Consider the following 72,089-nt stretch of genomic DNA (forward strand, 5'->3'; position numbering starts at 1 on the left):
AAAAGCAAAGATTAACGGTCGTTTGGTTGGGAAACAAGCTATCCCATAATTAATTATTCTGGGATTAGTTATTTCAGGATTAGTTATCCCACCCTCGCATGGGGATATAAAAAACTACTCTCTCTGGTCCAATAAGTGACCAGTTTGCCTTGGGCACACCCATTAAGGAAATGCTAAATTCTAGACAAAAATAGTTAGTGTAACTAAACTATCCTTATTTAAATGTTGCAGCATAATTTAATGTGAGGAGTAAAAGACTTTTTAGGAATACGTACATACGGGTAATTTTGGAAAAACAAATTGAATTTTTTCTTGATTATATAAATGGACACTTTTTTGGACCAAAATAAAAAGGCAAATTGGTCACTTATTGTGGACCGGAGAGAGTACAATCCTGGGATAACTATTTCCAGGATTAGTTATACCACGATTTTGTCCCAACAAACGTGAGATAAACTCGCTTCAAATTTAATCCCGAGATTAATTATCCATTATCCCTTCTACGAAACGAGCCCAAAGCAATAAGACATCTTGGTACTGCCATAATAATTAAGCCTATCTTTCTTTATGCTGAATTTAGAGTACTTGACATTTTTGCTGTGAGAGTAAGGAACTTTACAATGTGCATCTAAAGGGAAGACATTGTAATAGAGGCAGAAGACTACAATAAGAGTTGTTACTGGAATTTGATTATGTTTGTGTCACGACCCGGATTGTCATGACCCAAATTCACTAAGGGTCGTGATGGCGCCGGACACCGCTGTCAGGCAAGCCAACCAAATACTTAATTAAACTTCAATTGTAACAATTTTGAAAACCAAGATTTTCCTTTAAATTCCATAAGTAAAAAGATAACTGCTTCAATTCAAATCAAATAATAAGCAATTAATACAAAATATTTCAAACCATCCCAGACCCGGTGTCACAAGTGCATGAGCATCTACTGTCAAGAAAATAAAATATAGCATCCGTCCAGAATACAAGACATGAAGTAAATACACTGTACTGAAGAGGGCTACACTGGCTACGGGCCGCCTCGAATAATGCAACTCACCTAGCCCCCAAATCCATCCGTGCTGCTGCGCCTAGTGGGCTGCTAGAACTAAATATACATGTGCAACAAAATGCACAGAAGTGTAGTATGAGTACGTAAACAACGTGTACTCAATGAGTATCCCGCCTAATCTTGAAGAAGTAGAGACTAGATGGTCAACTTGGACACTTACTAGAGGTCATTTGACAATATACTAAAAATGTGAGGAAATCATGGATTTATATAGCAGTTTTAATTCACGAAGCCAGAAAACAGATAAACACCTTCAGCCAATAATCAAGGATTTTCAAGGTTTACTCTTTATTATCTTTTTAATTCATATCAAGCCACGAAGGGCAAATTTCACATTTAAAGTCCTCAAGCAACAATATAACATGCGCAAATAACACCGAGGCGACGGCCCGATCCAACAGAAATAAACTGTGCACTTGCCGAGGGTCGACGGCGCGCCTATAGATGCATCTATTTAATCTGCCGAGGCGTTCGGCCCGTTCCAAAATAAACACATAGAGACATTCAGTCAGGAAGCCAACATGGGGCAATTATTCAAAGAAGAACAAATTCTCTTTTAACGAATCACGAAAATGAGGTTTAGATCTTATTAGAAATTCATTTACCATTTTGATGTGGTTTAAGCAATTCAACTGTCCATAAGATTACAAATATTCAAAATATAGCATGCTTTTGGGTCCTAGACTACCCGGACAATAGCATAATAGTAGCTACGCACGGACTCTCATCACCTCGTGCGTACGTAGCCCCCACAAGTAGGAGCACATAACCAATTAACTCACCTATGGGGACAATTCCCTCTTACAAGGTTAGAAAGGAGACTCACCTCGCTCCGAAGATCCATAACCGGCATTCCACGCCCTTCCGAAGACTCCAATTGATGCACCATGCTCCAAACTAGCCAACGGTTACGCAAATCCATTAATATATGCTCAATTGTTCATTACAATCTAATTTATAGCAATTCCTAACCCCGATCGAAATGTTGACCAAAACGCCCTCGGGCCCACGTGCTCGGAATCCGAAATTTTTTGAAGATAAAGATTACCCATGACCTTAGGAACTCAAATATATAAATCACTAAATTCCATACTCAATATCGTGGCTAAATTCTAAGTTTACTAATTTTCTAGGTTTTCCACCAAAACTTCAAATTTATACTAATTTAAATGCTCAAATCCATACATAGTTGATGTATTTAACTCAAAATAGGTGGGGATAACTTACCTTAAGTAGGTGACGAAACCCCTCTTTGAAGCTCTCCAAAAATCGCCCCAAGCCATGAAAATTATGAGAGAAATGGCCAAATCCCGATTTAAAATAACTTTCTGCCTCCAGGGATTTCTGCTTCTGCGGAATTATTTCCGCCTATGCGGTTTCGCTTTTGCGGTCAAAAATGCCGCTTCTGCGGTCCTGGGCTCCAGCCCAATTTCCGCTTCTGTGGACGGCCCACCGCATATGCAGATCCGCATTTGCGGATCTTGGTCCACTTCTGCGGTCCTGGGCTGCTCCACCTCCAGCCGCTTCTGCGGCTTCTTCTTCGCTTTTGCGGGGCCGCTTTTGCGGTCCCAAATCCGCAGAAGCGGAAATACCAGAAGCAGCAGCCCCAGCTTCAAACTCCGGACTCGATCCGTTAACCATCCGGAATCCACCCGGGGCCCCCGGGACCTCAACCAAACCTACCAACCAATCCCAAAATACGTTACGGACTTGCTCGAGGCCTCAAATCACATCAAACAACGCTAAAATCATGAATTACACCCCGATTCAAGCTTTATGAACTTTAGAACTTCAAACTTCTATTTTCGGTGTTTAGACCTATCAAATCATGTCCGATTGACCTCAAATTTTGCGCACAAGTCATACTTGACATTACAAACCTAGTCCAACTTTCAGAATCGGATTCCGACCCGATATCAAAAAGTCCACTTCCGGTCAAACTTCTCAAAAACCTTCAAATTTCTATCTTTAGCCAAATGGCTCCAAAATGACCTACGGACCTCCGAATTCACTTCCGATCGCGCTCCCAACTCCAGAATCACCATACGGAGCTGTTCCCGGACTCAGAATCCCAAACGGATATCAATGACACTGAAATGCACTTCAAGCCAAACTTAAGAAATTTCCTCAAAAATGATAACTTCCATAATAGGCGCCAAAACGCTCCCGGGTTATCCAAAACCCAAACCGGGCATACGCTCAAGTCCAAAATCATCCTACGAACCTGCTAGAACCTTCAGATCCTGATTCCGAGGTCGTTTACTCAAATTCCAATCCTAGTTCATTCTTTCAACTTTAAGCTTCCGAAATGAGAATTCTCTTTCCAAATCAACTATGGACTTCCCGAAATTCAATTCCGACCACGCGCACAAGTCACAATACCTGAAATGAAGCCGCTCACGGCCTCAGGCTGCTGAACGGAGCGCTAGAGCTCAAAACGACCGATCGGGTCGTTACATTCTCTCCCACTTAAACATACGTTCGTCCTCGAACGTGCTAAGAACTACACTGAAGTAGTTTGAAATCACCGTTTAACTTCTCATGCACCTTCCCGTGCTACCACCACTTAGTTGAGCACATTAGCTCGATCAATTCTGAAGATATTCCCTTTTATTCAAGTAGATAGGCCTTAGAGCCTAATTCCAACATCCGAAATTCTCTGACAAGCCTGTTTCCAACATACGAACACCGTATCAATCACTACACGCTGTACCCAAACATGACTGTATAACTTTGCTGAATTCGCACCCTGCATCATTATACTCACCGGACCACAATAACATTTATCTGACCAACTTAGTCTAAATCCCACTAATCTGATGCTTCAATTGCACCCCATGACATACACAGGTCTTACCCAAACCTTTACAATACCGCCACAACGTAAGAGATGTGCGGAAATTCATAATCAACTGCCGAGTCAACCAATCACTGAGTCTATACTTCAGACAATAAACATTACCATATTCTGACCCAAATAATGACATTTACTCCTTACTATATTCCATACAGTCAGGTTACACTGATCCTGAATCCAATGATCTCATCTCACCCAGTACGAACTGCTCAGGCAATAAGCCACCCCGGACATAATCAAGTCACATATGATGCCGCAATGTGCCAATAGGCTACCAATTCGAACACAATACAAAAGGAAGACGAACTCTGGAAGGAATTACCTAACTCCTGCACTAATACGGACTTTCCTTAGAAAATAGGAAACAGGACATACAAAAATAAAATATAGAAGGCCATACTCAACATCACACTGTTGCGACGCGCAACCCGATCCAAATAACATAGATCTCGCATAAGGAGATTGCACATCGAGCTAAATTTGCTCATTACAACAAAATATCGAATATCGGTCATAAGCATGCTAAGTGCATAATACCATCCCTGAGGGGACATATAGCGCCATAAGCTACAAAACTTAAGCACAATTGAGGTGCGATATACAGTCTGAATCTCAAGAGCCATTTTGCTCATAATACGTCATTTCCACGCGGATCCTCAACACATAAACAATTTCTCCAGCCGCCTCACAACTCACACGGTGCAACGCATTACTACACGAAATATCTAACAGCGAAATAACACCCTGACTACCCTTCCACAAGGAACACATTACTGAAATGAACACAACTGGCCTGACATAGAGCCCATATTCACATTTATATTCATCCACCGACCTCACGTCGATCCCGATCATATCAACTAAACCAATAACCTTTCGAAGATCCATACCAGCTCCCTTTCATAGAAGAAATCTCCACCACGCTTGCAATTACCAAGTCTCATTACTTCCCCAGCCCACATCTGACCATTCTTAGCCCGATTGCCTTTCCCCTGCCGGGAATAAAATACTGAATTCTCTAGATTATGCACTGAGTCAACCTCCCTTCAAGTCATTCACTGTGACGACACTTGGGCAACATCCTACCAACATATCACTACTGCGGGAGAATCGTTCATAAGCATCATGGCAACTTGTGCCTAGCCTCAGAGCCCTCAGAAGTACCGCTACTGAGCTGAAACAACAAAATATTCTTCCATAAAGCGACGATAATAATCCGATCAACTATACCTGGAGAAACATCCTGCATCACATCTTGTAATACCATCATGGCTCTTCAATTTTCGATTTATAACAAACTCTTTGCGTCGCATAAGGTTGAGTAGGAAGGGGACAAAGGCATCAGCCTCACAGGAATCAAATCGCACGATAAGGAATCAAGAAGGGAAGTACTCCTAACAGTCCTACAGCCTCCCGAGGATAAGTACAGACGTCTCCGTACCGATCCGCGAGACTCTACTAGACTTGCTCATGACTCGTGAGACCCTAGGAACCTAGTGCTCTGATACCATGTTGTCACGACCCAAAATAAGAGTTGTTACTGGAATTTGATTATGTTTGTGTCACGACCCGGATTCCCCCCCCCCCCTCGGGAGTCATGATGGCGCCTACTCGTAAAATCTAGGCAAGCTAAATTTAATTACTTTTTAATTAATAACATAATTCCTTTTTAACAATTTTCGGCAATAATACAAAAGCAACGAGATTAAATAACAAGCGGAAGTCTCAATATTATTGAAAACTGAATAAAAATGCGGAAAATATCGACAAAAGCCTCTACCCAAGACTGGTGTCACAGTTTCACAAACGTTCTAAGAATACTACACATAAAGGTCTAAAAGAAATAAACTCGACACTGTCTCCAGAATTACATGAAAGAAGCAGGAATATAGATGAAGGGAGGCCTAATATGGCATTTCTACTGTATTATAATTACCACCACCGAGCTATAACCGGTTGGAAATGGCCCTATATGTCATATAGTCCTTTGTGGCATAAGTAATGTATTATAAGTAAAGGAACGAACCTAATGTACGATTATCCCAACGGTCCTAGAATGACGCTCCACATAGCGACCCAAAGATATCATCAGAAAGACTCGGAAAAATATTCAGAACGAGTTAAATACTGTAAGACTTAGTATGAGTTCATGTAGGATGTTACTAAGTCTTTTGATGTATTTCGTCGATTTTATTCCATTTGTCTCTTGTATGAGTTTCTGTATTTACACATTCTTTTTTGTCTGCCTTACATATTTGGTACAGTCATTCTGTACTGACATCTCTTTGATGGGGATGCTGCATTTGTTATATTTCATATAGCAAGTCCAAATATACAGGTTGGCAGTGTTTCTTGCTAAATAGTGCAAACATTTAATGGAAGGGTTGTAAGCACCATTTCTACCTGGAGCTGAGTCAGCCCTGGTGTCCTTATTGATCTTAAAAAACTCGAGTATTAAACTTAGAAATAAGGGGGATGAACTTACCTTATGATGCTATGTGGAAATCCCGGCTCAAGAGCTCCAAAATCGCTCAATACCCATGTGCCAAATGGTCAAAAGTGGCTGGAGCTCGTATTAAATGAAGCTCACTGCTTCAGCGTTTTTCGCTTCTGCGGTCAGGGGACCGCATCTGCGATCCCGCTTCTGCGAGAAATATGCCGCATCTGCGGAGATGGGCCAAGAGGGTTGGGACCGCTTCTGCGGTCTTGAAGCCGCTTCTACGGCTTGGGAGTCGCTTCTGCGATTTTGGGCCTGGCCTGCCTTGGCCGTATCTGTGGTAGGACGACCGCTTCTGCGGTCTCGCACCTGCGGCTGGCCAACCGCAGGTGCGGTTATGACAGAAACCATGCTTCAGCCCTTTTCAATTTTTCCAACTTCATTCGAGCCTCGTCAGATTGACGCTCGGGGCTCCCGGGCCCCGCCCGAATATACCGACAAGTCTGAAATCATGAAAAGGACCTACTCGAACCTTCGGAACACCCGAAATAACGCTAAATCTAAGAATCACCCCTAAAACAAATTGAGTCAAACTTATACACTTCAAGTTCTTAATTCTCCTCTAACGAGCCGAAACACACTTAAATTACTCGGATTGACACCAAACTATGCGGGCAAGTCTTAGCTGCTATATTGGACCTGTACTGGGCTTCCGAACCAACCTACGAGCCCGATACCAAGGTGATCACTCATTATTTAGTTTCTTTAAATCCTTAGAATTTCCAGTTTAACAATTTTCAACAAAAATTCATTACTCGGGCTAGGGACCTCGAAATTCGATTCCGGGCATACGCCCAGGTCCCATATTTTCCTACGGACCCTCCGGGATCGTCAATTTATGAGTCCGGGTCCGTTTACTAAAAATTTTGACCGAAGTCAAATTTAGCCTTTTAAGAAAATTTTAATGAATCAAGTGAGCCTATTTCAACCCAAACTCTTCCAAAACCCGAACCGACCATCCCCGCGGGTCGTAAATCAGATAGAGCAAGCGCGGGGAGTTTTATTTAGGGGAACAGGGTTCTAAAAAGCAAAACGACCGGTCGGGTCGTTACAAAATCAGTGAGTAAAAATGATAGAAAACGGAAACAGCTCCTCGGGCAAGATATGTACCATAAACTGCCCCTCGGGTAAAATATCAACAAGACCAACCCCTCGGGCAACAACGTAATCAAGATCAGCCCCTCGGGCAACATCACATCACACACACTGGGTACCCACACTCACTAGGGGTGTTCAGACTCCGGAGGGGCTCCTACAGCCCAAGCGCTATCACAAGCCATCTCGTGGCATAATAAATTAGGCCCTCGGCCTATCATATATCACAAATCAGTACAACATGCTGCGACGCGCAGCCCGATCCCATGATATCCTCACCACACAGGCCCTCGGCCTCACTCAGTCAGAAGCCTCTCAAGCCACTCGGGCTACCAGTAAAATAGGTGCTCGGTCCAAAATATCATTTATAGAATCAAAACGGGGTAAATAGAACCGAGTTATGAAATCAGTAAAACATAGCAGGACTGAGTGTAAATATTAAACCAAAAACAGTGAGAAAACAGTAATAAAAAGCCCCTAAGAATCTAAACAGTCGGCACGAGGCCAAAACACGGCATTCAGCCCCAAACATAGTAATACTTTCCAAAACACAATAATATCAAACAGTTTTCAATCAAATACACGACTTAATAGTCGTACGGGACGAACCAAATCAAAATCCCCAATGGTGCACGATCCCACACTCGTCATCTAGCGTGTGCGTCACCTCAAAGTAGTGAAACAATATGAATCCGGGGTTTCATACCCTCAGGACAACATTTACAATCATTACTTACCTCAAACCGGTCCAAACTCTAGTCCGCGATGCCTTTGCCTCTCGAATCGGCCTCAACTCGCCCCGGATCTATCCAAGATCAGAATCATAACATCAAAATAGGCTAAAGGAACAAAGCCCACGCGAAAATAATCAAATTACATCAAAAATCCCGAAATTGGCCAAACCCGACCCCCGGGCCCACGTCTCGGTATTCGATAAAAATCACATCACTAGAATCCTTATCCTCCCACGAGTATATACATACCATGAACATCCAAATCGGACCTCAAATGGCCCCTCAATTCCCCAATGAGACTCTCCAATTTCAAGCCCTAATTCTCCAAGTTTTAACTCTTAAATTCCAATAATTTCATGTCTAATCAGTTAGAAATCACCATAGAATCGAGTATTGAGTTCAAAAATCTTACCTCCAAGCGTTACGCCTTGATCCCTCTTCAAATCCTCTCAAAAAGCTCTAAACCCGTCTCAAAAATGGAGGAAATAAGCTGAAAATTGCGAAGATGGCCTTTTATACTTCTGCCAAGGCATTTTCGCACCTGCGGACAAATTAACGCACCTGCAAACCGCACTAACCGCATCTGCGATTTTTCATTAAGATCCCCAGACGCCACTCCTGCGGCTCGCAGATGCGGTCCAAACCTCGCTCCTGCATTCCTTGCCGCTTCTGCAGTCTACCTCCCGCTTCTGCGTCTCGCACCTGCAGTCCCCAATCCGCAGGTGCGGTTATGACAGGAACTGCAGCTGAAGCTGCTCAACTCCAATTCCAAACTTTCCAACAACCTTCCGAATTCATCCCGAGGCCCCGGGACCTCAACGAAAAATGCGAACAAGTCATAAACCACTATTAAAACTTATACCAACCCTCGAAACACTCACAACATCGCCGAAACACCAAAGCACCCTCGGATTCAAGCCTAAGGATTCCAAAACTTCCGAATTCCGCAAACGATCAGAAAGCCTATCAAACTTTATCCAAATGACCTGAAATTTGGTACACATCACAAATGACACAACAGACCTACTCCAATTTCCGGAATTCCATTACGACCCCGATATCAAAATTTCCACTACCAACCGGAAAATGCCAAAATTCCACTTTCGCCAATTCAAGCCTAAATCTATCGCGGACCTCTAAAATACATTCCGATCACGCTCCTAAGGCCCAAATCACCTAACGAAGCTATCCGAACCATAAAAACCAAATTCGGAGATCAGTTACTCACACGTCAACTTCCGGTTGACTTTTTCAACCGAAGCTTCCAAATAAGAGACTAAGTGTCTTATTCCTCTACAAAACCACTCTGAACCCAAACTAACCAACACGACATGATGAAATACAGATGAACAACACATAAAGAAGCAGAAATGGGGGAAACGGAGCGGTAACTCATGAAACGACCGGGCGGGTCGTTACAACTTCCATGATTGTTTCTTCCATGATTATATGCCCTATCGACGCATATAATTTTTCGAGGAAGGGAATTCAATTGAACTTTCTTGTCTTAGAGCCTGTTTGACCAAGCTTCTGTGAAGAAAAAAGTAATTTTTTGTCAAAAAATATTTTATGAAAAATTTACGATGTTTGTGCTTTTGAGCAGAAGCAGAAGCAGTTTTTCTGCTTTTGAGGGAAGCTACAAATTCTAGTTTTTTTCAAGAAGCAGAAGCAGAAAATTAATTTATTCAAGACAAAAATATCCTTACATTGGATTTATATTTCCAAAGTATCCCTCATTAATTTAACATTTCTATTTTCCTTTTCTCATTTTACCATAAATTTCTTCTCTTTATTATTCTAGTATTATATTTTTATTCTTTTTCTCATATTTCTCTATAGATATTCTCTCTACTACAAATAGTTCTCTTCTTTTATATAGTGATTTATAAAAGTATATTTTTGATTTATAATGAGTGATGGATTTTAATATATTTAAATCCTCGTATAAATAATAAGTAATATACTAGCCCCAATATTATTGTTTTGGAGTAACTATACTTTATATTGATTAAAATTGTTAAATTATATTTTTTATGATAAGAAATATTTAAATTTATTTATCTCTTTAAATAATATTAATTGCAAAACTTTTATGTTCCTTTTTCGTAATTTGATACTCAAAAGTACTTTTTGATATGATTGTCCAAACATTATTTGCTTGCAAAAAGTAATACTCAATGAATTGGTGAAACACAAACTGCTACTTTGCAAAAGTACTTCTTTGAAGCACTTTTAAACAAAAATCCTTTTAAAAATAAGCCGGGCTCTTTAACTTACACCCCTGGTTGGAGTTGAAGGCGTTTATCACCTAAGCCAACCTCACTCGATAATCATCTTATTTTAATTTGCCAAGGATGTATTTCTTTTTATTGTGATCATCTTATGCTGTTGTTTGCTTATGATGGACAAGATTACTAGTTATATACATAGTAAATAATTATATATGCATTATGTATATGAAAGAGTTGTGATGGTTCTGTGCCGCTAAACTCAACAAGAAACATCAAAGTAGAGAAAGATGAACTTCCTAACATCTTATTGCATGCATTCTATGTTATATATCGACGTTGTTAAGAAGAAAATCGAAGATTTGTGCCCTGGAGTTGCCTCTTGTGCTGATATTTTGGCACTCGCTGCTCGGGATGCTGTTGCACTTGTAAGTTCTATATATGTATAACTAAACTATTTACTGCTAATTGCTAAAATCAATGTTAATCTGCACTTGAAGCCTCAAGCTCGACAAGTCCTTCAATGGAGGAAGCTTCTAGAGAGGAGGAGAAGAGACCGTTTTCAGAGACAAATGAAAGCTTCTTTTTCATTAGATACTGTGCAGATAGTTATATACAGGACTCCTACTAACCGACTAACTAATTAACTTAACCAATAAGATGCTGCCACGTCGTATTGACTAAATGACTAAACTAACAATTACTACTAACTAACGACGAACTAACAGACTAACAACCAAAGTAACAATACAAACTATACTAGTCATAATACTCCCCCTCAAGCTGAAGGGTGCAAAATATTTAGCACACCAAGCTTGCCTAGAAGAAACAGGTGTTGAGCTTAACACAACCCTTTTGTGAGTAGCTCAACTAATTGGTCTCGAGTATTCACACAGACTGTCTTGACAACACCATCTTTGATCTTATCTCGAATGAAGTGGCAGACAATCTCTATATGCTTAATGCGTTCATGGAAGATGGGTTTGGCTGCTATTTGCATAGCAGATTTGCTGTCACTGAAGACTGTAACAGGGACTTGAATGGCAACTCCCAGCTCCATAAACAGACCTAGCAACCAAGTCACCTCTGCTACAACTGAAGCCATGGTTCTATACTCAGCCTCAGCAGAACTTCTGATACTGTCTGTTGTTTCTTGGATTTCCAATATATCAAGGATCCTCCAAATTTGATCGTATAACCTGTGATTGACCTGCGTGTGTTGGGACATGCGGCCCAGTCTGAATCACACCAGCAACTCAACTTAGTCGCAGCCCCGGCTTTCAGCCACACACCTTGACCTGGAGCATTCTTTAGGTATCTCAACACTCGAAGTGCAGCTTCCTAGTGTGACCTCTTAGGATGTTGCATGAATTGACTCAAGGTTTGGATTGCATAACTGATGTATGGCCTTGTAATTGTAACATACATAAGCTTGCCAATTAGCTTTTGGTACATAGTAGGAACCTGCAATGTCACATCTCCCACAATGCCAGTTGGCTTTATCATACTCCACTGTGGTTAACTTCAGATTGGTTTCTATATGGGTGATTGCAGGTTTAGCTCCACTGAAGCCCATACCAGAGATTAGCTCAAGCACATACTTCCTTTGATTTAATATAATACCATCTTTGGACCTAAGAACCTCAATTCCCAAGAAGTATTTGAGTTTCCCTAAATCTTTCAGCTTGAATTTTTGATGAAGCACCTGCTTGGCTTCAATGATCAAATCTGAATTACTACATGTAATGAGTAGATCGTCTACATAGACCAAAATAAACACTATGCCACCATTCTTCTTCAAGGTGAACAAAAAATAGTCATGACTATTCTGAGTAAAACCTGCATCAAGCAATGCCTCTGTCAACTTGATGTTCCATTGCCTAGAGGCTTGCTTAAGCCCATATAAAGACTTAAGTAACCTGCAAACCTTCTGCTCCCCCTATCTTCTAAAACCTTCAGGCAATTCCATGTGTACTTCTTCACAAAGATCATCTTGCAAGAAAGCATTGTACATATTTATTTGGTATAAAGACCACCCTTTGGATACTGCTAGTGCTATCACTGATCTTACTGCGACTATCTTGGCCACATGAGAGAAGGTGTCATGATAATCAAGACCCTCTTGCTGACTGTACCCCTTGGCAACCAATCTAGCCTTGAATCTTTCAACTTCACCATTGGCATGATACTTGATCTTATATACCCATTTTGAGCCCACAGTATTCTTTCCTGCAGGTAGATCAATAATTTTTTAGGTGTGATTATCCTTTAGAGCTTGGATTTCTTGTTGCATAGCTTGAATCCATATAGTATCTTTGGCTGCTTGCTTGAAAGTCTGTGGTTCCACTAAGGTGGAAATTTTGGACAGGTAGATGCAGTAAGTTGGAGTGACATTATAATAGGAGAGATACTTTGCCACAGGATATTTGCTGGAAGCTTTGCTCGGTGTTATGTAATCTTTCATCCAAATAGGCTATTCGGACTACCTAACAGACCTTCTGGCATGTGCTGGTGGTGCTGTTGTTTCTACTGTTTGTGAGGTATTCTCCTGAGTAGGCATTTCTTGTAATGTTGTGGCCTGTCCCTGCTCAGCACCTTCAGTGACTGATTCTTCGGACTCAAGGTCATCAACTGTATCAGGAGTATCAACACTTGTGTGAGGTGTCTGCAGTTCTTGATCTTGTACATTATCAGGCATGTCAAGAAACCAAGAATGATCAGTGTCCAAATTTCCAGCAAAAGGAAATTCTGATTCCTTGAAAATTACATCCCTACTTACAAAGAGTTGCTTGCTATCCAATTCCATCAACAGATAGCTCTTTTGTCTCTCAATATAACCTATAAGAACTGCAGGTCTAGCTCTTGCAACAAATTTATCACCTCTAGGTATAGTAGTTGCATAACATAAACATCCTATTACTCTCAAGTATTTCAGAGATGGAGATTTAAAGTATAGCATTTCATAGGGACTCTTTCCTTCGATGGCTACAGATGGCAAACTATTGATCAAGTACACAACAGTTGTGACACAGATGCCCCAGTACTTAATAGACATTTTAGACTGAAATTTTAAAGCTTTTGCTACCTCTAGTATATGCCTATATTTCCTCTCTACAACACCATTCTGTTGTGCAGTCTGTGTGCAACTACTATGATATAGCACACCAAGAACTTTCAAGAATGCATTACACTGAGAATTATAAAACTCTGTTCCACTATCAGATCTTATTATCTCCACCGTAGCTCCAAACTTGTTATTTATCATCAAGATAAAGTTCTTAATAGCAACAATGACTTCTAATTTAAGCTGTAATAAATGAATCCATGTGTAACAACTGAAATCATCCATGATAGTCAAGAAGTAACATTTCTTATCAAAAGTGGCAACCTTATAAGGTCCCCAAAGGTCCATATGAACAAGAGCAGTGGGAGAATCAGTTCTGGAGTTGCTAGTAGGAAACACTAGTCTAGTTTGCTTAGCTAGTGGGCAAACAAGACACTTATTAAACAATTCACTATTTACAAAACTCTCTAAATTCATGCTCTTCATAGCAGTTGGTGAAGGATGTGCAAGCCTCATATGCCATGATTTGCAGTCTTTTCCATTTACTGCAACAAACAACCTCTGTGTTTTGATCTTATTTTTGTCAATTGCTTCTTTCAATATGTACAGTCCAGCATTCTCCTTACCAATCCCCTTTACCCTGCCACTGTAAATGTCCTAAAACAAAACAAAGTCGAGGAAGAAATTGACTGAACATGAGAGTTCCATGGTTAACTTGGACACTAACAACAAATAGAATTTGAAGTCAAGTAAAAACAACACATTGCTTATGGACTCAGTTCCAAATAGGCAGGATTCACCAACATATGAGACTGTAACCTTATCTTCTGTGGGCAGATGTACATTATCCTTAGAAACCTTCCTAGTATGAGCTCCATCTTTCAATAAGTTTTCAGTTGCTGCTATGTGATGTGTAGCGCTAGAATCAACAATCCGTTCATTTGTAAAACTACTAGTTATCAAGCAAGTAACAATACCTGCCATATTAGCTTGGGCATCAGTGGTGTCTTTGCTTAGCAATCCTAGGATCTGTTTGTATTGCTCCTCAGTAAAATAGGGTCCATTTCCAGCCAGAGTAGTTTGTAAATCAGCAGCTGAAGAACTTTGGGAGTAAACATCAGCATTTCCAGCATTTTCGCAGACATTATTCACAGCATTGATAGATTGTTGATTTCCAAACAGTCCTCCAAAATTGCCATTACCTCGACGAAATTGTCCACCAGTGATGCTATTGCTAAACTTCTTCTTCCCTTTAAAATCTTCAGGATATCCTATGATTTTGTAGCAGTTGTTCTTTGTCTGACCTATAAGTTCACAATGCTCACATTGCATAAAAGGTTTCTTTCCCCTGTAACCCTGACCCCTGCCAACTTGGCCATTAGATCACCTTTTTCACTCATGAGAGCTCAGGCCAGAAGAGGAATGCTGAGACTCATCTTCAATTACCATAGCATATGCCTGATTCAGAGATGGCTCATTGGATTTCAATAAAATTTGTCTCATGGCTTAATCATAAGAGTCATTCAAGCCACTGAGAAATTGTAATAACTTTTGTTGTTGTAGGTGTTCAGTATACTCTCTCAAATTAGAAGCAGGCACCATGACATCATACTCACTCCACAAACCTTTCAATTTGGTGAAGTAAGTAAAGACAAAATCTGTACCTTGAGATAGAGTAGCAATTGCTTTGCGAATTTGAAAGATCCTCATGCGATTGGCCTGATCAAATCGTTCTCTTAGATCTTCCTAAACCAAATAAGCATTTGAAGCATATGCAATCCCACTAAGGAGTTCTGTTGACACTGTGTTCATGAGCCGCGAGAGAACAATTGCATTACACGTTTCCCACTGTTCATGCAACTCTGTCTAACACGACTCCTTTGTGTAAGTGCCAGTCACAAACCCTAGCTTTTTCTTTCCCAATAGCGCGGTCTTCATCGTCCTGCTCCAAAGGCCATAGTTCTCGGATCCTGTTAGCTTCATAGGGATTAGAACAATGCCTGGAGTGTCTGATGGACTAAATATAGTGGATGTGTATAGGGAATTGTTGTTTCTGCCATTGAAGAGCTCAAATTCAAAAAATCTCTCAGTAAATGAAGGATCGTTAAACTCGAGGATGTTGTAAATCACACTGATTAATATGAGCGAATTTTCAGTATCTCTCGCTCTGATACCATACTAAAACCGGTGCTAATCTGCACTTGAAGCCTCAAGCTCGACAAGTCCTTCAATGGAGGAAGCTTCTAGAGAGGAGAAGAAGAGAGCATTTTCAGAGACAAATGAAAGCTTCTTTTTCATCAGGTACTGTGCAGGTAGTTATATACATGACTTCCACTAACCGACTTACCAATTAACTTAACCAATAAGACGTTGCTACATCATCCTGACTAAATGACTAAACTAACAATTACTACTAACTAACGATGAACTAACAGACTAACAACCAAGCTAACAGTACAAACTAACAATACAAGTCATAACACTAATATATTACTATTCAAAAATTTCTACTTCTTTTCCTTTTTTTCTTTGAGCTGAGGTCTATCAGAAACAGCCTCTCTACCTTCACAAGGTAGGGATAACATTTGCGTATACTCTATTCTTCTCCCCCTAGACCCCACTATGTGGAATTACATTGGATTTGTTATTACCATATACAATTCCTGGCAACCAAAATAGCGCAATATTATTTCTCCATTAATGTGAAATTATTTATTGGGCATGTATATACGTTGTCAGTCTGGAGGTCCCACTTGGGATGTGCCAAAAGTAGAAAAGATGGAAAAATCTCCAAAGCTACCGAAACGAGACAATTACCTTCTCTCACTTCCAACATTTCTTTAACTGCAAGAAAACTTCACCAAAAGAGGCCTTTCTTTGGATATTTGGTTGCACTTTCAGGTAAGCAACTTCATTCTTCTATTTTGTTGGATGATTTGGTTGCATTCTCATTTTCAAATATATATATATATATATATATATATATATATATAGCGTGCCCACATGTATATACAAAACTCATATTTACTGTCATAAAATGGCAGCGGGTAGACATGCCCTCTTATTGGTTTAAAATTCTCGATACACCTCTCTTCTCACCTTCCTAATTACCTCCAGAAAAAATGTAATATCTCCTATACTGATTTCAACGATTCAAAGATTTTTCTTTGGCAGTAACAAATTAAAGTTCTTTCTTATTCTGCTGATAGGAGGGTTCACTCTTGGATTTTCTCGGTGTTCTTCCTTCCAAAACAGAATCCAAAAGTTCGACAAAAATCACGACGTTGATCCAACACTACAAAAATCATTTCTACCTGATCTACAGAATGTTTGCCCCATGCACAACAAGGTAAAAAATGAAGGTGCCACTATGAATTCTACAACAACATTATTCGACAATGGCTATTATAAGGTACTAATGAAGGGCAAGAGACTTTTCTCTTCTGATGAATCTTTACTTACAATTTCAAGGACCAAAAAACTAGTGCTAACTCTTAGGATTTCTTTAAAGCATTTGCAAATTCTGTAATCAAGGTTAGAAGCATTAGTGGTAATGGACAAGAGATTAGGCTGGGCTGCAGATTTACTAGATGATGACCCAAGCTACACTTCAACTTATTGTTTCTTGTTAAAATATTTATTTAACAGGCTCAGGCCGTTCACGAATAATATAAATTTGGTGCAGGTATGTTTGAGTTCTGTTAGTCAGTAAGTATACATGACTTGAACTATCTTCAGATTTTTTGTCCTCACAAAACAAATATTTAACAGTATTTTCTCGATTTTTTTAACCAATTGCAGACGTTCTTTTGAATTATTTCTCATAATGAAGAAATCACGAATTTCCAACCGTGACAAACCAAATTTGTAGTTACAACTGTTTTATTTTTTTATTTTTGGTTTTCAACAATATTTCAATGTGATATCGTATAGTCCCTTCTACTATATTATTTGAGATTACAACAAAAAGCCAATATTCTTAATGAATCAAATTTAAGTTTTTCACTTGACCAACCAAAAAGAAAACAATTTTAATAAGCACATATAAAGATGAATCTCAAGACTTTCAATCGAACAGTGGAAAATATTTCCCAAATAAGAAATATAAAATTCTGAACCGGGTATCGCGGGAGCTTAGTGCACCGGGTTGCTCTTTTTTACTTAAATACTGAAAAATAAATAAAAAAGATTACACATTTTCTAAAAATCATTTTTCAACAATATATTTTCTGTGAGAACATTTACTTTCATGCCTTACGCAAACCCACAAAAGTTTGCTCCTCTAACCCGGTTCTTATTATTACCATTAATATGATCAAATTGAGCCCCGTAACATCACTCTGTCATCATCATACTCGATTGGCGAATTTAGGTTCTGACACCAATTGTTGGCTAAACCAACCTAAAGATACTCGTAATATGGTGGGGGTGATTGACACAAAAGGGACTTTTTGGGGGTGGTCTTAGCGAAATGCCCTAAAATTGGCATTATTTAAAAAATGACCCCGGAATCGCACAAGCTCTTTAGGTGTTTTTCTACCTGATTAAATTGTTCATTGGATTCCATTGAATTGTCATTCTATTTCTCTTCTGGATTTCTGTACTATTAAGTTTTTTCATTGAAGTCTACTGGATTGACATACTTTTTTTGGGTTGTTTTAACAAAGTGTTCTTCGAATTTGCAATTTCCATTTCCATAAAAAAATCCCAAATCTGCTCCAAATGATCTCAACTTTGAAACATAGCTTTCAAATACCAACACAAACAACCATCAATTTAGTCGAATAGCACCAAATTAAAAAAGACCCATCACTTTCTAAGGTCCAACAATGGAGTTTTCAGAATTTTACGGTAAATCACCAAAAAGCTGTGTTTGAACTAATGGTTTAAGCATAAGTTATCAACATTCAAATGATTTTAACAATAAAAGATTATTAACTTTTGCTTTTCACCATCAAACAAGAATTTTCAGCTTTAAAAATTAAAGAACTATGATGTTCAAGTAAAAAGGAGGATGTTTTGCTAAGACCATAAAAATTTGGGACATTTCGCCAAGACCATCCCCTTTGGGGGTCACGTCGTGCTAATTTCTGAATACGGTGTGATATTGTCCTTCACGTTCTCATCATCTTTGGTAAAATCAAGTCCACCGCGAAGACATTCATAAACAGCTCTACCGTAGTTTTTAGCATAACTCCAATGTAGGTTTAATAGTACATCCCAACAAGGGACGACCATACTTGTTCAATTTATCGCTTTCAACTTGGATCCCATGAGGCGAACCTTGGAAAGTTTTAACATAAGCAGGAGGGATTCACTGATCTTCCAGACGTAGACCGCGCAGGGCTTTGAACCCAAATACGTTACCTATAATGGAAGTAAACATGTTGGTACTCTTTAAGCTATGCCCCGCGACTTTCCCAGAAGACTGACACTATTAATAAATCCCTACAGTTTATACGTGAATTCCCAATTTTTTCAACTACCAATGTGAGACTTCGTTCGTAGATCGTTTGACTTATACCAAAAGCGTGGTGTACTCTATACTCTTTACTCTCTATCTAATTCTCTTCTCGCCGCACGTTAGTGGTGAAACTTAACATACGCCTATGCCGGAAATGGCTAGGGGCAAGACGAAAAAAGCTGCGAACAAAATTCAATTATCAGAAGTGAAGATAGGAAAGGTGAATCCTAGAGAAATTGAGAAGCCAGAGCTATTGGAAAATCGATCGGGAATAGGGTCTATTAAATTGTCAACTAGGATTCCAAACCACAACGATGAGGGCACGCATACTCCGCCCATAAGGGGCAAGGAAGATGTAAGTGATTTACCAGGGAATGATGACACTACAGGGACAATAGCTTCTGTATCGGGGATAACTAAGCTTATCTCAACAATAAGGTTTGCGAATAGCAGAGACAATGGAATTGTAATGCAATTGAAGGAAACTTAAAGCCTTAGGTCTGAGTTTGGAAGAGCTATTCGTGATAAGTTTCAGCTGGAGAACCCTACTGAAGAGATATGAAGATTGATCAGACTGATGCTACCAAATGTGTCCCTACCTGGGCTAATATTGTCAACGGGATTAAGTTGGCCTCTAGGGGAATGAAATTGGACTTCATAATTTCGGTAATACAAGAAGGGGAGATAATTGTGGAATTGGACCAAGAAGAGATTGAAGAAGAAAATAAGAATTGGGAGCATGCTATTATCTTGTATGTCATTGGCATCTTACCAATAATTGGAGCTGTTGAGAGTTTCCTTTCCGCTCAGTGGAGGTTCGCTCAAAAATCAAAAATCTATTGTTTCCATGAAGACTATTTTGTGATCTTGGTCAGCTGCTACGAGGAAAGGAATGAGTTATTATTCTCTGGTCCACAAACAATTAACAATAGGTTTGTGATAATGAAGTCATGGAGTTCTGAATTTATGATGAAGTGCTACGAACTGTGCCATTATGGGTGAAATTTCCCAATTTGCTATTTAATTCTTGGGGAATACGGACTCTTATTCGTATTGGTAGTGGCCTAGGAAAACCACTTTTTGCAGATGAGTGTACTACTTCAGTCGCTCGTATCTCGTTTTCTTGAATATTAATTGAGGTCGACATTACAAGACCTCGGCAAAAAGGTGAAGGTGAAAGATCCAAGAGGAATATTTTAGCAAGAGATAGTTTATGATTGGGAACCGGAATATTGCTTAACATGTCTAACCATTGGGCATGATTATAAGCGAGTGATTGAAAAGAAGCCTCAACCTAAGCTAGCTAAAGGAAAGAATGTCATCACCAAACAGGTTTAGCAATGAGTGAATCAGTGGCGGATATTCGAAAGGTGACACATGTTCAACAACAGGGTATACAAAAGCAACAGAAAAATCGGAGAAGGTAGCTAAGGAAACAGGGTTTCCTACTCAGCCAGAGAATAACAATGAACAACCTCAAACAGAAGGGTGGAAAGTTTTTACAGGGAAATCAGCTGGTAAATCAAATAAAATAGTGAGTAATGAAGGTGAAAACATTGGCACAAATAATGGATGTAGTCCATTAGTTGAGCCAACATACAATCATACTTTGCAGGGTCGTCAATCATTTGAAAGGGGACAAAGTAGCTAGATAGGAGCTAGGGATAACACATTTTATCTATTTGTTCCAGTATGAGTCTAATTACTTGGAATGTAAGAGGAATGAATAAGTCGTATAAGAAAAAAGAGATAAAAGGGTTTTTAAGGGAGAATAAATTGATAGTTGTATTAGAGCATAGAGTTAAAACAATAAAGGAGGCTAAAATAATCGCTAAGATTTCAGGAGGATGGAGCTGGATTTCTAATGCTACAAGTACCAGCAAGGGAAGAATTTGGGTCTCCTGACATAAGTGCTTAATGCATCCATGGAATGGCGAGAATTTATGCTTAACTTGTTGTTCAATTTCACTGTCATATATGGATACCACACAATTCAAGACAAAAGGGGTTTGTGGGAGAAACACAGGAAACTAGCAGGAGCACAACAAGGCCCATGGCTGGTAATGGGTGATTTCAACACTATAGAGTATACCGAGGATAGATAATTTGGGGCTCCTCTACAAGAAGCAGAAGTCAGAGATTTTAAAGAATTTTTATTTGACACTAGTATGACCGAGTTACAATACACTGGCTAGGGACTATACCTTGGACAACAATAGTGTATAGAGCTGGACTGATAGGGTTATAGTGATGAACTTATGGCCAACTTGGAAAGTTGTAGTAATGGAGCCTTTCTTTTCAGATCATTCCCCTTTAAAACTTACTACTGAAGGTCTGCAGGGGAAGGCTAGGCCATTCAGATTTTTCAGTTGCCTAGCAGAGTATCTAGACTTCTTACCGTTGAACAAAAATTGTTAGGATAGTATTGGTTCAAATGTACGTATGAGGCAGATATGGCATAAGCTCAAGGATGTTAAGCAAGATTTGAAGAAGTTGAACACAAGACAATTTACGGGGGTAGACAGGAAACTAGAAGAAATAAGAAAAAATCTCCAGGTGGTACAACAACAAATGGGAACTCTGTTGTTACATGCTAATTTAATAGAAGAAGAGAAGGAGCTGAGAGCACAATTAGAGAAATGGGGAGCAATTGAGGAGAGTATATACAAGCAGAAATCTAGAATCAAATGGCTTGCGTTAGGATATTCCAACTCTTGCTTATTTCTTTGTTAACATGAAGAACATGTGTGGGCAGAACTCCATTAGGAATTTACAGTCACTCCAAGGGGGATTGCTACCTATCACATTTCTACAACAAGTTGTTCTTCATTTTTTGATACAAATGAGATGTTTCAGCCCATAAACTGCACATCACTGACATTAATTCCTAAGGTCAAGAACCCTTCAACTGTCAAGGACTCTAGACCTATATCTTGTTGCACGACAATATACAAAATTATCTCTAAAATCCTAACTAGAAGACTACAAGGAGTTATGGATGATCTTGTTGATAAATGCCAATAAGTTTTTGTCCTAGGGAGAGTCATTACAAACATTATTATGGGAGCATGAACTAGTTAAAGGGTATGGAAGAAAGGGTTTATCACCTAGATGTATGATAAAGCTAGACATGCAAAAGGCATATGATTCCTTGGAGTGAGTGTTCATAGAACAAATATTTATTGGGTTGGCTTTTCCTGTTAGATTTGTTAAATGGATCATGAGTTGTCTGAAGACAGTGTCTTACTCTATTCTTGTAAATGGAAGGCCGACGACACCATTTGATGCCAGGAAAGGCCTGAGGCAAGGGGATCCATTATCCCTTTCTTGTTTGTACTAGCGATGAAATATTTAACTAGAGTGCTGAAGGCCCTAATACAAAAACCAGATTTGAGCTATTATCCTAGATTTAGCAAAATCTAGCTAGTGAATTGAGCTTTGCCGATGACTTTCTGATGTTTTACAGGGGTGATGTGATATCGGTCAAACTAATGTATGTATGTTTCCAATAGTTTTTATTGGCTTCAGGATTGATTATTAACCAGGCCAAAAACTCAATCTTCTTTGTAGGGGTGCCTGAGGATATTCAGATAGAGATTCTTAACTTGCCGGGCTTTCCTAAAGGAGAACTTCCAGTCAGATACTTAGGGGTGCCATTAAGTTCCAAAAGATTGACAATAATACAATATCAGCCTTTGCTTGGCAAGATGGTTGGAAGGGTTACCTCATGGACTGCAAAATACTTGTCTTATGCAGGGAAAACTTAGTTTATTAAAAGTATTTTATTTTCTATACAGACTTTCTGGTCACAAATTTTTGTATTGCCTAAGAAGATTATTTACATTGGTTGAGACTGTATGTAGGAAGTTTTTGTGCACAAGTGGAAATGGCTTAAGCAAGAAAGCTTTATTGTCTTGGGACAAAAGTGTGTTTACCTAAGTCTGCTGGTGGACTAAATGTGATAGGTATAACATTCTAGAATAAAGCAGCAATTTGTAAGCATTACTGGAATCTCTATAAGAAGAAAGATAGACTATGGATTCAATGGGTTATACACTTACTATATAAAAGGAAAACCTGATTGGGTAATATGTGCTAAACAAACATCGTGGATGTTGAAAAAAATCCTTAAAGCTAAAGAGTTCTTGGAGTAAGCAGGCATTTCTTTTGATGAGCTAATAGAGACACGACAATTCCCTATCAGGGAGTTGTATATAAAGCTAAGAGGGGAGTTTCAAAAGGTTCCATGAAAGAGACTAGTTTGTAATAATATGGGATGCCCAAAATGGATCTTTTTGCTTAAGATGGTAGCCCATGGAAGGTTGTATACCAGAGATAGGCCGGTAAAATAGGGAGTGACGAGTAATATTATATGTCCTTTATGTGATGTATAAGCTAAATCTGTAATGCACTTGTTCTTCAAGTGCTCATTCACTGCTTCAATATGGAATCAATTGCTAAGTTGGCGGGGTGTGGACAGAAAAGTAACGGGGTGGGTGAATGAGCAAGCATGGGCAGTCCAGTTCATGAATGGTAAAAATGCCAAGGCAGAGATCTATAGAATGAGTTTGGCTGGATGTGCGTACTATGTCTGGCAAGAAAGAAACCAACAGATATTTTAAGATAGAATGAGAGAAGATGCTACTCTGGTGAGACAGATTGTTCAAGATATACATGTTCGAGGTGCAGGCAGTAGAAGAATAGCAGGCCAAATGAACAGAATGAATTACTATCCTAGTTTCCTGCTAGTTATGAATGTAGTAGTTTTGACTTTTATAAATTTTGAAGCTTTGTAGTAAGGTAGATTGTAGAGTGGGCATTCCTGCCTACCTTGAGGGTTTTTTAGAATTGCTTGTATACTTTTTTTTCCCTGGTATATAAAATCTCTAAATACCAACAAAAAAAAAAAGGCGATGGTGCTTAGGAAATTTAAAGAACTCGAAATAGGTGTATTTAAAGGATTATTTTAAACCTACCCTAAATATCATTATAACTTAAGTAATACTTCCTCCGTTTTAATTTATCTGAACTCATTTGGTTCTACCTCCTAGAAGTTGGTTAGCTACCTCTCATTTTGTTCTAGGATTCTTCTTCTTCGTAGGTCATTTGTGGCACGCAGGAAGGGCTCGTGCAGCTGCATCAGAATTTGAAAAAGGAATTGATCGTGACTTTGAACCTGTTCTTTCCGTGACCCCTCTTAATTGAGATGAGACAGGAGATCCAATGCTTGAATGAAGTAAAAATCACTTTGATTCAATTATACATCTTGGAATCAGCCTAAGTGGGAATTGAGTTTATGAAAAGAAAGAAGACTTTTAAACTTATGGTGTAAAATGAAACTCATATTTTGTATGGCTATAAATTATTTTATAAAGATAAATTATTTCCAAATAGGTAAATAAATCATTCTTTTTTGTAAGAAGTACAATATTTTAGTATTTTCCTAGAGCAGCTAGAGCACGTCACTCTATTTTAGGTCCAACGTACGGGAAACCTTGGTACCACTTCTCTCTTTCTAGACGTGTCTCTCCAATTACTCAAATTCAACATTCCTAAACCCTAAACCCTAATTTTAGAAGCAAATCCGAACGGCCATGGCACATCACGCCGGAGACAACGACGGCGACGGCCAGAAACGGAGGCTATATAACCCATACCAAGATCTCCAAGTCCCTATACAAAACCTTTACAAACTCCCCACTTCCCCTGAATTCCTCTTCCAAGAAGAATCTCTCGCACAACGCCGATCATGGGGAGAAAACCTAACGTACTTCACCGGCATCGGTTACCTCTCCGGTTCTGTCCTCGGCGCCGGTAAGGGATTCATCGAAGGCGTAAAAGCTTCCGAGCCAGGGGATACCTTAAAGCTCCGGGTTAACAGGATCTTAAACGGGTCGGGTCATACGGGAAGGAAATTCGGGAACCGTGTCGGAATAATTGGGCTGATTTATGCGGGTATGGAGAGCGGGATGGTGGCGATTAGGGATACGGATGATGTGATCAATAGCGTGGTGGCGGGTTTAGGGACTGGAGCTTTTTATAGGGCAGCGGCGGGGCTGAGGTCGGCGGCTGTTGCTGGGGTTATTGGTGGTGCTGTTGTTGGGCTCAGTGTTGCAGCAAAACAGGCCGTGAAACGATACGTACCCATCTGAGCTTTTCGACTGGTTTATATTTTTGGGCCCTAATGTTGGTAGCTTTCAATTGTTACTGCAATTTTAGATGATACATTGAGTAATTGTTTTCAAGCTGAGCAGTAATGTAATTATTTCATGAAAAGTTGCATGCTTTCTAGATGTATTTACATGTTTTTTGAATAGATATTCTGAAATTAGGTATAAAAGACACTTGTATTATATGATTAGTTAGCTACTGCATGCCATCAAAACTGCACCTTGAAAAGCAATAATTTTTTTTAATGACTGTGGTGGTTGGACCAGCCTGCACACACTATTTCATTAGGGGCAACTCTATGCTCAAAGACTTAGGCATGTGGGAAGAAATCATGTATTAATGTTTTTCACCTCTATTGGGATTTAAACCTGATACCTCATTGTTCTCCTTTCACTTTATTGACTACTAGGGCCTCACTTTGGGTGCTATAATTATTTCATGAATGTTGTATGCTTTTTAGATGCGTTTTCATATTTCTTGAACATATACTCTGAAATTAGGTTTAAAAGAGACTTGGTATGAATAAATTTACAAACAGAGACTTGCTAGTGAATATAGCTCCTTCAAATGGTTGTTCCCTTACTTTTGTGTTCTCCGTCAATTGTCTTTTGTTATTACGACAACAACAATAAACCCGGTAGACAGATTTGTGCAAAATTTCAAGAATGCATCTTTAGCAATTGCACAAAATTTCAAGGATGCACCTGTGTAATGGTTTTCCGCTCCTAGTTTTGTACCAATTGTTAGTTACTGAAAAAGCTGTTCAGTAGATAGCATTTGGACAGCTAAATTTAAGGTGCACTTTTAGATGGCATGCAGTAGCTAATTATTTTTGCTGTAGTCATTTTTGGGTTCTTGAGATGTAATAGTTGCCATTTATTCTTTGACGGTCAAATCAAGATTATGATCTATGAACCCATCTAAAATAGTTGCTTTGACTTGCAACTGTGTTAGTTCTCTTGATGTTCAATTTTATGCTTATATATGCATTGTGACAGTTCCTAACTTGTTTGGGAACGAGGCATAGTAGTTGTTGTTATTGTATATGTACTGTGACAATTATGCTTTCTTGTTTTGCAGTTAGGTTAATTGCTTAATCTTCCCAGTAGGATCGCTGTTTATTTGTTTATGACAGTGCATAATGGTTCCTTTTTTGAAATTGGCTTATATATTGATACGATTTTCAAGGGCTTGTACTTAATGTGAGTAGACGATTTGGAAATCATTGTCCGAGCAGTAATCTTGTCTTGAATTTTGTTTTGTTACTGCTTCAACAACCATGGCATGTTCTTTTCCAATCTTTGAACAAGAACTCATGATTCATTCTTGTTGGTCAAATTCCACCCCTGATTAACTTTTTCTGAAAAAGTGATCATTTCTTGAAATATTGGATTGAACAGTTTGCAGCTCATACAAGAGCATGCTGAAATTTCCTGCAGAGCTTCTTGGCGATGTTCTATGTTGTAGTTATTTTGGTGCTTTCCAATATCTAAATTCATATTTATATTTATGTTCTTGCTATTAATTTGAAAGATAAGAACAATTTTAGTCCAAGGACGTGACCTAGTGGTTAATGAAGTGGGTGCGAACTTTGGAGATCAGGTTCATATTTCAGTAAGGCATAAAATTTTTAGGTGATTTCTTTCGATCTACTCTACTTAAGCCTTGGTGGCAGAGTTAGTCGGTACTTGTGCTCAGCAAGCATCTGGTGGAATAGTTGAGGTGTAAGCATGCTGCCCTGGAGAAAAAAACTGAAAATTTTAGCTCATTTTCTCTTATATTGGAAAAAAAATAATGTATAACTATATGACATCTTAGATATGTGTAAAAGCACGCAGAATCTACAGCTACTGATGTCAACCGAAAAAAAAACTTTTGTTTTTAGCATAATGAAGTTTTTGGTAAAAGTTCAAGGGAATGATATGATGAATTTCTATTCACTAGTGATTGCTGTGTCCGCGCTTCAGATAAGACTGTCATAGGTATTATAATGCTAATTATTACGATGCAAATTACATGATGCCTTTGCTGTTAAGTATGTGAAATCTGGCATTATGGTATCTCTATTTCATATTCATCGAAACTTAGCCCTCAACACTATTTGCTTTCACCTCACCCCCCCTCCCCCCAAGAGTGTAAGAGAGAATGAAGTCCTATGTCTTCTATTGAATAATCAGGTGTTAATATATACAAAACCTATGTCTTGTTAACTAAGAAAGTTATCGTAATAAATAAGGTTACCACTACTATAGTCTCCTAAACATATACAACTTTCTAAAATAAACGCAAAATAATATTACATCATATTTACAGCTATGTTATATCTCCCAATACTCCCCCTCAAGTTGGAGCATGAAGATCGCGAATGCCCAACTTGCGAAGTAGGTAGAAAAATTGTTGTTTCCCAAGTGCTTTAGTAAATATGTCTGCTAGTTGTTCAGAAGTGCAGAAGTGCACACATGAGATGCAACAACGTTACCAGCTGTTAAAAAAAAAAAAAAAAAAAGAATAAAAATCTCAATGTGCTTTGTACTCTCATGAAAAACTGGATTTGCAGATAAATGTAGAGCAACTTGACTATCATAACATAAACAAACAGGATCCTTGTGAAAGACACCTAAGGATTGTAACAAAGCCTTGAGCCATTTTAACTCACACACCGTTGTCGTCATAGAACGATATTCCGCTTCGGCCGAGGAGCGAGAGACAATATGTTGTTTCTTGGTTTTTCAAGAGATAGGTGAATTTCCCAGTAGAATAAAATAACCAGTTAAAGAACGTCGTGCCATCGGACAACTTGCATAAATCAGAATCACAATATGCATGTAAGAGCAAATTGCTATCAGCTCGTAAGAAAATTCCTTGACCTGGATTGCCCTTCAAATATCTCAGTACACGCAATGCTTCCTCCCAATGTCTCTCTTTTGGACAATGCATGAATTAAGCTAATATGAACTGAATAGCACAGCTCGGGACGAGTGATGTTCAAATAAATTAGTCGACCGACCAATCGTCTATATTGTTCAGGTTCAGCAAAATCATTACCATACTTCAATCCTAGCTTATGATTCTGCTCAATAGGAAAGCTAGCCGGTTTTGCTCCAAGAAGTCCAGTTTCACTCAAAATATCGAGTGCATATCTTCTCTGACAAAGAAACAGACCATCTATACCTCTAGCCACTTCTATCCCCAAAAAATATTTTAATGGCCCAAGATCTATCATGTGAAAGCAACGATGCAAATATTGTTTGAAGTTAGAAATAACACCAGAATCGTCTCCGGCAATGATCAGATCGTCGACATAAACAAGAACATGTAATGTTAACCATTCTTTATATAAGAGAATAAAGAATAATCTGCAAATGATTGCACAAAACCAAATGTCCTTAAGGCAGTAGCAAGTTTAGCAAACAATTTCTTGGAGCTTGTCGCAATCCATATAAGGATTTGCGAAGGCGACACCCTTTCCCTTGAGTTGAGGTCTCAAATCCGGGTGGAAGTTGCATATAAAATTCTTCATCTAGATCCCCATGCAACAACGCATTATGAACATCCATTTGATGCAACTCCCATTTTTTAGCCACAACAATGCTAAGAAAAACTCGTATAGTTACCATTTTCGCCACCGGAGCAAAAGTTTCATTGTAATCAATTCCAGCCACCTGCTTGTTACCAAGAACCACAAGCCGAGCTTTAAATCGCTCAATTGTACCATCAAAATTACTCCCTCCGTTTCAATTTATGTGAACCCATTTGAGTGGGCACGAAGTTTAAGAAAAGAGAGAAGACTTTTGAACTTGTGGTGTAAAATGAAACACATATATTTTGTGTGGCTATAAATCATTGCATAAAGGTAAATTGTTTCCAAATAGGGAAAGAGGTCATTTTTTTTGGCACGGACTAAAAAGGAAATAGGTTCACATAAATTAAAACGGAGGGAGTATATTTTATTTTATATACCCACTTGCATCCGATAGTCTTCTTTCCCGGGGAAGAAACTCTAATGTCCATGTACCATTCTTTTCCAATGCATCAATTTCTTCTTTCATAGCACGTCGCCAAAGAGGGTCACATACAACATCATAAAACCTTGTGGGTTCACTACCTGCAGTAACAGCTGCCAGAAAGCTCGTGTTTAGAAGAAAAATTATTGCAAGTCACATAGTTAGCTATGGGATACGACGTACCTGAGGACTGTGAATGAGTGGGTGATGAGCTTTGCGTTGGGTTATCTATGCACATAGTAGTATGACACTAAGTTGTGTAACAAACATAATCTTTTAATCTGGTGGACACTTTATGTTCCCCGACCAAGAGCTTCACTCACAGTAGTAATAGTAGTAGGAAGAGTCTCTGTATCCACAATGGTAGAACTTGTGTTCATATTTTCCTCCTGAATGGGACTAGGAGAAGTAACATCTACCCTCATTCATTTACGTTGGGCTAAATATCAAAACTCCCCCTTGAGTGAATAGAGGGTGAGTGATCAGGTTGCATAATATGATCATTAGTGGGGAAGCACCAGAGGAATCCGGCGGAGTGGTAGGCTCAAAGTCAAACACTGAACTAACATAAGGGAAGACTTTTTCATCAAAAATAACATCACGATACACAAAAGAATCTCCATTCTCTAAATCATAGACACGCCGTCCCTTCTTCCCGAAAGGATAACCAACAAAAATACATCGACGACTCCTAGAGCTAAACGGGACCTAACATGAGCAAAACATAGACATCAAAATACTTTTAGAGGCTTATAGGAAGTGTTTTTCCAAAAAATTAACTCATAAGGAGTCTTTCCATCTAATATGGGAGTAGGAGTATGATTAATAAGATAAACTGCAGTCAAAACACATTCTCCCCAAAATGAGATCGGCAATGTAACGATCCGATCGATCGTTTTGCTTTTTAGAACCCCGTTCCCTTAAATAAGACTTTCCGTATATTCTTTTACTATTTTATGACTCGCGGGGATGGTTAGTTCGGGATTTGGAAAGGTTTGGGTTGAAATCGGAACACTTGGTTCCTTTAAGGTTGGCCAAAATGGCTAAGTTTGACTTCGGTCAAAAATTTGGGTAAATGACCTCGGAATCGGGTTTTGATGATTTCAATAGGTTCGTATGATGATTTTAGAATCGGACATATGTTCGTATCGGGTTTTCGATAACCCGGGAGCTTTTCGGCGCATAATAGTGAAAGTTGACTCTTTGAAAGTTCTAAAGTTCTTTAAATTTGGTTTGGAGTAGGTTTTGGTGTTATGGAGGTCTAATTGGGATTCCAAGATCAGGAATATTTCTGTATGGTGATTTAAGAGTTGCACGCAAAATTTGGTGTCATTCCGAGTAGTCTAAATATGATTCGGCGCGTTCGGAGCGATTTGGAACCTTGAAGTTCATAACTTGATTCAATTTGGTTTTGGGGTGTGATTCTTGGTTTTATTGTTATTTTACATGTTTTGAGAGTTCGAGCAGGTCCTTATTATGTTTATAGACTTGTTGGTTGATGTGTGTATATAATTCCATAGTTTCGTACATTATGTGCCTTGCATTTTACATGTTTTAATGATAAATTACACTTTATTTGCGTGTAATTGAGTCTATTTTATGTGTAGGTGAATTGGAGATGAAAGTAGAGCAAAAGGGATACCTAAACGTTGAGACTGTGCTCGAGAGCAGTAAAAAAAAGAGGCCACGCAAAGGCTAGCTCAACCAGGATTTAGCCTGGCGAGGCCAACCAAAAGCCAGGCTAAACCAGGCTTTAGCCTGGCAGGCCAGCCAAAGGCCAGGCTGAGGCTGGCGACGCCAGGCCTGGGGCCAGGTCCAGTCCGAGTTTTGAAGGCTCCTAGTTTGACTAGGACTTGTCCTACACGTTTAGGTCTTTTCCTACACATATAAATAGACCTAAAACGTCACTTTTGACATACTTTAGACAGACAAGAGGGATATCGAGTTTGGACACACTTTTCGACCTAAGGAGGCAAGAACACACTAGGAGCAAGGCGGAGAATTCTTTTACGAGTTTTTCACTTCCTTCTTCCTATTTCCATTATTGGTTATGAATTCTAGTCTTGTAGTTTTGCATACTATTATGAATAGCTAATTTGTTATCTAGGGTTTTGATGGAACCTTTTGAAGGATGATTTTTCTGTTACGTTAATATAGATTTGCCGTAGTATTTTCTCTATTTGTTCAACTATGTTATTATTGTGGTTGGTTGAAGAGCTCTCAATCGAGTGTGCCTATTTAGTGTGTATTACTGGGGAGAGAGTGCATATTTATGTAGTTGTTGAAAGACATCGCTCCTAACGTATATGAGGGATCAATACGGAGGGTTTAAAGGTGGGATTAGGGATAACGAAACCTTGGTGCGATCCGAGTGAGCCGTACTTAATGCCAACTAGCGTAATTCGGGAGAATATGTCTAGTAAATTATGGTAGTTACTCGGGAGAGAATTACAACACTCAGAGCGCTCATGATCGGTAGAGAAGACTTAGCCAAATTTATAGAAAACATAGCAGAAAGGATTCCGACAATAGGGAAAATCATAACTCTAGACCTCCTTAATCTTGTTTCCAATCCTTATCCTTGTTAATTGATAGTTTTACTGCTTTCTAGTATTTGTTAATTAATTAGATAAAAATAAATATTATAATCTTTATAATTAGAAAATTGTTTGGACTTGTGTTTCTTAGCGATATTGAACAACTGTAGCTAAGCCTTAGTTCTCTGTGGGATTCGACTCCGGACTTGTAAACCAGATTATATTTGCAACGATCGCTTAAATCCTTTTTATAAGGCATAGTTGGGAGTGATAATTGGTGTAGTTGGACGTGATCCCGAGGGGCTCGGGTGTCTTCTGGACAACCCGGAGCCAAGTTAAAGAAACCAGATTTTCCAGTTCTGGTTTCCTTCTTCGCGTTCGTGTAAGCCCTCTCGCATTCGCGGAGAAGGATTTGGGTAGTGGGGAAATTCTCCCTTTGCGTTCTCGTAAGCCCTCTCGCGTTAGCGTAGAAAGAAGGGGCCTAGGGAGAGTCAGTGCCTATTGCTCTTTGCGTTCGCGTAGGGCATGGATGGTACACCTCCGCGATCACAAGGCCCTGGCTTTTCTGGGCCTGGCCGTTTGCCTTCATGAACGCGAGGCTTCTTCCGCGTTCGCGAAGAAGAGGGTAGCTGTGCAGTGTGTTTTAAAATCGTGACTTAGCCGTTTTTGGGTTCATTTATTGCACTCTTGGGCGATTTTGGAGCTTCAAAAGGGGGACTTCAACCTAGCTATTGAAGATAAGTACTTTCTACCTAATGTGACTTTAATACATAGATTATGGGTAGACTTAACATGTAAATTTGTGGAAATCATGGGTTTAGATGAAAAACCTAGGTTTTGATAAAAATGGGATTTAACCGCGAAAATGATTATGGAATGGGGTGAAAATTATATATTTGAGTTCACGAGGTTATGGGTAACAACTTCCTTCAAAAAATTTCGGAATCCGGGCACGTGGACCCGGGAGTAAATTTTAGGAATTCTTCAAATAGGTTTGGGTAATCACTCTAATAGTTAGAATATGAACTTTTGAACATATATTCATTATTTATAACATTTGACTAGTTCCGAGTCGTTTGGCACCGAGTTGAGGGTTTAAAGCACAATTGTAGACCGGAAATTAAGTTTTTGAGACGAGGTAAGTCTCTTTTCTAACCTTGTAAGAGGGAATTACCACATAGGTGAGTTGATTTAATATGTGCTTCTATTTGTGGGGGCTACGTACTCACGAGGTTACGAGAGTCGGTACGTAGGTACCAATTATGCTTATGTCCGGGTAGTTTATGACCCAAATCATGTGATACTTGCGATGTTTGCACCCTACTTGCTAATTTAAATGCTTAAATCATATCGAAACTTGATAAAGGAATTGTAAAGGGTCGAATTTTATTTACTTGAGTTTTGGACGGGTTACTTGACCGTCAATGAGAATTGATGTTTCCTTGAATATTAGCCTCTTAATAATCTTTGAATCGGTTGCTTATAAAGTATTTTCTCTTCTTGTGGAGCATGCCGAACGCCTCGGTAATAGAATAGATGCATCTATGGTTTGTGCCGTTCAACCCTTGGCATTGCACAATTTATATATTTGTATATTGGATCGGGCCGTACGACCTCGGCATAATCTGTGCGTAATATTTCTTGGAGCCCAATTATAATTGATATTGTTTCATTGGATTGAGAGATTAATTTGTTAAATGATGAAAATTAATTTGGGATTTACTATTAGTGAAATAATTGTTCATTTATTTCTTGTTATTGAGTTTTCAGCTGTATTTATATAGTCCATGCTTAATTATAATTTCAGTATTTTATTGTTAGCCCATAGTAGGTGTCGAAGTCGACCACTCGTCACTACTTCTTTGAGGTTAGACTAGATACTTACTTACATGTTGTTTATGTACTCACGCTCCACTTCTGCACTAAATGTGCATGATCTGAGGCAGGTGCATCTGGATATCAGTCCGGCGCACATCCTTGATTCCAGGAGACGTTGCGGTGATCTGCCTTCCGAGCCGTTCTGCAGCAGCCGAAGTCTTTCTTCCGAGTTGCCTTCAGACAGTAGTGTAGTATTCTTTTGTAATTCTACTAGTAGCTCATGCACCTGTGATACCAGGTCTTGGAGATTTATGCTAGTAGACTCCTGTTGATTATTGAGTATGTACTTCGCCCCATTGCTTTTAAAATTATTTATTTTCTCATTTTACTAACTTTTTCACTTCTTAATTTCGGAATAATTAAAAATCAACTATTTCAAATTCCTAAAAGAAAAGCTATGTGTCCTTTCCACTCATCCATTTTGCATAGATGTATCAACACAAGTTGTTTGATGGACTATTCCCTGCTCCGCATAGAAAGTATGAAGACAAGTGAACTCCTTACCATTGTCGCTTCTAATTATTTTTACCCTTTTCTGAAACTGAGTCATAACCATGGAACAAAATTGTTTTATTTTATGTTTAACCTCACTTTTCTCAGCCATTCAGTAGAGCCACACACCACGAGAAAAATCATCCACAATAGTAAGGAAATATACAGCGCCACAAGTAGAAGGAACACGATAAGGGCCCCACACATCACAATGGACTAATTCAATAAATCGTTACTTTTATTCATACTATTAGAAACATTTCTCTTGTTTGTTTTTCTCTTAAACAAACATTACATAACTCATCTGTTCTACTATGACTACTAATTCTGGGCAGAAGAGAAACTATTTTATTAGAGGGATGACCAAGCCGACGATGCCATAAATCAAAATTAGCCACCTTAAGGGTGCTATTTGCTTGTGCTCGTGCCACTGACTTCAAATAATATACCCCATCACATTTATCACGACCCAAAATTCACTAAGAGTCGTGATGGCGCCGGACACCAGTGTCTGGCAAGCCAACACCAAGAAGTTAATCAAATTCCCATTTTAGTAGTTATTGAAATTATTTCTTTTATACATTAAACAATAAATAATGAAATTCACTGAAATCAAATGATGTCTTTAACAAACTTAATATTGAATAACTCCATAATCATCTCAGAACCCGTGTCACAAGTGCATGAGCTATTTCTAAGAAATCAAATGAAGTACAATAATTGTCCGGAATACAAATTTGGACAGAAAATAAATACAATACACTAAAAGGGACTGTGCTGGCTGCGGATCGCCTAGAGGGATGCAACTCACCTAAGTCTCCGTATCATCCATGCCGCTACGACGATTAGGCCGCTAGAGGTACATGTGCCTGTGCAACAAAAATGCATAGCAAGTGTAGCATGAGTACAAAAACAACGTGTACTCAGTAAGTATCCCGTCTAATCTCGAAGAAGTAAAGATGAGAGGTCGACTTCAACACTTACTAGTGGTCCAATAATATACACCAATAATATAGCAAATCGAGGATTTATATAAAAACAGCTGTAACTTAATAGCATAAAGCAAGTAAATAATTCTTTTTATTAATAGGAAATTTCTAATTTCATTTTCATCATTTATACATTTACCTCAAGCCAGGGAAGCAATATCATCATTTATAAAATTTCAAGTCCAGCAATACAAGCATACGCAAATCATGTCGAGGTCGTATGGCCCGATCAAAAATATTTAAACTGTGCACTGCCAGAGGGTCGAATGGTGAGAACCATAGATGCATCTATTTAATCTACCGAGGCGTTAGGCCCGTTCCACAATAGATAAACACATTCAAACAGTCAAATCAAGGATTCATCAAGGAGCAATTATTCAGGAAAAAGGCAAGTTTCTCTTTATAAAAGTCAAGAAATAATATCTAGCCTTTCAGAAATTCATTTACACGTTCGGTATGTTTTAAGCATTCTTAAATTGACAGCAAGGTTGCAAATATTACAAGTAAAGCATACTTTTGGGCCCTAGACTACCCGGACTTAAGCATAATAGTAGCTACGCACGGACTCTCGTCACCTCGTGCGTACATAGCCCCCACAAATAGGAACACATATCCATTTAACTCACCTACGGGGACAATTCCCTCTTACAAGGTTAGAAAGGAGACTCACCTCGCTCCAAAGTTCCATAACCAACATTTCACGCCCTTTCGAAGGCTCAAATCGACGCATAACGCTCCAAAACTAGCCAATAATCATGTAAACCCATTAATATATACTCAATTACTTATAATAATCCAATTTATAATAATTTTAAACCACGATCAAAAAGTTGACAAAATCGCCCTCGGGCCCACGTGCTCGGATTCCGAGATTTTTCGAAGATAAAGTTTGCCCACAACCTCACGAACTCAAATATATAATTTACTCTCAATTTCATGTCCAAAATCGTGGTCAAAATCCAAGAATACCAATTTTCTAGGTTTTCCCTCAAACCCCAAGTTTTCCACTAATTTCCATATTCAAATCCATATACAATCATGTATTTAACTCAAAACTAGTATAAACCACTTACCTCATGCTTGGTGGTGAAAATGGCACCTCAAGGTTGCTCCAAAAATCGGCTCTAATGGAAGAATTGGGGTTGAATTGAACCAACCCCCGATTTAAAGAACTTCACTACCTCCAACATTTTCGGACCTGCGGTCACCTGACCGTTTCTGCAGTTCTGCAAGTGCGGCCCAACTACCGCATCTGCGGTCGTTCACCAGGCCCCCTCCTTCCGCTTCTGCGTGCCTCCTTCCGCAGGTGCGGTCCCGCTTCTGAGGCAAGATGACCGCATCTGCGGTCCCAGCCTAGCCCAGCCACTTCCGGTTCTGCGGCGCCAAGGCTGCTTCTGCGGCTCCGCACCTGCGGCCCAAGCCTCGCAGGTGCGGTTACACCAGAAGTCAGCTGCTTCCTTCCTTCTTCAAATTTCAAATTTGATCCGTCAACTATCCGGAATCCAGTCGAGGCCCCTGAGATCCCGACCAATCATACCAACCAGTCCCAAACCATAATGCGGACCTGCTCGAGGTTTCAAATCACATCAAACAACTTTGAAATCATGAATCACACCCCAATTCGAGCTTCATGAACTTTAGAACTTCAAACTTCTACATTCGATGCCGAAACCTCTCAAATCACGTCCGATTGACCTCAAATTTTGTACACAAGTCATATTCGACACTACGGACCTACTCCAACTTCCGGAATCCGAATCCGACCCCGATATCAAAAAGTCCACTTCCGGTTAAACTTCTCAAAAACCTTCAAATTTTCTAACTTTCGCCAAATGACTCCTAAATGACCTACGGACCTCCAAATCCACTTCTGATCGCGCTCCCAATACCAGAATCACCCTAAGGAGCTATTCCCAGACTCAGAACTCCAAACGTACATCGATAACCCTGAAATGCACTTTAATCCAAACTTATAAAATTCTTCCAAAATGCTAACTTACACAATAGGCACCGAAACACTCTCGGGTCATCCAAAACCCGATCGGACATACGCCCAAGTCCATAATCATCATACGGACCTGCTGGAATCTTCAAATCCTGATTCCGAGGTCGTTTACTCAAGAATCCAATCTTAGTCAATTCTGCTAACTTAAAGCTTAAATGAGATTTTTCTTTCCAAATCAACCCCGAACTTCCCAAAATTCAATTCCGACCAAGCGTACAAGTCATAATACCTGATGTGAAGCTGCTTATGGCCTCAAACTGCCAAATGACGCGCTAGAGCTCAAAACGACCTGTCGGGTCATTACATTCTCTCCCATTTAAACATACGTTCATCCTCGAACATGTTGAGAACTGCGCTGAAGTAATCTGAAATTATTGTCTAACATCCCGAGCACCTACCCGTTCTACACAACTCAGTTGAGCATATTAGCTCGATCAAATCTAAAGATATCCTTTTTCATTTAGGCGAATAAGCCTTAGAGTCCAGTTCCAACATTCGGAATTTTCTGCCAGGCCTGCTCCCAACCTACGAATGCCGTCTCAATCACTACATGGTGTACCAATACATGATTGCATACCTTTGCTGAATCCACACTATGCGCTGAACAATTTACATAACCATAATATCACCCTCTGATAACGATAACCGAAATTCCACGAATCTGATGTTCCCAATGCACCTCATGAAATATATATATATAAGTCTTGTTCTAACCCTTGTAATATCGTCACGACGGAAGAGACGTGTAGAAATTCATAACCAACTGCCGAGTCAACAAATCATTGAGGCTATACTCCTAACAAGAGTCATTACCTCATTCTGACTATATAGCATAAAAATTTCCATGTTCAAATCCATATACAATCATGTATTTAACTCAAAACTAGTATAAACCACTTACCTCATGCTTGATGGTTAAAATGGCACCTCAAAGTTGCTCCAAAAATCGGCTCCAATGGAAGAAATGCGATTGAAATGAACCAACCCCCGATTTAAAGAACCTCACTGCCTCCAGCATTTCCGCACCTGCGGTCACGTGACTGCTTCTGCGGTTCCGCAGGTGCGGCCCCACTACCGCATCTGCGGTCCTTCACTAGGCCCCCTCCTTCCGCAGGTGCGGTCCCGCTTATGTGGCGCCAAGGCTGCTTCGGAACCTTCAAATCCCGATCCGGATATATGCCCAAGTCCAAAATCATCATACGGACCTGCTGGAACCTTCAAATCCTGATTCCGTGGTCGTTTACCCAAGAATCCAATCTTAGTCAATTCTGCCAACTTAAAGCTTTCGAAATGAGAATTTTCTTTCTAAATCAACCCCGAACTTCCCGAAATTCAATTCCGACTAAGCGTGCAAGTCATAATACCCGATATGAAGTTGTTCATGGCCTCAAACTGCTGAAAGACGCGCTAGAGCTCAAAACGACTGTTCGGGTCGTTACAACATTGTTCACCCACACCAGTCACTGTCCTCAAATTCCGGTCCTGTATCACGCAAAGCATGTCAATATGACTAAGCAATTATTTTCATTAGAGAGCTTAGACACAGAAATTAAATTGCATTTTAGTTGAGGTACATATAGAACATGATGCAATTTCGGATTATTTTCGAACATAATTGTCCCCGCCTTCGAATTCGTAATCGTGGAACCGTCTGGAAGGCCTATTAGATATGGTGTCACATCACATAAATCTGTAAATAACTTGACATCACCACTCATATGGTGAGATGCCCCTGAGTCGACAATCTAACGAATTCCAAAAGCGTTACTTGACAATTTATCATGGTTCTTATTGTGGGAATTAAGCATGGATACCACTGCGCTCCACTGGTCATTAGATAATCCCGTCCAAGCATTAACATTTGCCTCTGTTTTATTATTTGACTCAGTTGCTTGTGCAGCATTAACAACTGGTGTAATCCCACGTCCTGTGCCACCACATCCATAATTACCAAAGTTTCTAGATCGTCCACGACGACCACGTCCAGTAGTCCTTCCTCCTCCTCGTCCTGTACCCCGTCATTCAGGATACCCGATCAATATGCTTTCTTTTTATGTAGAAGTTTCTCGCAATTACCACATGTTGGTATATCCGAATTATTAGATGTTCTGCCATTTTAGTTGATGCGAGCATTAGACAAGGACTGCACAACAAAAGCAACAGAGTCTGCACGCTCCTCCTTAGCTTGAGTAACGTTCCGATGTCGCTCCTCTTGTATAATCATGGCATAAACTCGATTCAACGTAGGTAGGGGCTCTATGCTTAATATGTTGGAATGCATAGTCCCAAACACATCATCAACAAGTCCCATTAAGAACTGATGTAATTTCTCTTTTTCGCGTTCTTGTACTAGTTCCTTTGCTGCCCCACACCTACACCCAGCACATGTACATATTGGATCCTTTGTGTAACTAATAAGTTAATCCCACATGCTCTTTTATTACCGTAGTACGCACCAACGGTCGGTTCTCCTTGTTTACAAGATGCAAGTTCGTTTTTCAACTGGTGTATTCTCATGTCATTACCAATTGAGAACCATTCCCTCAAGTCTTGCCATAGTTCTTTAACAGTTTCCATTTAACAGATCGTAGAACGAACTGGCGGATCTATGGTGTTAAAGACCCAAGCAACCAATATCGAGTTGACGGCATACCAATCCTCGACTTCAAATCCTTCTTCCTTGGGCTTTGTAATCATTCCATCGATAAAACCCAATTTCTTTTTTGGCTCTAAAAGCCTTTCTCACGGCCTTAGCCCATTCGTCATAATTGTCGCCCTTCAAAACCACATGAGTTATTGTCACGACCTAAACCGATGGGCCGCGACGGGCACCCGGTACCTTACTCAACCGAGTACCAACGTAACGTATCTTTCTAATTACATCATCATAGGTAAGTGGGCCAGAAGGGGCGTCATGAGATAACCAGATTAAACATGAGGGAATACCCGACATAAAACGACCCAACCTGATATAGAAACTTATACATGTGACATACGGGACTATAATGCCAACATGATCATTTGTAAACTTAAAACATAGGCCAACTAGGCCATACAAGTATCCGTATACATGACCTCTGTCTACTAGCCTCTAAGAGTACATAATATTGTAAAGGTCTGGACAAGCCCCGCCATACAAATCAATACGTGTACTAATCATACTGACCAAATGAGAAACTCCACAGCAAATGGAGCGCACCAACACTTTTCGCTGAGCTGATAACCTACTTAGAGGACTCTCAACCTGTCTATCGGGACCTGCAGGCATAAAATGCAGCGTCCCTGGGCAAAAGGAACGTCAGTATAAATAATGTAACGAGTATGTAAGGAATGAAAATCGGTAAATAATACACATGAGAGAAACATGGAGTAAAAGACTCGACATGTAAGTCTGAATAACTCTGTGAATCATTAATATGTATAATGCCATGCATATGCGTATAAATGTCATGTCGTGCATAGGTACATGTGTTCATAACATCATCAAGCCTCCAAGGGCATCCCATCGTATTATCTCGGCCACTGTGGACTAAATCATCAACGTATACCAGCTGACCAAGCTGTGGTGCGTATATAACGACGTAACTGTCACGACCCAATTCCCACCCGATCGTGATGACGCATCTCGTGAAGACAAGGCCAGCCAACATGAACAATCAACACTGCTTTTAACAATTTCTTAGCATAAACAGGTTTAAAACATAGATACTGATTAATCACAAGTGCGGAAATAAACGTAACATAACGGGGAAAAACCATCCCAAACTCAGCCCGATGATCGGGGTGTCACAAGTCACGAGCTACTACGGAGTTGATGGAACTACTACAAGTCTGGAAACATAGTCTAAAGATGATTAAAAATATGCAAAAGATAAGGAAGAAACGGGGCTGTGGACGTCGACAGCTACCTCGTCCCTCCTAGTCCGCCTGGTCTGGAAGGAAATCAGCGCTCAGGTACGAACTCAGCTGTGCCTGTCTCTGCACACATGGTGCAGGAAGTAATGTGAGTACTCCGACCCAGTGAGTAATAAAAATAAATAACGACTGAGAACATAAAATCCCACAAGGGCACTGATAATGCTATCTCAAGCAGCAACATCAGATAAACAGTAGAAACCAGTGAAATATAGTAAGAAAAATCTTTTTGAAAACAATCAATAAAACAAGTATGCTCAAGTATGGTCAGCCATTGTTACCTGACCGGTCACCCATTGTTACCTGACCAAACGCGTATTACAGTGTCATTGTTACCACTGGTCAGTCATTGTTACCTGACTGGTCAGTCATTGTTACCTGACCAAACACGTATAACAGTGTCATTGTTACCACTGTTCAATATTTAATCACTCTAGATGGGTACCCGCGCTCACTGTGGGTGTGCAGACTCCGGAGGGGCTCCTACAGCCCAAGCGCTATCAACAAGGCCTGAAAGCCTGAACAATATCAATACGAGGCCTGAAAGCCTGCTCACAATACACTCGAGGCCTGAAAGCCTCCTCACGTCACTCAGCATATCCTCACATATGGCCCTCGGCCTCAATCAATCCAAAAATAATCAACAGCCCCTCGGGCAACAGTAAAGCTATAATACTTAGCTCAAACAATAGTTCAAATATCAGTTTAAAACTCCAAGTTTGAGTAAATATGGCTGAGTTCAAGAAACAGTGTGAATCACATGGACTGAGTTCAAATAATATTTCAAACCGTCAGAAAAACAATGATGATAGTTCATAAAGAGTTCAAACAGTCGGCAATAAGCCCCAAATATGGCAATAAGCCCAAATCATAGTGAAAACAACAAGTCATTGCTAATACGCGGTAAAATATCATCCGGACTGGACCAAGTCACAGTCCCCAATAGTAAATGACCCCGCGCTCGTCATGGAGCGCGTGTCTCATCTCAACATAGCACCAAGTTGTGCAAGTCCGGGGTTTTCAAACCCTCAGAACATCATTTAAAATCATTACTCACCTCTAGCCGGCCAAAAGTCTAGCTTGCTATGCCTTTTCCCCTCGAATCGACCTCCTCGCGCGTCGAATCTGATCAAAACCACAAGGAATACATCACAATAGTCAAATGGCTCATAAGTTTATCAATTCACCACGGATTCAAGCCTAAGTTTATCAAATTCTTCCGAAACTCACATTCGATCAAAAACCCAACCAAACGACGTCCAAATGACCTGAAATTTTACCCGCACATCCAAAATCACCTAACGAAGCTACTGCAACTCTCAGAATTCCATTCCGACCCCCGGATCAAAATCTCACCTACCAACCGGAATTCGCCAAAATTCAACCTTCGCCAATTCAAGCCTAATTCCATACCGGACCTCCAAATTCAATTCCGATCGCACTCCTAAGTCACAAATCATCCCCCGAAGCTAACCAAATCACCGGAATTCACATCCGAGCCCTCTAACTATATAGTCAGCTTCCGATTGACTTTTCCAAAACAAGCTTCCTTCTAAGAGGCTAAGTGCCTCATTTCCAACTAAAACCAATCCAATTCTACCCGATCACCTCAAATACCGATACTGAAACGTAGAGAAACATAATATGGGGGAAACGGGACGGTAACTCACGTGACGACGGGCCGGGTCGTCACATCCTCCCCAACTAAAACAAACGCTCGTCCTCGAGCGGGTCAAGGAACATACCTAGAGTCTCAAACAAGTGAGGATATCTGCTCCGTATCTCCCGCTCGGTCTCCCAAGTAGCCTCCTCCACGGGCCGACCTCTCCACTGTACCTTCACTGAAGCTATGTCCTTTGACCTCAACTTTCGAACCTGACGACCAAAAATAGCCACTGGCTCCACATCGTATGTCAAATCATCATCCAACTGAACCGTGCTGAAGTCCAATACATGAGATGGGTCCCCAACATACTTCCGGAGCATAGATATATGAAATACCGCATGCACACTAGACAAGCTGGGTGGCAAAGCAAGCTCATAAGCCACCTCCCCAATCCTCCTAAGTATCTCAAAAGGGCCAATGAACCGCGGACTCAGCTTCCCTTTCTTTCCAAACCGCATAACGCCCTTCATAGGCGAAACCTTCAACAAGACCTTCTCGCCCACCATATAAGATACATCTCGAACCTTCCGGTCCGCATAACTCTTCTGACGCGACTGAGCTGTACGAAGTCGCTCCTGGATCACCTTCACCTTCTCTAAGGCATCCTGCACCAACTCTGTCCCCAATAGCCTAGCCTCGTCGGGCTCAAACCAACCAACCGGAGATCTGCACCGTCTCCCATATAAGGCCTCATACGGTGCCATCTGAATACTGGACTGATAGCTGTTGTTGTAAGCAAACTCTGCAAGTGGCAAGAACTCAGCCCAAGAACCTCCAAAATCAATAACACAGGCACGCAACATGTCCTCCAATATCTGAATGGTGCGCTCGGATTGCCCGTCCGTCTGAGGATGAAATGCGGTGCTCAACTCTACCTGTGTACCCAACTCGCATTGAAAAGTCCTCCAAAACTGAGAAGTAAACTGAGTACCTCTATCTGAGATGATAGAAACTGGGACCCCATGCAACCGAACAATCTCCCGGATGAAAATCTCTGCTAACCGCTCCGAAGAATAGGTATTACACACCGGAATGAAGTGCGCGGACTTGGTCAGCCGATCCACAATCACCCAAATCGAATCAAACTTCTTCAAGGTACGAGGGAGACCACTCACAAAATCCATAGTAATCCTCTCCCATTTCCACTCCGGAATATCCATCCGCTGAAGTACACCACCGGGCCTCTGATGCTCATATTTGACCTGCTGACAGTTGAGACACCGAGCTACATAACTCACAATATCTTTCTTCATTCTCCTCCACCAGTAGTGCTGCCTCAAATCCTGATACATCTTTGCGGCACCCGGATGAATAGAATACCGCGAGCTGTGGGCCTCCTCTAATATCAACTCCCGCAGCCCATCCACATTGGGCACACAAATCCGGCCCTGCATCCTCAACACACCAGCATCATCAATAGTCACATCCCTGGCATCATCGTGCTGAACCCTGTCCTTAAGGACAAGCAAATGCGGGTCATCATACTGGCGCTCTCTAATACGGTCATACAAGGAGGACCGAGAAACTATACAAGCCAACACCCGACTAGGCTCCGAAATATCTAACCTCACCATCCGATTGGCCAAAGCCTGGACATCAACTGCAAAGGGCCTCTCCCCAACTGGAATGTATGCCAAACTACCCATGCTGACCGCCTTCCGGCTCAGCATCGGCCACTACATTGGCCTTCCCCGGGTGGTACAAAATGGTAATATCATAATCCTTGAGTAACTCAAGCCACCTCCGCTGCCTCAAATTAAGATCCTTCTGTTTGAACAAATGCTGAAGGCTGCAATGATCCGTATACACCTCACAAGATACGCCATATAAGTAGTGCCTCCAAATCTTCAAAGCATGAACTATAGCAGCTAACTCCAAATCATGAACAGGGTAGTTTCTCATGGGGCTTCAACTNNNNAAAGATAGTGGAGAACTCCTGCCATGACAAAGGCACTGCACCTGCCGGCCTACGCCGCTCATACGACTCCCACCATGTGAAGGCAGCCCCAGTGAACTGAAATGCGGTGAATGCTACCCCGCTGGTCTCCAAAATCCCTGCTGTCCGAAGCATATGCTGACACTTGTCCAGAAATCCCTGGGCATCCTCGCCCTGAGCACCACTGAAAAATGGAGGCTGGAGCCTACTGAACCTCTCAAGACGACGCTGCTCGTCGTCTAGCATAACTGGGACCACAAAGTTCTGAACTGGTGCGACTGGTGCAACTGGTGCTGCTGGTGCAACTGGCTGAGCTGGAGCTGCTCCCGGTGTCTGTAAACCCTGCATAACCTGCTCCGGTGTGTGAGCGGCGGGGGTCTAACTTCCTCCCCGGGCCTGAGAGGTAGCCGCTTTAGTAGTGGCTGAAACTACCTGGGCTAGGCTAGTGCAAACTGATAGTATCTGAGCCAAGGTCTCCTGGAGACCCGGAATCACAATGGGCACTGCCGGTGCCTGTACAGGTGCTGCTGGAATGTCTGCAGCTGGGGCCTGATCCTGAGCCGGAGCAACTGGTGGAGCAACAGGTGCTGCCCTCGCGGCTCTGCCCCTACCACGACCACGACCGCGCCCACGGCCTCTAGTGCCCTCAGTAGGTGGTACCGGGGGGCGTCCGTCTCGTCCTGTAGCGCGGGTCCTCGCCATCTGCGAGAGGATAGAACACAGAAGTTTAGTTCCCGGATCAACAAAATCGCACGACAAGAATTTCAAGAATGTGAAGTTTTCCTAAGGGTTCTGCAGCCTCTCGAGGATAAATACAGACGTCTCCGTACCGATCCGCGAGACTCTACTAAACCTGCTCATGACTCGTGAGACCTAGTAACCTAGGCTCTGATACCAACTTGTCACGACCCAATTCCCACCCGGTCGTGATGGCGCCTCTCGTGAAGACAAGGCCAGCCAACATGAACAATCAACACTGCTTTTAACAATTTCTTAGCATAAACAGGTTTAAACCATAGATACTGATTAATCACAAGTGCGGAAATAAACGTAACATAACGGGGAAAAACCATCCCAAACTTAGCCCGATGATTGGGGTGTCACTAGTCACGAGCTACTACGGAGTTGATGGAACTACTACAAGTCTGGAAACATAGTCTAAAGATTATTAAAATATGCAAAAGATAAGGAAGAAACGGGGCTGTGGACGTCGACAGCTACCTCGTCCCTCCTAGTCCGCCTGGTCTGGAAGGAAATCAGCGCTCAGGTACGAACTCAGCTGTGCCTGTCTCTGCACACATGGTGCAGGAAGTAATGTGAGTACTCCGACCTAGTGAGCAATAAAAATAAATAATGACTGAGAACATAAAATCCCACAAGGGCACAGATAATGCTATTTGAAGCAGCAACATCAGATAAACAGTAGAAACCAGTGAAATATAGTAAGAAAAATCTTTTTGAAAACAATTAATAAAACAAGTATGCTCAAGTATGGTCATCCATTGTTACCTGACCGGTCAGCCATTGTTACCTGACCAAACGCGTATTACAGTGCCATTGTTACCACTGGTCAGTCATTGTTACCTGACCGGTTAGACATTGTTACCTGACCAAACACGTATAACAGTGTCATTGTTACCACTGTTCAATATTTAATCACTCTAGATGGGTACCCGCGCTCACTGTGGGTGTGCAGACTCCGGAGGGGCTCCTACAGCCCAAGCGCTATCAACAAGGCCTGAAAGTCTGAACAATATCAATACGAGGCCTGAAAGCCTGCTCACAATACACTCGAGGCCTGAAAGCTTCCTCACAATGCACTCGAGGCCTGAAAGCCTCCTCACGTCACTCAGCATATCCTCACATATGGCCCTCGGCCTCAATCAGTCCAAAAATAATCAACAGCCCCTCGGGCAACAGTAAAGCAATAATACTCAGCTCAAACAATAGTTCAAATATTAGTTTAAAACTCCAAGTTTGAGTAAATATGGCTGAGTTCAAGAAACAGTGTGAATCACATGGACTGAGTTCAAATAATATTTCAAACCGTGAGAAAAACAGTGATGATAGTTCATAAAGAGTTCAAACAGTCGGCAATAAGCCCCAAATATGGCAATAAGCCCAAATCATAGTGAAAACAACAAGTCATTGCTAATACGCGGTAAAATATCATCCGGACTGGACCAAGTCACAGTCCCCAATAGTAAATGACCCCGCGCTCGTCATGGAGAGCGTGTCTCATCTCAACATAGCACCAAGTTGTGCAAGTCCGGGGTTTTCAAACCCTCAGAACATCATTTAAAATCATTACTCACCTCTAGCCGGCCAAAAGTCTAGCTCGCTATGCCTTTTCCCCTCGAATCGACCTCCTCGCGCGTCGAATCTGATCAAAACCATAAGGAATACATCACAATAGTCAAATGGGTCATAACCCAATCGTAAAGACTCGAAAAATGTCTAAAAATCATGAAGTTGGCAAACCCCGAGTCCCGGGCCCACTTCTCGAAAAATTCCGAAATTCACATCACCGGATTCCTCGTCTCGCCACGAGTCTATACATATCAAATTCATCAAAATCGGAGTTCAAATGCCTCTTCAAATTCCAATTTTACACTCCAAAAACCAAGCCCTAGTTCTTCAAATTTTTACCCAAGTTTCTAAGAATTAAAGGTTGATTCTTCAATAAAATGATGTTTCTAAGTCACGAGACTTACCTCCAATCAATTCCCGACAAAATCCTCTTCAAACTCTACCAAAAAGCTCTCAAGGTGGTTCAAAAATGGTGGAAAATGGCTAACCTTCGCGGAACAAAATGATTTAAAAGCCCTACTGACCAGCAGTTATTTACTCTATGCGAACGCGGTCAAACCTCCGCGTTCGCGATGAAGAAAATTACTTTGACCAAAAATTACTCTACGCGAACGCGGTACCCAACCCGCGATCGCGATGCTCCAGGTCTTATAACTTCGCGAACGCGTCCTACTCCACGCGAACGCGTTTCACAAACCACTCCTCTTACGCGAACGCGGTCAGCCCCTCGCGAACGCATTGAACAACTTAGGCAGGGCCCCTGGCCCCTTCTACGCGAACGCGATGACACCCACGAGAACGCGATGCACTGGCAACCCATCTCTCCGCGAACGCGTTCTACCCCTGCGAACGCGATGACCAAATCTGGGCTGCACCTGCTGTGAATTTTCTGCAGCAAAACTTAAGTCCAAACTTCCCGTTAAATCATCCGAAATCACCCCGAGGCCCCCGGGACCTCGACCAAAAACACCAACCTACCCCAAAACATCATACGAACTTGTTCCAATCATCAAAACACGTCCAACAACACAAAAATCATCAATTCACCACGGATTCAAGCCTAAGTTTATCAAATTCTTCCGAAACTCACATTCGATCAAAAACCCAACCAAACGACGTCCAAATGACCTGAAATTTTACCCGCACATCCAAAATCACCTAACAAAGCTACTGCAACTCTCGGAATTCGATTCCGATCCCCGGATCAAAATCTCACCTACCAACCGGAATTCGCCAAAATTCAACCTTCGCCAATTCAAGCCTAATTCCACACCGGACCTCCAAATTCAATTCCGATCGCACTCCTAAGTCACAAATCATCCCCCGAAGCTAACCAAATCACCGGAATTCACATCCGAGCCCTCTACCTATGTAGTCAACTTCCGGTTGACTTTTCCAAAACAAGCTTCCTTCTAATAGGCTAAGTGCCTCATTTCCAACTAAAACCAATCCAATTCTACCCGATCACCTCAAATACCGATACTGAAACGTAAAGAAACATAATATGGGGGAAACGGGGCGGTAACTCACGTGACGACGGGCCGGGTCATCACAGTAACCTTTTCCCATATCCCATATACATATATATACATATATACGCGTATATAACGCCATCTGGTCATGGGTCAATGTACATGTATAAATGAATGCAATGCATGAGAATTACGTCAATAAAATATCTTGGAACGTCATAAGACCATTATACCTCCGATTTATATCATGAAATAAACTTTATTAACTTACATATTTTCTAAGACCCATGAACAAACGATAGAATGATAAGACATATGAAATCAAGAATATAAGCATCTCTAGCATTTCTATGAATAGAGTTATTTATGAAAGTTGTGCATTCTCTCAGTTCATTTGTGTCGTATAGATCATGCCAAAAAGAAAGAAGGGATAGCCTTAACATACCTGAGCCGATTCTCTTAGCAATCCCTCTAACCCACGTCAGTTGCGACAAAACACGTAACGGCAAGATCGGAGCAGGGAAAAATCCGTATGATATTCTTGATAAAGATTGCACCGTACTTCCATAGAACCGGAAAATCTCACGTTGCTAAGTATTAAGTAATCTTGTATGAGATTTGATTGTAGCAAATCACGTAAATAATTTTATGAAAAGGTTGGAACTCCATTTCACTTCATTGTAGAGATGTATGAACCTTTCTTAAGTAATTTGGAGGGGTTTTTATTCTTAGCTGGTGTGGGCCCCACTATGTGATGACTTGGCCACAAATTTCTTTAAATGTGAAACCTTTTATGTGACTTTAAGAGTCACCAATTTGGCCAAAACTTGCTGCCACGTTGGGGAGGCCTTTTAGGCTTATCCATCAACATCTTAATTAGTTACCAATTCCTAAATTAACTTGGTAATTTTTTATAAATTCAATAATTAACCAATTACCCATATAATTAAGAATTATCTCAAATTACTTAAAATACTACTCATTTTTAACACATATACATCATACTATCATGGTCATGTGGTACCTTGTATATGGCACTAGTTCATAAATATCGGGTATTGTAGCTTGGACCGTATTATATTCCAAAATGACAACCTTCGACGAAACTCATTTTCTTCGATTCACTTATCCTCTCACCTTCACGAATTTACTTATCACTTTGTTTGAAATAGCATAATATTTGTGACCTCAAAATAATCTCATTCCCGAGCTTGCCCCGATTAACTTACGATGAAACTTTAACGTCCGAAGATGCGGGAAGTAACATCTCATTCCCGAGCTTTCATCAATTCACTTATGGTATACTTTCACGTACAAAAGCATGGAGTGTAACATTTATGCATATTCCTGTGTGGTCTGCTGAAAGCAAGAAATATGGCGATGTTGTATCATTCATGGGAGTTTTGCTGCTTCATGATCCACTGCCTCTGTCTCCGTCCTTCTTCTTGTCGTCGCCGACCATCTCACCCAATTCCTTCTAGGTTATGGCTCTGGTACCATGAAGAGTTTAAGAGAGAATGAAGTTCTATATCTTCGATTGAATAATCATGTGTTAATATATACAAAATCTATGTCTTGTTAACTAAGAAAGCTATCGTAGAAAATAAGGTAACCATTATTATAGTCTCTTAAACATATACAACTTCCTAAAATAAACACAAAATAATATTATGCCATATTTACAGCTATGTTATATCTCCCAATACCCCCATCTTTTCCAGTTTAAACTTTAAACTTCTAAAATTGGGAAATTTATTATTTAACCATAATCATCTATGCTATATTAAAAGTAGGTAGCCCTAAACTAGAAAGTTGAATAACCAAATTACCCTTCTAATAATATCCTAATATTTAATAATAATAATAATTATATAAAAAATTAAAATGTAATTATTTATATTGTGCCTCCTCTAAATAGTTGTGTCCTTACATTAGTAACTACTATTTAAAATTTATTTGGCAAGACATGCTACCAACTGATCTGGAAGACTAATATCAAGTGAAAAACAAAATGTTTTTTCATGTGCCATGAGAGGCTAACATTGTCTCTGAATTTTCATTTCAATAATCAAAGTTAGGGAACTTCCCGTCCTAGAGTTATTGTATCATTTATCAGTTGAGGAGCATGCAATGATATAACTATATGAAGACACATTGATCAGCAAGCATATTGTGATTATGTAGACATAATCCTGGAATGATCGAGTCAAGCTTTCTTTCCAAAGGTAAACCAAGTACATATGTCCATAGACCTTATGTTTACTCAATAGATAATTTTTTCTCTATTCCTCTTCTCCTCTAATAATTTAAGTTTTCTTGATGAACAATGTTATTTTAAGTTTTAAGATTATACATCACAATTGATGATCATTCGCATATTGACAAGTAGGAGTGGCAAACGGGCGGGTCGGGTCGGATATGGTTCGGATCGAAAACGGGTAATAAAAACGGATAAATTATCCGACCCGACCCATATTTAATACGGATAAAAAAGGGGTTAACCGGCGGATAATATGGGTAACGATATTATCCATGGCTTCTTGCATATGATCACTTTTGAGAGAATTCTTAGTCTCTCTAACTTGAGAAACCCCCAACTTGAGGCTTTACAAATGTAAAAGTTAGACCCATTGGTTATCCATTTGTTACCCATTGGTTATCCATTTAGAAATGGATAATATGGTTCTTATCCATGTTTGACACATTTTTAAAAAGTTCATTATCCAACCCATTTTTTAGTGGATAATATGGATGGATGATTAACTATTTTCTTTTAACCATTTTGCCACCCCTATCGACGAAGAACCCTCTTTGTTGAGAAAAAGCACCAGCTATTCACTAAGCAACTCCATATCTTGAAGGAAAATATATATTTTTTTTTAAAAAGAAAATTATGTGTGCATTTAACTCCATTTTGCACTTGCTCAGGTAGAAGAGTCAGGCGAAGAAAAACATAGTAAAAGACACAACTCTTTTCTTATTAAATAAATTATTATATATATATATATATATATATTTATCGAATGTAATTTTTTTAATTGATTGCATAATAATAACTCATGTATAATATGATTCTTTTGCTATTCATATCTATATCTATATCTATCTATCCATCTATCTATATCTATCTATATTATTATAAAAGCACGAATGTTGAAAGATTAAATGTTGAACGAAAAATATCCACTAAAAATTGATTGACTTTTTTGCCCTTTTAAGTTAAAATTTCTTCCATCTGGCAACTTAATAATGGGTGTAAATGTAATTTTATATTAGGACAAAACAAAACATTTTTCTATTGGGACTAGATTTCTCTTTTTCTAATAAACAAAAACTAAATAGAAGTTCCTCGTGAAGAACTTCGACTTCCTCGTGGAAAACTTCAAATTCAATTAGACTCTAATTCATAACATACACAATTATACTAAAATAATTTAGTTCAATTTGAAGTTCTAAATATTGAAAACAATAAATAATTCACTATTTTATCCAATATTAAATTGTTTTTAAAAATAAATATCTAGCTTTTAAATATATCAATTTCTTCTTTGCTTGTGCGAATAGCTTAGCCAATCAAAGATGGATGACCTCGACTATATACAGTATATCTTATATCACCAAACTGAAATTAGCGATGTTAGAATAATATTTGTATTTGTTCAATATACATAAAGGGTCTCAATATAGATTGAATTAGCAGTGGTGAAATTTGGTGTCCAATTACGTACTGAATTCAATTATTAGTTCACCATCAGTGGTCATTCATTATATACATTAATTAACTCCATTTATTACTNTATATATATATATATATATATATATATATATGTAGTACTATCTTTTGTATAAATTATGAGATACTTGACTTGAAATATTCGTGCAACGCACGAGCGTAGAAACTAGTATTATATTAAAAGCATGAAGGCCCTTAGCGAAATATTGTTCGCCTATTTTACCCTTTAAAAATAGATTTCACATTGGATAAAATAGTCATTTATTTATTTTTCTAATATTTAGATATAGTCATTTAATTATTTTTTTAATATTTAAGATTTCGAAATCAACTAAACTTATATATTAGATTCTTCCTTATTAAACTAAGAGTACGTAATATAGCAGATTTTGTTTCCTTCATCGATGGACTTCAACTATTGAAATTTCCTTTTGGACCTTTTGTTTTCTCCCTCAACACTATTCTTTTACGGTGTATTTGTATAAATATATTTTCATTCCCTTGCTTTTTGTTTGAGCATTTTTTTGTTTGAGTATTTTTTTAATCAAGATTAGTTCATCTAATTCAGTGTCACATGTCTTCGGCATCATTCTTTTTGCGTCCTATTTTAATCCTACAAGTGAAGTGCCGGACAACATTAATTTTGAGGTATAGAATCTATGTTAGTTTTGAGGTAAAGAATCTATGTATGTCCTGCCAATAAAAGTTCAAACATATTTTATTATTTTAGATATAATATTTATTTTTTTCTTTCAAATATTATTCTTGCACTTTTTGATTATTGTTTCCAATATAAAGAGAGCATTGTTATACATTTAAATTTTCTTTTACTTGAAAAGTATGTGTCAATTCCTAAAGTTTCGCAAGATTGGGAAATAATAGGAGAGTACTATTTTTCTAGATAAACGAAGGATGAAATTTTAGCAAACATGAGCAATCTTCCGAAAAATAATTGGCTGGTCTGTAACAACCCGACCGGTCGTTTTGAGATCTAGCACGTCGTTCAGCGGTTTGAGGCCATGAGCAGCTTCACTTCAGGTATTATGACTTGCAGGCGTGGTCAAAATTGAATTTCGGGAAGTTCGGAGTTGATTTGGAAAGTAAATTCTCATTTCGAAAGCTTTAGGATGGAAGAATTGATGAAGATTGGATTTTTGAGTAAACGACATCGGAATCAGGATTTGAAGGCCCCAGCAGGTTCGTATCATGATTTTGGACTTGGGCGTATGTCCGGATCGCATTTCGCGCCTATTGTGTAAGTTAGCATTTTGGAAAAATTTTATAAGTTTGGGTTGGAGTGCATTTCAGTGTTATCGATGTCCGTTTGGGATTCCGAGTCTGGGAATAGCTCCGTATGGTGATTCCGATATTGGGAGCGCGATCGAAAGTGGATTTGGAGGTCCGTAGGTCATTTTGGAGTCATTTGACGTAAGTTAGAAATTTGGAGGTTTTTGAGAAGTTCGACCGGAAGTGGACTTTTTGATGTCGGGGTCGGATTCCGATTTCGGAAGTTGGAGTAGGTCCGTAATGTTGAATATGACTTGTGTGCAAAAATTTAAGGTCAATCGAAGGTGATTTGATAGGTTTTGGCATCGAATGAAGAAGTTCAAAGTTCTAAAGTTTATCAAGTTTGAAATGGAGTGTGACTTGTGATTTTAGCGTTGTTCGATGTGATTTGAGGCCTAGAGTAGGTCCGCATTATGTTAAGGGACTGGTTGGTGTGATTGGACAGGGTCCCGGGGGCCTCGGGTGGATTTCATATGGTTAACGGTTCAATTTTGGAATTTGAAGAAGAAGTAAAACAGGTCGAACAGAAGGATTTCGAGGAAGTTGACGGGTTGGTTGTGCAAGATCATGTCAACAATGAAGAAAGAATCTTGGTGGGTTCTAGAGTTGTGTAATGGTGGCTTCAAGCTAAGTGGGAGAGTCCCACCGCCTACGATTGGGTGCATGGTTATCTTCTTGTGAGGTTTCGGGTTATCGGCGTATTGGTAAGTTATTTCAGCTAAGGGAAAAGAACATAAGTGGTAATTTGAACAAAGGAAGTGATTCAGTCGGGTGCTTCATCGAGATGGGTGTTCATGTGCTAGCGGAGCCTCGGAGTTGATTATATGCGGGACCAAGCCAGAGTGGGTGACTCTCAACAATGGTCCTAGTGAAATTAAAGGTTAAAAATGCGGCGCCGTTAAGAATCGAGATTTTGTAGCGGATTATGATAAGAGGCTCGGAATGTTCTATGATATCTTCAGCTTGCAGTGCGGTATTTGGATGAATGGGAGAAACATACTTCGAATTAGTAGAGGGGTTATCGGAACGGGTGTGAAAGTTGAGGATGCAAATATGCGCACAAGGTATGAGGTGGTTCGTGGGTTTGGAGATAATGTGGTCTCATGGAATGGAGTCACTCAAGGTGAGTGTGGATTTAGGTTGGTGATGTAAGGAATGGAGCTATTATTATCTCTAAGGCAAGTTAAGGATGAACTAGAAGAAGTTAGATTGGTTAGCCATGGTTGAATTGGTATAATGGTGACGGCGATCAGTTCCTTCAGCATGATTAAGTTATGCATGTGATTCGTGGCGGTGCGTGCGATGCTCGACGGCCGCCGTAATTGATTTTATTTGGAAGTATTCAAGTATTATGGCCTGTTATGTGTAGGCGGATCACGGAGGGGTTACGATGGTTTAGACCACTACGTTAGGATTTGAATGTTCTACGGTTATGAAAAAGTTACTCGCGTGTTGCTATGGCTCTCTTGGTATGGGATGAGTAAAAGGTTTCTATGTGATGAAGTGTTTACCTTATTAGTGGTTCGGGAGTTATGATGAAATTCTGGCACTATCGCATATTAGCATGTTAGGTGCAGTGAGTGGTATGAAAATTTGGAAGTGAGGAACAGAGGTTGCGGTTCAGTGTTGGCAAGGATGTCACGAGCTCGGATGAGCAGGAAAGGGATTTGAATGTTTAGAGTAAGCTGGTATTGTCTTCAGCGTCACCTGAGATCGGTGTTTTGTAAAAGAGGCTTTGCAACCTAGTTATGGATTCTTGATTTTCTTTACAGCGTTAGTGCGGCCGGTGGTATGGATGTGCAGACTAGTTATCTGGTGCAAAGGGTCGTGGGAGCGTGTCTCACGAGGAGATTGTATAAGTGTGACATGTAGTCACTTGATTGATTGGACATTTAAACTAAGTATGAAGATTGTGGTGATATCGCTAATTTGAGAATTATGCCTGAAGAGCACTCGGTTTATTGGGAAGTAGACTATGGAGGTTTACTCCGGTTATGATGGTTGTTCTTGTGAGTTATAGGAAAAAGGGGTATTTATGGACCCTTGAAAGGTTATTTCCCTAGTACGGAGTGATCAAAATCGGCTTGAGGTCTGTGGATGGATTTAAATATGTAGGTGGGCTCTATATCAGGCCGGATGTGTTCATTTCAGCATAACGCTCCTTATGGAGGAGTATTCGGATGTTGGGTGTTATCTCGTCGTCGGCTATTTCATGCAATAATATATTGTGTCGTATGAGTTGTGAGACGTCTTGATGATTTTCTTATGCGTAAGGGTTCCGCGTAGCGATGGTGTTATGTGAGCAGGATGGCTCCTGAGTTTTAGATCATATATCGCACCTCAGTTGTGCTGGAGTTTACTAGCTTATGGCGCTATATGTCTCTCTAGGGATGGTATTATGCGCTTAGCGTGTTTGTGACCGATATTCGGTAATAATGAGCAATTTAGCTCGGTGTGTATCTCCTTATGCGAGTCGTATGCTATTTGGATCGAGTTGCACGTCGCAACAGTGTGATGTTGAGTTCAGTCCCCTATATTCAAATTTTTGTGTGTTTTGCTTCCCATTTTCTGAGGAAGGTTTAGTTGCGTGGGTTGAGTAGTCCCTTCCAGGGTTCGTTTTTCTTAGGTATCACATTCGAGTTTGTAGCTTATTAGCACGTTGTGGCATCATATGAGACTTTTGGTCATGTCTAAGGTGGCTTATTGCCTGAGCAGCTCGTACTGGGTAAGACGAGATTGTTGGATCTAGGATCAATGCGATCGGATTATATGAAGTATATCAAAGAGCAATTACCATTATTTGGTTTAGATGTGGTGATGGTTCTTGTCAGGAGTATAGACTCAATGATATGTTGACTCGGCAGTTGGTAATGGATTACTACACATCCCTTCTGTCGTGGCGGTATTGCAAAAGTTGGGACAAGATTTATATATGTCATGACATGCATTGTGAGCACCAGATTCGGGAAGTTTCGGTTATTATGATCAGAGAAGGTTATTGTGGTCCGTGAATGATGCAGTGCATAGTGTGAATTCAGCAAAGGTATACAATCATGTATCGGTGCATCGTGTGGTGATTGATACGGTGTTCGTAGGATGGAAGCAAGCCTGGCAGAGAGTTTCGGGTGTTGAAATTGGGTTCTAAGCTTATTTTCTTGAATAAAAGAAAATATCTTCAGATTTGATCGAGCTAATATGCTCAACTGAGTGGTGGTAGCACGGGTAGGTGCACGAGGTGTTTAACAGTGATTTTAGACAACTCCAGTGCAGTTCTCAGCACGTTCGAGGACGAACGTATGTTTAAATGGGAGATAATGAAATGACCCGACTAGTCGTTTTGAGCTATAGCACGTTGTTCGACAGTTTGAGGCCATGGGCAGCTTCACTTCAGGTATTATGACTCGTACGCATGATCGGAATAGAATCCCGAGAAGTTCGGAGTTGATTTGGAGTGAAAATTCTCATTTCGAAAGCTTTAAGCAAAAGAATTGACTAAGATTGGATTTTTGAGTAAAAGACCTCGGAATCAGGATTTGAAGGTTCCAGGAGGTTCGTATAATGATTTTGGACTTGGGCGTATGTTCGGATCGGGTTTTGGATGACCCGAGAGCATTTCGACGCCTATTGTGTAAGTTAGCATTTTGGAAGAATTTCATAAATTTGAGTTAGAGTGCATTTCAGTGTTATCGATGTCCGTTTGGGATTCTGAGTCTAAGAATAGCTCCATATGGTGATTCCGGTATTGGGAGCGCGATCGGAAGTGGATTTGGAGGTCTGTAGGTCATTTTGGAGTCATTTGGCGAAAGTTAGAAACTTGGAGGTTTTTGAGAAGTTTGACCGGAAGTGGACTTTTTGATGTCGGGGTCGGCTTCCGATTTCGGAAGTTGGAGTAGGTCCATAATGTCGAATATGACTTGTGTGCAAATTTGAGGTCAATCGAAGGTGATTTGATAGGCTTCGGCATCGAATGAAGAAGTTTGAAGTTCTAAAGTTCTTCAAGTTTGAAATGGAGTGTGATTTGTGATTTTAGCGTTGTTTGATGTGATTTGAGGCCTCGAGTAGGTCCGCGTTATGTTATGGGACTGGTTGGTGTGATTGGACGGGGTCCCGGGTGGATTTCGGATGGTTAACGGATCAATTTTGGAATTTGAAGAAGAAGTAAAACAGCTGCCTTCTGGTGTAACCGCACCTGCGAGACTTGGGCAGCAGGTGCGAAGCCGCAGAAGCGGCCATAAGGGACGCAGATGCGGTGTTGGGCCAGAAGTGAAGAGACCGCAGATGCAGGACTGCACCTGCGGTAGGTGAGCGCTGAAGCGGAAAAGGCAGCCTGGTGAGAAATAGCAGGAGCAGTAGTGGGGCCGCACCTGCGGAACCGCAGAAGCGGTCATGTGACCGCAAGTGCGGAAATGCTGGAGGTAGTGAGGTTCTTTAAATCGGGGGTTTGGCCCATTTTCTTCCATTCACTCTTGTTTGGACGATTTTTGGAGAGCTTCAATTAGGGTTTTTCATCATCAATGACAAGGTAAGCTATCCCTACCTATCATGAGTTAAATACATTGATTATGTATGGATTTTAGCATGAAAATTGGTATAAATTTGGGAGTTTGAAGAAAACCTAAAAAAATAGTATTCTTGGATTTTGACCACGATTTTGGACATAAATTCAGAGTAAATTATATATTTGAGTTCGTGAGGTTATGGATAAACTTTATCTTCAAAAAATTTCGGAATCTGGGCACGTGGGCCCGAGGGTGATTTTTACCGACTTTTCGATCGAGGTTAGAAATTGTTGTAAATTGGATTATAATGAGTATTCTAGCGTATATTAATGGATTTGCATAATTATTGGCTTGTTTTGAAGTGTTGTGCAACGGTTTGAGTCTTCAGAAGGGCGTGGAATGTCGGTTATGGAACTTTGGAGCGAGGTGAGTCTCCTTTCTAACCTTGTAAGAGGGAATTGTCCCCATAGGTGAATTAATTGGATATGTGCTTCTATTTCTGGGGGCTACGTACGCACGAGGTGACGCGAATCCGTGCATAGCTACTATTATGCCTATGTCCGGGTAGTCCTAGGTTACATCATGCTTTATTGATATTGTTGTTGATCGATGTTATTGTTTGCCTTGAGAAGAAATAAGATGGAGGTTGCGTAATAATTGTGTTGAAAGGTATTTTAATTGAGGAATTTAAGAATTTAAGTGTTACCGTTAAACATAGTACTTTCAAAAAGAATTGGGAAATCTTGTAATGACTTAAGGAATCTATGTGTAACCGCGTCGCATGTATGTTTCGCGAACGGGGAAAATTACGTTAAAAGCTTCACGTCGATTGTCTCTATTTTTGAAAAGGGTCAAGAAAATAATTTTGATTTATTAATAAATTTATATTTGACCGCGTCGCATGTATGATTCACGAGCGGGGAAATTCCTTAAATCTATATTTGACTGCGTCACACGAATGATTCGCGAGCGGAATATTTACTTTTACTACTCTCATGGGAGCGGGCCGATCGCCTCGGCAGGTTAATAGATGCAACTATGGTTCGCGCCGTTTGACTCTTGGTAGTGCACAGTTTGCTTTTATGTTGGATCGGGCCGTACGCCTCGATATTTAACATATATATTATACTCATGGAATCGTGCGTAACACTTGGCCAGAAGCCGGTGTATATGAGGGATTTTTCCCTGAATTGAATCCTGATAATTTCCTTTACGGAAACCACCATAATCATTTTTATGCTTGCCTTAATAGTATCACATCTAACCTTTTCCTGTCCTTACTAGCAGATCCAAAAGCAAAAGAGTTCTTTTTTACTAACTATTTATCTAGCATTTTGCTTTATTCAATGTTATTTATTTATTTGAGATAGTAATTATTCTTTTTCTCTTACTTTTTATTTTAGTTTTTGGTGTGCAAATAATTTTAGTTCAACTATCAATCTTTGGTTTCTTCTTAGAACGTAGCAATAAATTATTTTTCATACTGTGGATTATCATTTTGGATGTCCCAATTTGATCCCCTAAATAGCATATATTCTATTACTCAAATTATATGTAGTTTCACTTGTGTAATATAACTAATTTGATTTCTATTTCATCTTCTTAGGTTCTTAGGATATTTCAGTTATTTTGAATGCGATAATTTGCTCATCTAGATAGCAAAGTCTCTTCCTCGAATTATATGTACTTTCACTAATGATATAATTAATTTGATTTAAATTCATCTTTTCAGGTTTTTAGGATATTTCAGTCATCTTGAATGAGCCAGTGATCATCCGAATATCATATATTCTCTCACATGAACGAGCTTTAACTTTTTATATGTACTTTCACTTATGTTATATAACAAGGAAGTGAATAAATATTCATCGGTTAAGGAAATTTATATTTTTGTTAATTTTTATTTTGTAACCCAAATACATCATCTAATAATATTTATGTAATGTTTGAAATTTTATATTTATTTACTGATATGGGAACACACGCGCAACGTATCTGCCCAGAAACTAGTTATGTAATAAAAGTGTCTATGTGTATATTGTATTTATTGATGTGATGTAACCATAGATTCTACTGAGTAGATATCTACCATCCCCTAAGGGAAAAATATTCGGAAAATATATTTGGCCAGACCAAGAATGGCCCAAATGTCCCAAATGGGGGCATAATGGTAACTTCGCGTGGCTTTTGAGGGCATAATGGATATTTGTGCATTTTTATTTTCCATATGTACCCTTTGGCAGATTTTTCGTTTTAATTTAATTTTTTTCAACAATTCTCTCTTACTAATTTAATCGTCTTACCTTCCCAAGATGCATGCTTCATCATTTTCCATAAAGCTCCTTTACATATACTATACTAATTAAACGAAATACACTAAAATATACATATTCTATACCAATTAATCGAAATACACTAAAATATACGGATAATATATTAGAGGAAATATGTATTAAAATTAGAGAAAATACGTATAAAAATTACGGATTTATGATTAAAGTGGTCACTTTCTAACCCTAAACACTTAATATATTAGGCCAAACCTAAAAAGCTTTTCCAGCCCCCATTTTTCTATCTTTGTTTTCTCCTTCTTCATCTCTTATCCTTCTTAGGGTTAGATTAAGGAATGGACCACGGGAAGAGGAATAATGCTTCGAAAGTTTATGTAGTATTTCGTGGTAAGAGACCTGGATTGTACAACTCTTGGCATCAGTGTGCTCCTATGGTTATTGGTGTCAAGGGTAGTATCTTCAAGGACATCAAAAATGTATAATGAAGCCATAGCAGCTTTTAATGAGTTTAGAAATGGATCTCAAACTGATAATATATCGGCCTCGAAGGTGTATGTGGTATTTCGTGGTAAAAAGCCAGGATTATACAACTGTTGGTGTGAGTGTGCTCCTATGGTTATAGGTTTCAAAGGAAGCATCTTCAAGTCTTACAAATCTTATGATGAAGCAGTATCAACATTCAATGAATTCCAAAAGGAAAATGTTTATAGTGAAGAACAATCTTCAAGTTCGTGTGTTGATGAAAGTGATGTTGGAGCAAGTGCTATGTCATCTGTGTTGTTAGCTTGAATGTTTGTAGGGATGAAGATTTCAAAAAAGTGTTCAGTTTGATTGTTGATAAGAGTATTTTGTTCAGCTTTTGATTATTGTTTAGCTTGGTTATTATCAGTTTGATTGTTTAGTTTGATGTGTTACTGGTGCCGCATTCAATCTTTGTAGAATAGAGTATTTAGGATGCCAAAGCCTTTGTCTTTTGTACTCCATGTTGGAATGAAATAAAATATGTCTCTTGAATTTATAAAAACAAATTATTTTGAACTAAACTGAATGTTTTAATTTGTCTATATTGTTGGAACCTTGTAAGTGCCAAAGTGTGAACTTGTTTTAATCCGTACTACATTGATTCATAAGCACTCAACTATCTTCAAGTACTCATCAACTATCTTCATAAGTTCAGTATGTGCTATATTTTGCATCTTGAAGTACTAAACTATCTTCATATTTATTGACAATACATTTTCCTATTGTCCAATGTTGGTGTCATAAGTTGAATGTGCTATATTAATTTGGAAAATAAATTGACCAATTTTAGAGGACTTAATTAATCTTTATAGATGTTACTATTAGTACTTTCATTTCATTAGGCATCAAACGAACAGTTGCAATATTGTAGACAATAGGACTGTTTTGTTAACTTGAATCAAACGATCATTATGCCTCACTATCTTTTGAAGGGTTTTCTATACCCTTGTGTTGTATCATCAAACTCTATTTTTGCTAATACAAGACCTCAGGTAATCTGGAAAAAGTTCATAAAAAAATATAAAAAATAAAAAAAGATTCAAAACATAATAATAATTTTATTCATTAATATTAGATTGCATGATAACATCACCAATACATAACGAGAAAAATAAAAACATCACCATAGGGGGGTAGACAACTTTATAAACTAGTAGAAAAACATCACCATAATCAAAAAGACAACATGAGATAAAACTTCATAATCCATGGACTACTCAATATTCTGGTTCACGAAAAGAGACTTTGAGGTCTTGGAGGCTGATTCGATATCACTAGTGATAACAATGATAGAATTGCTCTTAGCTCCATTCTGGATGGATGGTGTGGGCATATCGTCAAGCATAGTATAGAGTGAAGTTAGGGGATGCTCCTCCAACATCACACTTTTTAGGTAATCAATGCTTGAATCACGAACCACCCTCTCAATCAATTCATTAATCTCACGCTTCAGCTTGCTATAGTCACGCTTAAGATCTTGGTACAAAATATTATGACTAACTGGTGAGCCATGGAGCGGTTGTTCAATAGCTTTCTTGGTCGGAGTCCTATCCATCGTTATGCTTAGATGTAGTAATATTTTCAGTTTGATTGTTTTATGTAGATCTAGCATATTTCACTCAAAATATATAGGGATGATTATAATCTCTCAATTATAATAGCTATTCCACTTCCCAGTAGGAATTAAAGTCTCTTTGTAGAGACCCTACTATGCAACCACTACACTTCCCAATAGCCATATCCGCTCCTCCATGCGGACATTACACATCCTAGCAGCCCCTTCCACTCCTCCACGCATCCATTGCACTTCCCAGGAGCCCCTTCCACTCCTTCATGCAATAATTATACTTTCCAGTAGTCTATTTTACTCCTCTATGCACCATTACACTCCTCCATGACTATAATTAATTATAGAAGCTTGTCTTTAATTTATCCATCCGCTTATACAGATTGTGGATTTTTTTTTTTAAAAAAATTCTGCCATATAGTGGCAGTGCACTTCATAGGTTTTATCTCATAGTCTTACCTTAGAAGACTTGATTAATCCATGTAAAGAAATTTGATCCTTGTTTAGGTTTAGGTTTAGGTTTACGTTCTCTTTTGATTTAGGTTCGTGTAACGACCCGACCGGTCTTTCTTAGAATTTACGCTCCGATCCCCTATTAACTGCTTCCCCAAGTTCATTTCTGCTATTTTGATTTGCCGGGATGTTCGGTTATGGGTTTCGGAGAGTTTTGGGACACTTAGTCCCTAAATGAGAGCTTAAGTATTGGAAGATTGACCGTAGTCGGAACAGTGTGAAGACGGCCTCAGAATGGAAATCTGATGGTTCCGTTAGCTTCGTTGGGTGATTTCGGGGTTGTGAGCGTGTTCGGAATGTATTTTGGAGGTCCGTAGCCAATTTAGGCTTGAAATGCCGAAGTTTGAATTTTTGAAGTTTCCGGTCCGATAGTGAGATTTTGATCCGAGGGTCAGAATGGAAATCCGGAAGTTGCAGTAGCTCTGTCATGTCATTTGAGATGTGTGTGCAAAATTTCAGGTCATTCGGACGTGTTTTGGTTAGGTTTTTGATCGAAAGCGTATTTTGAGAGAATATGAAGTTCTTAGGCTTAAATCCTCGATTAATTCGGGTTTTCGACGTTGTTTTAGGTGGTTCAAGGATTGGCACAAGTTTGAAGGATTGGTACAAGTTTGAATGATGTTATGGGATATGTCCGTAGGTTTGGTTGAGGTCCCGGGGGCCTCGGGTGTGTTTCGGATGCTCAACGGGGCATTTTTGTGTTGAAAAGAGTTGCAGATTTTCTCTTCAGTTCTGCTGCAGGTTTTCCTTCTCTGCGATCGCATCTTCCACTCCGCGATCGCATAGTGTAATTTTGGAGGGTGATGATTTTGTTTTACGCGATCGCGATAGCTGGTTCACGATCGCGGAAGTCAGCCTTTCCTTTCTTCGCGTTCGCAAGTGTTCTCCCGCATTCGCATAGTAGAAATTAGGAGCTGGTACTTCATTGCAATTTCCTCTTCGCGATCGCGTGGCACTGTCTGCGATCGCATAGGTCTGTTTCTCTCTCTTTTGCGATCGCATGGCTTGGGCTGCGTTCGCGTAGGCTATTTTTTTGAGCCTTTAAATTTTACTCTTCGCGATCGCATTTCTCCTCTTGCGATCGCATAGAACCAAATACCTGGGCAGATATAACATTTCAGAACGAGGGTTTAGCCATTTTTACCAAAACTCAAGCTTGGGAGCTCGGATTTGAGCAAGATTTCGAGAGATTTTCAGGGGCATCGATCGGGTAACGATTCTAAGCTCCTTTTTACTTGTAACCCACTAATCTAAGCGTAAATTGCTCTTTTAATTTCGGATTTTGAATGAAAAATTGATAAAACTTCATAGACCGAATTGTTGGGTTTTGAGTGGGTGTTTGACCTCCGACTTGAGAGATTTTTATATGGTTAGACTCGTGATAGTACGAGGGTTCTGAAAATGTTAATTTCACCCGATTCCGAGATGTTGGCCTGAGGGGCATTTTGGTCATTTTACCTAACTTCGCGTCTTAGCTTTGAATTAAATCATAGAATCAGTTGCTTGAGATGTTATTTACGATATGTAATTGAATTGAATAGATTTGGGCCATTTGGAGTCGGATGCTCGTGGCAAGAACGTGGTTTCTAGTTGATTTGAGCCGGTCCGAGGTAAGTATCTTGCCTAACCTTGTGTGGGGGACTTCCCCTTAGGATTTGAGTCTTCTCTGTTGATTGTCATCCGAGTACGCTAGGTGACGAGTGCGTGCTCGGACTTATTTGTGGAAACTTGGCCTTTTAGGATTCTTAGGTCCTTATATTCACTGAGTATGAAGTTGTTCTTGATATGATTGAATTCCCTATTACTAGTTTCACCTCTACATGTTTTACTTGGAATTTACTGCTTTATGGTTCAATCTTATTTTCTAATTGACTCTTACATTTGCCTAACTGAAGATCTTTCCTCTATTGTCGCGTTAACTTTCATAACTGCTTCTTTTATTGGAAATCATTATTATCACCCATGTAATTATTTAGTCTTAATTGAAATTGTTGTATATAATTTGTAACCTGCCCAACCTTTGAAAGAAGAGTAGATATTATACGTTTAGTTGATATTTCCTTATTTTAAATTTACTTGACTCTTGTTAACTCTCTTATTGTTGAACTACATGTTATGGGGTCGTTGCTTCATATTATTTTTTCCCTTGTTGAGTTGATTCACTTGTCGTGTTCTTGTAGATATATTATTGTTGTTGTTGTTGTACTTGGGGTGTTGATGCACGAGGTTTCTGCCGTGCGGTTATTGATATTGTGATGCACGAGGTTTCTACCGTGCGGTTATTGATATTGTTATACACGAGGTTTCTGCCGTGCGGTTGTTGTTGTGGGGTCGCACGAGGTTTCTGCCGTGCTATTGCCACTATTGATATATATAGCACATGCGGCGTAACAAGGCGGGATATGTATATATGCTTATATGTGGGTTGCGCATGTGGCGAAATAAGGTGGGAACATTATGATGCACGTGTGGCGAAACAAGGCGGGCACTTATTATGCTATTATTTGCAAACGTCGCGGAACAATGTGGGCTATGTCAGGGGTTGATTGTGAATATTTGTGATGGCCTGAGGGCATTTCTGTTTGTTCAAATGTTGTGATTATGGTACGTTTACCTATACGAACATTGTCTCGTGGAAGTCGTGAGTAAGTTGTCAGTGTGACCGTGAGGCTGATGAGGGCACGGGATGCCAGTTGTTAGATTTCAGGTACTGGGAATCGTGAGTTGTAATTGTCCGAGATTCGGTAATTCGTGGTAATTGTTGGATAAGACCTGAGGTGAATTCCGTCTTAGGATCTGAGTTATTGTTTTGTTTTCCCCTTTTCTGTATTGTGACTTTAGGATTTGGGATGAGTTTTTGCCCGTTCTTATGTGTCATCATTTTTAATATTTTCGTTGTTACTTGTTGTTCTTTTCCCTTATTGTGATTGTAGCATTGTTGGTCACTTCGTACAGTCTTTATATAAATATATATCGTGTTACGTTGTTCCTATCATTGCACTGTTTATTAGACCGGTAGGTGTCTCGACTGTTCCTCGTCACTACTCCACCGAGGTTAGTCTTGATACTTACTGGGCACTGCCGTGGTGTGCTCAAGCTACTCTTCTGCACATTTTTGTTGTGTAGATCCAGGTATTTTCCACTCAGTTCTATCATCCTTGGGAGGAGGCGTTCTGTAGAGACTTCGAGGTATATCTGCTACGTCCGCAGACCGAGGAGTCCCTTTCTATCTTCCGTAATAAGTATAGTCCCTTCAGTATTATCCATTGTTTAGATATTTCCGGAGTTAGAGCTTCTTATGTATCTCATAGCTTGTGATTTGTGAGATTCCGGGTTTTGGGAATTTTGTTAGCTTCGTGAGTTGTTATTGTATGTGCCGAGCGGCACCTTAAACACTGCTTATTTTTTTTTATTCCGGTTTAGTTATTTCTTCCGCAATTATTGTTTATATTCCGCATTGTTAGGCTTACCTAGTCATAGAGACTAGGAGCCGTCACGATGGTTCACGCAGGGCGAACCAGGGTCGTGACAAGTTGGTATCAGAGCTCTAGGTTCATAGGAGTCACGAATCACAAGCCGATTTATTAGAGTCCCGTGGATCGGTACGGAGACGTCTGTACTTATCTACGAGAGGCTATGTAACCGTTAGGAAAGTTCCACTTCATTTGATTTCCCTGTCGTGCGAGATTTTTGACATCCCAATTCTAAACCTCTGTCTTCTACTCTCTCACAGATGGTGAGGACACGTACTACCCGAGATGATCAGGCACCCGCGCCCCGTACTGTAGCCATCAGAGGCCGGGACCGAGGTAGAGACCGAGGACGCGCACGTGGTGCAGCGAGAGCACCTGCGCGAGTTGCCGCCGAGGCACCACCAGCAGAACCAGCCGGAGTCCAGGCACCTGACATGCCTGCTGCTACTACTGCAGCCTTTCAGGAGACTCTGGCACAGTTCATGAGCATGTACACCACTTTGGCTCAGGCGGGGTTGCTTCCCCTTGCTGCAGCCATATCCCAGGCCGGGGGAGGAGCACAGACTCCCGCCGCCCGCACTCCTGAGCAACGAGTGCATGTCGAGCAGGTCCCTAAGATTATTCCTGTGTAGCCTGCAGTCCGAGATCAGCCCGAAGGCAGGGCAGCAACTTCCGAGGAGGAGCAACTGAGGCTTGAGAGGTTCAAGAAGTACAAGCCTCCTATATTCTGCGGTCGAGCATCGGAGGATGCTCTTGGATTTCTAGATGAGTGTTACCGCATTCTTCGTACCATGGGTATATCAGAATCGAGTGGGGTTTCTTTCACCGCCTTCCAGCTTCGAGGAGCCGCCTATCAGTGGTGGCGTGCTTATGAGTTAGACAGTCCGGACGAGGCTACTTCACTGACCTAGATCTAGTTTTCAGATATGTTCCTGAGAGAGTTTGTGCCTTAGAGCCTCAGGGACGCATGGCGCGCTGAGTTTGAGCATTTGCGCCAGGGTACTATGACCGTATCGGAGTACGCTGTCCGTTACACCAGCTTGGCTAGACATGCCCCAGCCTTGGTTTCTACTGTTCGCGAGAAGGTTCGCCGGTTTATTGAGGGACTTATTCCCAGCATCAGGTCTAGCATGGCTCGTGAGTTGGAGATGGATATTTCTTATCAGTAGGTGGTGAGCATTGCTAGGAGGATAGAGGGTATGCATGCTAGGGAGAAAGAGGATAGACGGGGTCATGAGAGGGAGGGCAGACGAGATCAGGAGAGAGAGTTTGAGGAGGCGAGGGGACCTCGTAGACCGAGGAGATATACTGGTCCTTATTTTGGAGGCAGGGTACGTCATGGTAGAGGTTTTGTGGGTTAGCCAGTTCAGTTCGCGCTTCAGGATTTGCATGGTGACTTAGGTGTTCATGGGTCTCGGAGTACCCGTACCGCAAAGTTCCCACCGCCTCGTCAGTAGAGAGGGTGCTTTGAGTGTGGAGATACTAGCCACATGGTGAGAGATTGTCCCAGACTTTGGACCGGTGTCACCGCGAGGTATTCAGACGAGTAGAGGGCGCCTAAAAGGGGGAGGCCCAACCTGCTGATGTGTTTCATATAGTAGGCTTAAGGCTGCTATGCCAAGTGATGTCATTCAGGTATGCCTCAGTTTGTTATAAAGGAGCACCATCCGTAGTTCATTACATTCCTGCTTAACGGGATGAATTCCCCTATTTTGCCGATCCCTTATGGGTGCGTTTCATGATTTGCACTCTGTTTATGTGATTATCCTGTTGGAAGATTTTATGAGTGATAGCCGTGTCTATCTTCCATTTCTAGCCGTTATCGAGAGTTATGAGACTAGTAGTAGAATTCCTGTTGTCCGTTTCGATAGGTTTGATGTGATTTCTGAGTATCCTTAGTTGCGAGCTGTGATTTCTTATGCTGCACGATGTGGGAGCCAGTCCGTGTTGTAATTTTGTCGACGAAATTGATCTAGTGAGAGTCTCTAGATGGCTTGACGTGTACCCTACTTGTGATTCAGAGTTGAGGGTGGGGCCCTCCTGATTTCATATGAATTGATGTGCTGAGACCGGGCTCTGTACCGCGACGAGAGTTATATCAGTATAAGATCCTTGTGAGTCTTTTTATATGCTTTAATTCTTTTTCGTTAGATTATTTTGTAGATTAGCATTGATAGAAAATCTGTGCGTGTCTGACTTGTTGATAGTTCCCTTATGTGTTCCCCTTCCCATATTCAGTCATTTTCATTTTGTGCTTCTTGAGTTTTAGCTTGTGGGGTGTGTGCCCGTTGGTATTATCTGAGATTTGGTTATTCGGGTGTTTAGTTATGTGGTTTTCGTGGTTATTGTATCATCGCCAGTGTGGTGGAGGTTTGAGAAGAGTTCCTATTGAATATGAGGCTTATGGTCGTTGCGGATTTGATCTCAAGCAAGTATTGTTATCAGAAATGTTATTGTGGGCCTATGTGTGATGTGTCATGTTGCGTGGTTGTACCCTGTGGGTGTTGGCACAAATTGAAGTAGCTGGTTGAGACTGATATCGGGTATGGATTTAGAATCGGATCTTTGGGAAATGGATGTAAGGTGAAAATTCTGGTTCTAAGGTTTATTGGTATTGCTGGAAAGGCTAAATTTCAGTTGAGATGTGTCGTCAGGCTTATGTGGATTGGGGTGACGTGGGATCACCCGCGGGTGTATGTTGGAAGTGTGCATTTAGTGACTTGAGGAGTGCGAGGCAAATCTTAGCACGTTCGAGGACGAACGTTGGTTTTAAGAGGGGGAGGATGTAACGACCCGACCGGTCGTTTTTGGAATTTATGCCCCGATCCCCTATTAACTGCTTCCCCAAGTTCATTTCTGCTGTTTTGATTTGCCGGGATGTTCGGTTATGGGTTTCGGAGAGTTTTGGGACACTTAGTCCCTAAGTGAGAGCTTAAGTATTGGAAGATTGACCGTAGTCGGAACAGTGTAAAGACAGCCTCGGAATGGAAATCTGATGGTTTCGTTAGCTTCGTTAGGTGATTTCGGGGTTGGGAGTGTGTTCGGAATGTATTTTGGAGGTCCGTAGCCAATTTAGGCTTGAAATGCCGAAGTTTGAATTTTTGAAATTTCCGGTCTGATAGTGAGATTTTGATTCTAGGGTCGGAATGGAATTCCGGAAGTTGCAGTAGCTCCGTCATGTCATTTGGGATGTGTGTGAAAAATTTCAGGTCATTCGGACGTGTTTTGGTTAGGTTTTTGATCGAAAGCGTATTTTGAGAGAATATGAAGTTCTTAGGCTTAAATCCTTGATTAATTCGGGTTTCCGACGTTGTATTAGGTGGTTCAAGGATTGGTACAAGTTTGAATGATGTTATGGGATATGTCCGTAGGTTTGGTTGAGGTCCCGGGGGCCTCGGGTGTGTTTCGGATGCTCAACGGGGCATTTTTGTGTTGAAAAGAGTTGCAGATTTTCTCTTCAGTTCTGCTGCAGGTTTTCCTTCTCTGCGATCGCATCTTCCACTCCGCGATCGCATAGTGTAATTTTGGAGGGTGATGATTTTGTTCTACGCGATCGCGATAGCTGGTTCGCGATCGCGGAAGTCAGCCTTTCCTTTCTTCGCGTTCGCAAGTGTTCTCCCGCGTTCGCATAGTAGAAATTATGAGCTGGTACTTCGTTGCAATTTCCTCTTCGCGATTGCGTGGCACTGCCTGCGATCGCATATGTCTGTTTCTCTCTCTTTTGCGATCGCATGGCTTGGGCTGCGTTCGCGTAGGCTATTTTTTTGAGCCTTTAAATTTTACTCTTCGCGATCGCATTTCTCCTCTTGCGATCGCATAGAACCAAATACCTGGGCAGATATAACATTTCAGAATGAGGGTTTAGCCATTTTTACTAAAACTCAAGCTTGGGAGCTCGGATTTGAGCGAGATTTCGAGAGATTTTCAGGGGCATCGATCGGGTAACGATTCTAAACTCCTTTTTACTTGTAACCCACTAATCTAAGCGTAAATTCCTCTTTTAATTTCGGATTTTGAATGAAAAAATGATAAAACTTGATAGACCGAATTATTGAGTTTTGAGTGGGTGTTTGACCTCAGATTTTAGGGATTTTTATATGGTTAGGCTCGTGAGAGTACAAGGGTTCTGAAAATGTTAATTTCACCCGATTCCGAGATGTTGGCCTGAGGGGCATTTTTGGTCATTTTACCTAGCTTCGCGTCTTAGCTTTGAATTAAATCGTAGAATCAGTTGCTTGAGATGTTATTTACAATATGTAATTGAATTGAATAGATTTGGGCCATTTGGAGTCGGATACTCGTGGCAAGAACGTGATTTCTAGTTGATTTGAGCCGGTTCGAGGTAAGTATCTTACCTAACCTTGTGTGGGGGACTTCCCCTTAGGATTTGAGTCTTCTCTGTTGATTGTAATCCGAGTACGGGAATTGACTAGTGCGTGCTCGGACTTATTTGTGGAAACTTGGCCTTTTAGGATTCTTAGGTCCTTATATTCACTGAGTATGAAGTTGTTCTTGATATGATTGAATTCTCTATTACTAGTTTCACCTCTACATGTTTTACTTGGAATTTACTGCTTTATGGTTCATTCTTATTGCCTAATTGACTCTTACATTTGCCTAACTGAAGATCTTTCCTCTATTGTCGCGTTAACTTTCATAACTGCTTGTTTTATTGGAAATCATTATTATCACCCATATCTTAATTGAAGAGTAGATATTCTATGTTTAGTTGATATTTCCTTATTTGAAATTTACTTAACTCTTGTTAACTCCCTTATTGTTGAACTACATGCTATGGGGTCGTTGCTTCATATTATTTTCTCCCTTGTTGAGTTGATTCACTTGTTGTGTTCTTGTATATATATTGTTATTGTTGTTGTTGTTGTACTTGGTGTGTTGATGCACGAGGTTTCTGCCGTGCGGTTATTGATATTGTGATGCACGAGGTTTCTGCCATGCGGTTATTGATATTGTGATGCACGAGGTTTCTGCCGTGCGGTTGTTGTTGTGGGGTCGCACGAGGTTTCTGCCGTGCTATTGCCACTATTGATATATATATATATATATAGCACATGCGGCATAACAAGGCGGGATATGTATATATGCTTATATATGGGTTGCGCATGTGGCGAAATAAGGTGGGAACATTATGATGCACGTGTGGCGAAACAAGGCGGGCACTTATTATGTTATTATTTGCACACGTGGCGGAACAAGGTGGGCTATGTCAGGGGTTGATTGTGAATATTTGTGATGGCCTGAGAGCATTTCTGTTTGTTCAAATGTTGTGATTATGGTACGTTTACCTATACGAACTTTGTGTAACGACCCGACCGGTCGTTTTGAGCCCTATCGCGTCGTTCAGCAGTCTGAGTCCATGAGCAGCTTCATTTTAGGTATTATGACTTGTACGCGTGGTCGGAATTGAATTTCAGGAAGTTCGGAGTTGATTTGGAAAGAGAATTCTCATTTCAGAAGCTTAAAGTTTAAAGAATTACCTAGGATTGGATTTTTAGTAAACGACCTCGGAATCGGGACTGAAGGTTCCAGCAGGTTCGTATGATGATTTCGGACTTGGGCGTATGCCCGGTTCAGGTTCTGGATAACCCGAGAGCGTTTTGGCGCCTATTGTGGAAGTTAGTATTTTGGAAGAAATTTCATAAGTTTGGCTTGAAGTGCATATCAGTGTTATCGATGTCCGTTTGGGATTCCGAGCCCGGGAGTAGCTTCGTATGGTGATTCTGGAGTTGGGAGCGCGATCGGAAGGGAATTCGGAGGTCCGTAGGTCATTTTGAAGTCATTTGGCTAAAGATAGAAATTTGGA

The 72,089-nt window shown here is 40.2% G+C and overlaps 1 protein-coding gene and 2 pseudogenes across 1 annotated transcript; 2 read left to right on the forward strand and 1 right to left on the reverse strand.

The window, feature by feature from the left end:
* LOC109228086 overlaps positions 1–17,135 on the forward strand; it is a 19,962-nt pseudogene extending 2,827 nt beyond the window's left edge.
* On the forward strand, positions 24,476–26,133 carry LOC109227413 (mitochondrial import inner membrane translocase subunit TIM23-2-like). The gene has a single exon (XM_019392566.1). It carries the CDS (start codon positions 24,600–24,602, stop codon positions 25,155–25,157), a length of 558 nt encoding a protein of 185 aa, XP_019248111.1. The 5' UTR covers positions 24,476–24,599; the 3' UTR covers positions 25,158–26,133.
* LOC109228088 lies at positions 27,462–49,776 on the reverse strand (annotated as a pseudogene).

Source organism: Nicotiana attenuata, chromosome 6 (assembly GCF_001879085.1).
Source record: "Nicotiana attenuata strain UT chromosome 6, NIATTr2, whole genome shotgun sequence".
Lineage (NCBI taxonomy): Eukaryota > Viridiplantae > Streptophyta > Magnoliopsida > Solanales > Solanaceae > Nicotiana > Nicotiana attenuata.

Excerpts from the sequence above, each read along its gene's own strand:
- LOC109227413 (XM_019392566.1), top strand. The coding sequence starts at position 24,600 with ATGGCACATCACGCCGGAGACAACGACGGCGACGGCCAGAAACGGAGG.